A 71,928-nucleotide genomic window follows, 5' to 3' on the forward strand; every position below is an offset into this window, starting at 1 on the left:
TTTGGCCAAAAAAATGCTTTTAAAAGTAAAAAAAAAAAAAAAAAAAAGCCTCCGATGATCACGCAGCTCATCTGGGATCATCAGAGGCTCCTAAAAGCATTCAGCCGAAGAGGTTGTAGGAAAAAAAAATGTCTTTAAAAGCCTCTGGCAATCCCAGCTGAGTTGCCTGATCATCAGAGGCTTTTAAAAGCATTTTTTTCTGCATCCTCTTACGTAAAAAAAAAAAAAAAACAAGTTGGCCACGCCCACCCAGTCACATTACCCTCCACCAAGCCATGCCCATAAAATAAGCCACACCCACAGAACCGGTAGTAAAAAAATTTAGTACCCACCCCTGAAACAAACTAATATTTATTACATCTTACTGGGTTAGGTTGAAATCAAATCCTGCCCTCTCCATATACATAACCTCCAGGTATTTTGCCAGGTCCACTTAAGGACTGGGAGGGTTACCGGTAATACCACACAATGTGGTGGCACATGCCCCTTGTAGTTTCATATAAATTTTAAAGAGAAAAGGAGAGAAACCCCAATAACACCAACTGAAACCTTCTGAAAGAGGAGAAACATTGCCTCTCACTCCCACAAGCTGATTAAGAAGGATACCATGGATGATAGTAGAAGGGGCCACTGAGAAATCTAGAAGGGCCAGGAAAGTTACACCAGACTCATCCAGAGGTCATCTGCAAGAGAAACGCGTTCTTTCTCAGTACTGTACTTCAACCTGTTTACATCCCTTCTCTCATACTAATTCTCTCTTGATGGATTTTATTGTGAATAATCATGTTGCTTTTCTCTTGTTCCTCGATCTCATTGTCTCTCCTTCCATGCTCCTCCAAATTACTGTAGATTTTTATATCATCTTACTAAAGATTGACTGATTGATTGATGTATCTTTTGGCCTGTAAGGTAAAGTTGGTTTGGGTGAGCAACAACCATTCACCTGAAACCATTGTTGAAATGTCAAAGAATTCATTGTTCCTAAGAAAGGCAAACATAGAAGTACAATATTAAATTGAAAAGTAGAAGACAGATTCCTTCAGGCAGAAGTAACTTTGCCCAATCCACCATGTCCTTCTATCTCTTCCAAGCTCATCCTTCAGGATCCTTCCTTATTTCTCCCATTATGTAAGAAATTGGTCATGTTGAAAATAAAGAACCAGAACAAAATAGTCATGCTTAGATTTGTCTTTTTAAATGCACATTGATCAAAATGCAATGAATGAATCCAGTACTTTTTCTGTGGTGTTACCCACCTTCCTGAGTGGAGATGGTTCCCTCCAGGCAGGGGACACAATCATAGCAGCAAACTGGCTCTCCTTCTCGAGCTTTCCTGACAAATCCAGGATGACAACTTTCCACACATTTGGACTGAGGCAGAGACTAAGCAGAAAAACAAAGGAATGCCGAAGAACATGTTTTAGGACTCACCATACTTGGAAAACTGAGGTAGACATGAACATGAACATTGCAGGCTCTGAAGTTCACTTAGGAAGAAATAAAACCTTTAACTATAATCAATCAGAATAGAACTGGAAGAGACCCTAATTGTAATTCTTAAATAATAAGCATCTTGTCTCAATATACAGCTAGGCCTTAGAAATATCCCTTTCCAACGCGAGGCTCATATGGATGTTCTACATACTGCAGCAAAAGATGCCTAACCCTTTTTTTGAAGGACACTTGCTCATTATCTCAACTCCATCTCAATCAGAATAGAGCTAGAAGGGACTTTGGACGTCTTTACTACCAATCTGCCTTCCATTGAGGACCTGTATACTGCACGAGTCAAAAAGAGGGCTGTGAAAATATTTACAGACCCCTCACATCCTGGACATAAGGTGTTGGTGATTACCTATAAAGCCCTACATGGCTTAGGCCCGGGGTATCTGGCGGATCACCTGCAGCCAGCAACAGCTCCCCATCGTCCGGTGCGCTCACACAGAGAGGGCCCACTTGGGGTTCCGTCAGCCAAGCAATGTTGGCTGATGGCCCCTAGAGAGTGAGCCTTCTCTGTAGGCGCACCTACCCTCTGGAATCAGCTCCCCTTGGAGCTCCGGGTGTCCCCCGACCTTTGCTCTTTCCACCGTGACCTTAAAACATGGTTGTTTCGCCAGGCTGGCCTGGACTGAAGGGGTTTTAATGGGAATTTTAGATTGTTTTATTGTTTGAATTTTAATTTGGACTTGTTGTTGCTTATTGCTGTGAGCCGTCCTGAGTCCTTGTGGAGAAAGAGCGGCATATAAGTCAGATAAATAAATAAATAAATAAATAAATAAATAAATAAATAAATAAATAAATAAATAAACAAACAAACAAACAAACAAACTGTTTCAACTCCTATCCTCAAAATGATGCTATAGAGCACTGCACACCAGAACAACTAGACACAAGAACAGTTTTTTCCCGAACGCCATCACTCTGCTAAACAAATAATTCCCTCAACACTGTCAAACTATTCACTAAGTCTGCATTACTATTAATCTTCTCATCATTCCTATCACACATCTCCTCCCACTTATGACTGTATGACTATAACCTTGTTGCTGGTATCCTTAAAATTTATATTGACTGTTTCCCTATGACTATCATTAAGTGTTGTACCTTATGATTCTTGACGAACGTATCTTTTCTTTTATGTACACCAAGAGCGTATGCACCAAGACAAATTCCTTGTGTGTCCAATCACACTTGGCCAATAACGAATTCTATTCTATTCTATTCTATTCTATTCTATTCTATTCTATTCTATTCTATTCTATTCTATTCTATTCTATTCTATTCTATTCTAGTCCAACCCCCTGCTCAAGCAGGAGACCCTATACCAATTTCAGACAAGTGACTGTCCAATCTCTTCTTAAAAACCTCCAGAGATGAAGCACCCACAATTTCTGAGGGCAAGATGCTCCACTGGTTAATTGTCCTCACTGTTTCTCCTTAATTAAACTAGTTTCAAATAATGAATGAATGAATGAATGAATGAATGAATGAATGAACGAACAAATGTTTCAAATTAATAGAAAAATTAATTGTCAAAGATACAACTATTGGCAGGTAGTTCATTTAGGCCTCCCTTAGGCCTCTCTCAGTTTCATAGAGATACTAAATTGTAGAGGAAACACAAAAGAGTCATGATCTCTGCCCTAAAAAAAATCATCCAGCATTCATGTTGACATGGCTGAAGGAGCCTGAAATCACGTTCCATAGTTTAGCAGCTGAAGGACACCATGGTCAATAGTCCTAAAGCAATCACAGAAAACTGTAAGAATTCTCCCCACGTTGAATTCTCAGTAAAGATCATTTACCATGGTGTTCAGACTTAGCTCACTTGAAATGGGACCTAAGGATTTGGAAAACACAAAACACTGCAATATTTCACCCACATTGTTCAGCAAATGTAGCCATGACAGAACATCTTGGTTGATAACAAGTCTCTGTCTTTCAAAACTCCCCAGTAGTTTTTTGATGGTATTCTTCCAGGGGACAACCACCCAGCTTACAATGTTCAGATCTGCTGCTACATCTCCATTTTGGTCCAAGTACAGTTTCATTTTGGAAATATTGCAAAACTCATTCTTCTCCAGAAAGGGATGGAACTAGAATTAAGACATCAAGTTATTTTAAAAGCGGAAAACTTGATTTTTTTTCCACACGGTCTTTTTCATATGTAAACCTTTCTTCTACATTTTAAAAAAACTATCAGATATTCTTAGTTGGGAGAACAAATGTCATCAATATCCTCAAAAGTGGAAAAACAAAGGTTCAGCAATATTTGTCAATCGTATAGCGACAAAATATATATTGTCAAAATATAATTGACAATATTTTTCAATCATAGGGAACATTGAAGAGCAAGTCACAAATAAATTCAATGAACAAATAATGAGCTTATTCATATACTCTTCAGGACAACATTGTGATTGCCAGAAAGCATTTGCCAGACTAGCCTTCTCCGAGGTAATAAGGTGGGAAACATGACCAGATGAGCTCATTTTATTTTATTGTAAGGCTCCCCCACTCATCATTTCTAGGTAGCATGTCTTTCCTCCTCCCATCCTCCATCTTGCACTGTGGGCCTTTCTTAGCACTGGTAGGTTGAGATCAGGGGTGGGCTGCTGGAGGTTCGCAGGGGTTCAGGAGAACCTCTACCTGTGAAGTCCAGAGAACCCCCAAATCTCACTCCTGGCTGGCCCCTCCCACCCCACCCTGCCCCTCCCAGGAGTCCCCCATCTCCCGTTTTGGATGCAGGTAAGTGTAGAGTGCATGTGGAGGCTCAGGGAGGGCGAAAAAACAGGCCACCCGGACATTCAGGCCTGTTTCTGGCCTCCAGAAGGCCTCTGGAGCCTGGGGAGGCAACTTTTGCCCTCTCAGAGGCTAGAAAAAAGCCTCTGGTGCCCTTGGAGAGCAAACTCCCCCTGCCGTGGTGCAGAAGGCTGATAGGCCATGCCCACCATGGCCACACCCATCCAGCAACCAGGCAGAGAATCCCTTGCTAAAATTTTGAAGCCCATCCCTGGCTGATGGTTCTTTTCCTTGCACTTTGGAGTCCTTCTCAAAAGAAACTATGTTGAATGGATCCTTGTCAAAACTCCATACCTGCCATGGCTGCAGCCTTCGACCTGCCAACCAATATTTGTTGTCCTTCCTCCTCCTCCTGGATCTGGAGGAATATGCGGCCTTCAAGACATGGACCAGAGTCTTAATGACAGTGTAAAGGTCACGGTCATTTGAGATCCATTTACTATTCCATTTCTTTTCGGTCTCCAGGGGCATTACTTGTGTGCATCTTCTCCTGCCTTTCGCAGAAAAGACATGCTTTGAAAAAGAACAGTGAAAAGACTGACTTGCAAATTGATGTTCAACAAAGATGTCAGGTTCAAAGTCATCCTTTGGAGGATTTTTTTTACCCTGAAAAGCAAAGGTCCAAATACTATGGACATATTTGAAAAGAGAATAGTATTGAATTTCTGAATGCCAAAAGAGCGTCATGATCCAGACTTTTCTTGGAACAGGTCCTGGCAAACTATCAAGTGGCTCATGAAAATAAAGAAGTCTGTCCAAAAAGGAAGGATGTTCTATGAAATGAACAAAGACATTGACTTGTCTCCACTTAGAGAGGGCATCCTTGATGGGTGCTGTATCCCCGGTTGTTGAGAATTGCTGCGACAGAACAACACAAATTCCATTCCTGACAAGTACAGGAGTCAAAGTCCTCATGAAATTCTCTCCATTTTCTGTATCTGCAGCAAAGAGACCAATCATGGTCCATCTGAAATGGAGGAGCAGAGGGACAATTGCTGGGTACTGGATCCCTTGTTTGGGGCACATCCGGTGGAAAAAAGGGAATTGACTTTTATCACTCAGAGCCTCAGAAACAAAACCATAACTAATCTGAAGGGGAAAAAAACAATGAAGAAGGCTGTGTTATATATGGGATCAGATCAAATCCAAAATATTGAGTTTTTTTAAATAAATCCAAATATTGTAGTTTCTCATGAACATATTACAATTATTTCTAATTAGATACTGTATTGGGCAATATCAAAATACAGAATATAAAACACAGAACATTAACAAGAATATTCATAAGATAGAATTAAAGGGGAAAAAAACCAAATGATAAAGGAATATAAACAAAGAATGCAAAACATATTTTTGTATCATTCTTACAATTTACTAGAATCATACTTATTTATTTTATTTATTTATTTTATTATATTTCTATACCGCCCTTCTCCTGCGGGACTCAGGGCGGTGTACAGCCAGGATAAAACATAGCATATAAAATTTAAAAACATTTTAAAAAACAATTAAATAATTTTGGCCCGAATTTAAAACAACCCAATTAAAACCAAAATCCGATTAAAAAACTGAGAGGATGGGATCAAGCCAGCCCAGCTAGATGGAACAAGTGTGTCTTCAGGGCCTGACGAAAAGTCCAGAGGTCTGATATCGTGTGTATCTCAGGGGGCAGGTCATTCCAGAGGGCAGGTGCTGCCCCAGAGAAGGCTCTCCCCCTGGGGGTCCCCAGCCGGCACTGCCTGGCCGACGGCAACCTGAGGAGGCCCTCTCTGTGCGAGCGAACCGGTCGGTGGGAGGCTCTTGGTGGCAGAAGGTGGTCTCGCAAATACCCCGGCCCTAAGCTTATATCAGTAGTGGGTTTCACTTACCTTTGCTACTGGTTCGGAACTGTAAATGTGCGCATGCATGCTCACTTTGTTTACTTGCGGCACTTTTGCGCATGCACAGAGGTCCATGATGACGTCTGGGCGGGTGGGCGGAGCCTCCTGCCTCCACCATTACCAGTTCACCCAAAACTTTTATTATAAGGATCCCAATATGTTGTTTATCTAATCTGCAGTCCAAGATACTGATCTCTCTCTTTCTTATACAGCTAACATTCAGATAATAAATCTGTTACATTGGTTACAATTGAGATTCAACTAATAGATGTATTACGTCTTCTGACTTTTGACCTTGACAAATTCAACTCTATTCATTATGAGAGACTTCATTAAATCTGCCATAATTAACCATCATATTTAGCTACTCAAATCTTGCTCAAGTAAACACAACCCAAAGTTATTTAGGCATTTTTGGTTTAAAATATGCGACAGTTTGGAAGGTATGTTTGTAGCACTCATCCATTTAAATGTGCCAATCTTACTGAAGATGGCAATATCTTTATCTGCTTCGATATTGCACATTCTTTCTGCAGAAATCTTTTTTAGCTTCTTCTCCAATTGTACAGGAGACAGGGAGACCACATCTCCTGATATAATAATGTCATTTGTACAATTCAAAAGAAATTTTGTTTGTTCAAATAGACATTATTTGGGGAGTTTGTCAGCTTCAATAGTTTTAATTTTATACCAGCAATTATATGCCACAATTTTAGAAAAACAACAAATTGTATAAATTCCCAAATCATGTTTGAGAGCAAAAGCGTAACTCCTTTTATCCACTCCCAAAGTATTTCTGAGATGCTGTAATTAGGTTTGTTTTAGTAGTGATATACCTTATATCTTAAGTCCCAAATATCAGCTCAATATAAGAGCTTGGGGGTAATTTTAACATTAAATACATTAATATACGGAGCTGTGGAAGTTGAAAAAGTGTGATTTTTTTAAAAAATAGCAGTAAATTCATTCATGTCCTTTCTTTAAATGAGCTACTTTGATGAAGAAGCCAAAATCCAGTTAAAGACAAAACTACCCCAGGTAAGGAAAGGTGTCAACTTGCTTTTCTGCTTCACCACAATCATTTAGACCAGAACTCTTAATTTTGATTTACTAACGTAGACAATTATTATGAGGATAAGAGCCAAGTCTTCTTAATAGGCTATACAACCCAAGTTGCAAGTAGGATAATTATATATTGTTGGCATAATACAGGGTGTTACAATATGTATTTTGTGCCTTAGACACATCAGAAGAATACACATAGGAATCCTTCATTAATCCTGGTAAATCATCAATGTCTAGACTTAATAAAAAGTTTGTCACTAGTAAAGATTGATCCTTCTTCTCATGGCTCCATTGAGCCCAAATCACAATCTCCAAAAACTGCTTCTGTGAAGGGCTTTGATCAGTGCCAACAATCTGTGTTCCATTTTAAGAGCAATCAATTTCCTCTGTAATATTTCTCTGTTTATTGTATCAAATGCTGCTGTCAGGGTTCCAAGTAATATATCCACAGCAAACAGAACTAACATGTATAAAGGCAGAAAAAGGGTTGTTCTGATTTTTTTTTTTTGGCTCTATAATTTCTATGTCCTTTTTATTTTCTTTTTATATATAAATAGAAACTACTATTGCCATTTTCTACCCAACTGGATATAGCATTTTTATATGTGTAAATGAATTGCCAATAGAGGGCCCTACTAACTGGGATACATTTTGAATGGTTCAGACAGTAGGTGGTCTTCTGCAGGGGTCTTATTGATCTTCAAACCCTTTATGATTAATTTGATGATGAACATATTGGGGAAGGGGGGAAGTTGGCATGTCAGCAAACAATTTTTTAAATAAGGTGGTTAGTTAATTCTCTGGTCCCTATCATTCCATAAGACATATACTGTATTATTATCAAGTGTAGGTAAGATAAATCCATTGGGATTCTTTTCATGAATCTGGGATTTGTGCACCATTGAATATATTGTTCTTTTGGCTGATATCATGTATGGAATGTCAGGTTCCCATCACTACTGCTCCTTAGTTTTGTAGAGAAGACCTTTTGATGGGACACAAAGCTTTTCTTCACCTTCACAGGTGTACAGCAAAAGCGTCCAAAGCAATGAAGATGGTGTCATGAGAGGATATACAGTATCTGCTTTAATCTTTGTTTCCTCTCTTCTGAGCATCCCAATCTCCAGCCTTGATGCCACCATGGTGAGAGGCAACTCTTGAATTTCATAGAGGAGATATAGTTGCATCTATTCCTCACACACCACCACCACAACACTCACATTACCACATAGAGAAACACAACAAACCTGTGAGATTTTGTAGGGGCCTCCTAATGTTGACATCTGGGTGGAGATGTCCCTATCAGCTGCATCAAGAAGAGCCAAAAGATTGTCTTTCCTTCCACAGCTGTAGTTGGGAACATTGGCTTCTCCAGTAGACAGCATGTCGAGCAAGGCATCTGAAGTGTCAAGTGTGTTAAAATATTTGTCATGGATATTGTAGCCCAATGTGAGATTGTGGAGAAGTTGGGGTTTCCTGTTGACCACTTCAAAGTTGAAAATGAAGCTTGGGATTTTTAATGCATGATAAGATAAAGTACTGGGGAAAAAAAGTGTTCATGTCATTACCATCACCAATAATAAAAACAGCAAAATAGTTTTTTTTTCAATATAATCTGATCTGTCTCCATAAACCTACTGAGTCAATACTGATCCAAAATCAGGCACTAAAGATAGTCACCCATCATAGTTTAGTATTTGTGAGTGTCGAGGAGATGGGATGGAGATAGTCCTCCACCAGTGTTAAGAATCTCAAATAAACCATTAATTACAGCAATATTAATTTTCATTTGCCCAGTAACCAGGAATCAACATCATTCAACCATTAAAGTAGAACCATCACCAAAAGAAGGGGCTGTTTTATAAGTGACACAGAAAAGCAACTCTAAAAACAAGTAATTCTCTATTCTTATAAAGATCAGGAATTGATTACCAATGAGCAGTTTAAAATATATGAAAATGAGATATGCCAGACTATTTACAGCCATTTCAATCACATCTTTAAATAAAAGTCAGTATTCAATTGATCAATTTAGGATTGGCTAGGGAGAGGAAAATGATCTGAACTTCTTTCAAGTATTTTTTTTTTGTTCCATCTTTGTATTTCTGTGGATTATGTGGATTTCCACATAATTCAAGAAATTAGGTCAGTTCTGTAACAGATGAGTAAGTGAAATAAGAAAAGAAGACAGAATTGCAAACAGAGGTCCCAGCTACCGCTACAATGCAACTACATCAGAAAGAATGACTTACGATTGAGACTGATGATATGGAGGCATGTTGAAAGACAACATTATATCTGATAATTTTGTTGCAGTAACAACTATACTAATGAGATGGTCTCCTGGCCTGTAGTAGCTCCATGCCTTCTCTTCACCTTGGTTCTTGAAATACAGGAGGCACTTCATTCTAAGCTTCCCAGGGACCTGCTGGGGCACCAGCAGCGCCAGCAGAAGCAGAAGGTCCATTATTCATGGGCCAAATTTATTAATCAATTTCTTTCCTGTTTTAAATAAAAACAAAAAGAGTAGAAATGAAACGGACCCAGAATGTATGATCACTATTGAGTACACTGTTATCTCTATGTATATAAATCAATATTAGAACTATATTGATTTATATTGAAGTAAGGGAGAAAAATGGATATGTAAGAAACATTTACTAATGTGAAATTGTTGAAAAGAAGAAAATTGTAAAAATTTCTTTTTGGGTTTTTTTTTTTAAAAAAACTGTTTAATAACAATTATTTTTTTTAAAAAAAGAGCTAGAAGAATTCAGAGCACTCTCACAAGATAGAAATGCAGTGGCTTTCTTGATTCAAAAAGAGAGAAACCAAGATTCCTCTGTAAAGGAGAAAGTAAATTGAAGAGCCTGTCTCAGAACTTGTGTCCAAAGAGGCATTTATCCTTTTCTGGTAAAAGATCCCTTCCTTGTTCTTTCAGTCTGATGTTTACCTCAAAGGCAGCCGTTGGAGAAGGAGCAGACGTTGTCTCAAACACCCAGGTGGTGATAATGACAGTAAGAAGCAATTTCTCCTCTGGGATTTCTGAACTTCTTTCAGAGCTCCATTAAAAATCAAATTGTTCTATCTTATCAGTAGGCTATGGTCACTCTTTCCCAAACTCCCTATAATAGTGATGGTGAACCTTTTCAGCACCGAGTGCCAAAAAGGTCATGCGGAAACATCATGTGTGAACACGCATGCTCGTCGGGGCTGTGCTCCGGAAAAGCTAAATTTCCGGGTTGTAGTGCACATCCATGCCCAGCAATCAGTTGGCCAGTGTGCATGCACAGGCCAGTTTTCAGCACTGCCGCAGACGTGAAGGGATCACGCTCCGGAAAAGCCGAACTTCCGGTTTCTGGCACACCTGCATACCTGACAATCAGCTGGCCGGCGCACATAGGCACACTGGTTTTCGGCACTGCCACACACGCGAAGGACAGCTGATCATTGCGCATGCATGCATAGCAGAAACCTGGAAGACAAACAGGCAAGGCCACGTGTGCTGGGCGACACGGCTTCACGTGCCACTTTGGGCACGCATGCCATAGGTTCGCCATCGCGGCACTATAACTTCTACTTCCTCAATCATTTCATCCCAGTTAGTAGGGATTAAGTCCAGTGTAGCCGTCCCTCTAGTTCCCTTGAATGTTAAAATAGATTTCACAGTCCCTGCAGAGTTTGTTTCCCAGTTGATGTCAGGGTGGTTAATGTCCCCCATTACCATAGTGGTTTGTTTCCTGCACACCTCAGCTAACTTATTAGCAAAGAGTTCATCTATTTCCTTCAGCTGCTTGGGTGGCCTGAAGTACACACCAATAGCAAAGTCATTTCTTTTTCCTGTAATATTAACCCAAATACTTCCAAGAAGGCTTTCATCCCTAGTATTGTGTATTTCTATGGAAGTGTAATAATTCCTTGCAGAGGTTGCAACCTCCCCCCCATCCCGCCAACTCTATTGCTGAGTCTGTTTCTTTTGAACAATTGAATATCCTTCTAGTTCTGTGCTCCAATCATGGGTTTTTTCGCACCATCAACCTGTGTTGAGTTTCTGGCACTGATGCATCCTTAACCATTTCTCCACAGGCAGAATAGGATGGTAGTTCACTAAAGGGGACAGGCAAAGCAGATACATGATAGTGTCAGGGTGGCAGTTAATCCCATTCTGCTTTTGGGTAATTGCACCTTGATTAGAGAATGGATCGTGGCTTTTCCTTCGAGTATACTTTTAAAGCAAATAAAACCCGAGATATATTCTAATCAACAATTTTTATTATAAAGAAGTAAAAAACAGTCTTATTAGCTAAAGTCTTACTAGCTAATGATTACATCTTGGTAGCGTTCCTGCCTTGCCTGTTGGCAGGCGAACAAAGAAAAGTTAGAAGAAAGTGAAAGAATGTGGAAGAAGGAATGTGGACATGTGCAGTGGCTTCTGAGATAAGAGTCAAATCAGTCTACCGTAAGTCTCAGAATGGGAGCCCAGCTGACAAATACAAAAACACAGTGATAGATAGCACCTGAGAAAAGCTCAGAGGTTTTGGAATCATGTGTGAGTGGACTGGCCTTAATTCCACTTCCGGAAGGCTAACTTACCCAGCAATTTCAGTATAGGGATACTTGTTGAAATGGTGTGATTTCAAGATAGCCATCATGTCAGAGTTTGAATATTCATAGACTGGAATAGATCAGCCAATGGGGACTGTTTGGATAGACATGGCAACAGGTCAGCCATTGGCTGGAAAAGGGCATGGTAACAAGGTCAGCCAATGTATAGGCATAGCAGCCAATGAGGGCTGTTTGGAGCCTGGGCGTGGCTTAGGTTAACTGATATGTATAAATATAAGTTGTGTGTTCCTATTATTGTCCTTCCTTCTGTTAACTGTGCTTCTGTGATTATGTTTCTGATTCTGAGAACGGCTCTTGGTATTGTATATATGTCTCATGTGTTGTTATGTATGTAAAGAAGTTTCTTATTTAATGAATCCTGCTGCATCAGTTATCTGTGTGTGCTTTCTGGATGTGATTTCTGCAACAAACTCTGACACCTTATTACAGAAAAGACGCCTCCAACTGAGATTGTCTGCTGGCCTGTCATGGTTTGCTGGCTCTACTCCATCCAGCTCCAGAGTCAAAGGACATTTGGTATAATGGACATAAAGTCCAGCTTAGTAAACAACAAGCATTTTGGAAGCATTCTAGGAGTTTCAAAATGAGTGGCAAAGGAAGGGAATTTTCAACAGAATTGTAGCTCAAGCCATAGTAGTAGATTGTACTTGCACTTATGGGATGTTACTTAAAATCAGAGTTTTCCATTTTTCAATGTAATTGAACATATAATCAACACTTTTTGTTTTATTTATGTTGTTTATTTAAACACTGTCCATTTGACAAGAAGTGACTCTAGATGGCTTACAGTCAAGAAAAAAAATGAGATTAAATATTGCATACTAAAATAAAACAAATATAAACAATAAAATTAACTTTTATAGTTTGATCACTTGCTTTCTGAGGTATTACATAAACCAAATGTGCTGTACGTAACATTTCTGTACCCTATAAATAGACTTGAATACATTTGCAAGCTTTAAAAACCTGCTGGGAAAATTAATGTAACCAATAAATTTGTCACTTGTGGAATGTTACGTACAATCAAAGTTTCCCATCGTTGAAGCGTCATATACAATCAATGTCTTTTAGTGTTTGATCACTTGCTTTCTGTTGTATCACATATTGTAAATATATGTATCTTTTCTTTGTACACCTTCCACTTGACTTGACCTCCACTTTTTTAAATATATATTTTTTTTTACTTTTCCTGAATTACCTAGTTATTAGTATTTTCAGGTGGGCAAAGAAGCCCCTTTGCAAAGGTATTTTATTTACAAAGTTGGAGACATTATCTTCTATTTATTTCAAACAAAATTATTGGCCCACTTATATATGGAGAGCAACTGGGACCATTTTTCTAGGTGTGGCCCGTTGGAACATGTTGAGAGTTGAGATTTGTCTGTCTCACATTTCTTCATTTCTTCTTCTTGTAAGTTGCTCCCTTGTATTGAGATCTGGCCTCAGCATGATTATGTAGCACTTGGGGATGAAGATGCAGCCAAGCAATCCAGCACTAGAGGACAAAATGGAGAAGACCTGCACAGCCACCATGTATTTCCCTTTGGTGCTCAGGTAGGTGGGCACAAAACTCACCCAGACACTGCAGAAGACCAGCATGCTGAAGATGATCAGCTTGGCTTCATTGAAGGCTCCAGGCAGATTCCTGGCCAGGAAAGCCACTGTGAAGCAGATAGCAGCCAGGAAGCCCATGTAGCTGAGAGTGATATAGAACATGACAACAGACCCTTCATTGCATTGCAAGTTTATCACTCCAGACAGAGAGTGGAGGTCAGAGTCAGGGAATGGGGGAGAAACTCCAAGCCAAATGCAGCAAATAATAATTTGGACAGAAGAACAAGAAAGGATGATGGAGTTGGCCAAACTCTTCCCCAACCATCTCTTCACTTGGTTTCCTGGTTTTGTGGCCAAGAAAGCCAGCACCACCGTGATTGTTTTGGCCAAGAGAGAAGAAATGGCAACTGAGAAAGTGATGCTGAAGAGTGTTTGTTGGAGAAGGCAGGTGGCTTTCTTTGGTTGACCAAGGAAGAGAAAAGGAGACAAGAAGCAAAGCAGGAGGGAGACCAGGAGGATGTAAGAGAGGTCCCGGTTGTTGGCTTTGACAATGGGAGTTTCTCGGTATTTAATGAATATAATTAAAACAAGGCCTGTGATTAGGAACAAAACTAGGGCAAAAAACACCAGGATGATGCCCAGATTTTCTTTATATAACAGGAAGGATATAACTTTGGGGATACATTGAATTCGGTCCTCATTTGGATATTTATCATCCGGACATTTAATGCATTTTTCCATATCTGAGAAAATAAAAATCAACATTTCCTCAGCATTCTGTCCTTTTAAGTTTCAAGAAATACATTCTTGGAACAACAGCTGATAGCATGAGCATTTTCAAAGAATCATTTGTTAATATTTGAAATAGAAAATTTCAAATTATATCTCTGTCATTCTCTATCTATCTATCTATTTATCTATCTATCTATCTATCTATCTATCTATCTATCTATCTATCATCTATCTATCATCTGTCTGTCTATGTAGCTAGCTAGCTAGCTAGCTAGCTATCATCTACTGCCTATGAAATGTGCAGAACCTTCATAGGAACCTACAATATTAGAGGTTAATAATTAGTGACTTAATCTTTCTAGACAGGCTTCCTGAGCCCTCCTGGATGGCACTTCTTAATATAATGGACTCAGTTTGTGTAACTTATGAACTCTAGTAAGGTGGCAGAGAAAGCTAGGAGAAATGGCATTTTGGCGGAATGAGGTATCTCCGTAACCGTCTACAGCACCTCATTGTGGACCAATAATACCTCTCCATATAGGCCCCCATAGAATACATTTGAATAAACTTTCCAATAATTATCCTCAGACAATTCCTCATGTTTCAAAGAAATCCAATCTTCCTAGAAGTCAAATGTAGATGGAAATTCCAAACTAAAAAACAGAAGAGATATTTTATCTGGCAGTAGTAAAGGTTGCCCAATCTGCCACACTATCTTATCTCTTTCTAGCCCCAGGTCATTTTGCTAGTCTTCCCAGGTTTAATCTGTTTTTGAACAGGTATTATCATGAAAATGCTCTGAATGAATCCACTTCCATAAGATCTATCCTTTTCTTTTGTGTCACCCACCTTCCTTAGTGGAGATGGTCCCCTCCGGACAAGGAATGCAGTCATAGCAGCAGACTGGCTCTCCTTCTCGAGACCGCTTGACAAATCCAGGATGACAATTTTCCACACATTTGGACTGAGGCAAAGGCTAAGGAGAAAGACAAAGGAATGCCAAAGAAAATGCATTAGGTCTAACCATCTGTAGAATATAAAAATAAACATGAACATTAACAAAATAGTCTCTGGCATAACTTTGACAGAATAACAGCATAACAGAATATCAGTTTTGGAAGGGACCTTGGAGGTCTTCTAGCCCAACCCCCTGCTCAAGCAGGAGACTCTATACCATTTCAGACAAGTGGTTGTCCAGGCTCTTCTTAAAACCCTTTAGTAATGGAGCATCCCAACTTCTAAGAGCAAGCTGTTCCACTGATGAATTGTCCTCACTTTTCAGTACTTTCTCCTTAATTAAACTAGTTTCAATAATAATAATAATAATAATAATAATAATAACAACAACAACAACAACAACAACAACAATAATAATAATAATAATAATAATAATAATAATAATAATAATAATAATAATAATAATAATAATAATAATTTTATTTATATACCGCCCTCCTCCCGAAGGACTCGGGGCGGTGTACAGCCAAAATTAAAAAACATAAATATACAATTTCATAGTTAAAATTAATTAAAGTCATCAAATAGTTTTGGCCGAATTTTAAAACCCAAAGTTACAACCCAATTTAAAATCATTCAATTAGGTAGCCCTGCCTGTCGGGACAGAAGGGTCTTGAGGGCACAGCGAAAGACCCGGAGATCAGAGATGTTACGAATATCCGGGGGCAATTCATTCCAAAGGGCAGGAGCTCCGACAGAGAAGGCTCTCCTCCTGGGTGTCGCCAGCTAGCATAACTTGGCCGACGGCACCCTGAGGAGTCCCTCTCTGTGGGAGCGAACTGGTCGGTGGGAGGCTGTTGGTGGCAGAAGGCGGTCCCGTAGATATCCTGGTCCTATGCCATGGAGCGCTTTAAAGGTGGTAACCAACACCTTGAATTGCACTCGGAAGACCACTGGGAGCCAGTGCAGCTCGCGCAGGAGAGGTGTTACATGGGCGTAACGAGGTGCGCCCATAACCACCCATGCGGCCGCATTCTGGACCAGTTGGAGCCTCTGAGTGCTCTTCAAGGGGAGCCCCATGTAGAGAGCATTACAATAGTCCAGACGGGAGGTGACGAGGGCATGAGTGACTGTGCGCAAGGCATCCCGGTCCAGAAAGGGACGCAACTAGCGGATCAGGCGAACCTGATAAAAAGCCCCCCTGGCTACGGCTGTCATGTGTTCTTCTAAAGACAGCTGTGAGTCCAGGAGGTCGCCCAGATTGCGAGCCCTCTCTGTGGGGGGCAGAGATTCACCCCCAAAAGTCAGCGATGGCACCAGCTGACTATACCGGAATGCCGGAAGCCACAGCCACTCAGTCTTGGAAGGGTTGAGTTTGAGCCTATTTTCCCCATCCAGACCCGCACGGCCTCCAGGCAGTGGGACATCACATCAAGGGCATCATTGGGGTGGTTTGGGGTGGAGATGTACAGCTGGGTGTCATCAGCGTACTGATGGACTCTCACCCCAAAACCACGGATGATCTCACCCAGCGGCTTCACATAAATGTTGAACAGAAGGGGTGAGAGGACCGATCCCTATGGCACCCCCCAGGCGATGTGCCTCAAGGTCGACCTCTGCCCCCCTGCCAACACAAACTGCGAGCGGTCAGAGAGGTAGGAGGAGAACCACTGTAACACGGTGCCTCCAATTCCTAATCCCCTCAACCGCTGCAGCATGATACCATGGTCGATGGTATCAAAAGCCGCTGAGAGATCTAATAGGACCAGGACAGAGGAGCAACCCTTGTCCCAAGCCCTCCAGAGATCATCAACCAATGCGACCAATGCCGTTTCTGTGCTGTACCCCTGCCTGAAGCCCGACTGGTACGGGTCCAGATAGACAGCTTCCTCCAGGTACCGGGGTAGCTGTTGTGCCACCACACTCTCGACAACCTTTGCCACAAAACGAAGGTTGGAGACTGAACGATAATTTACTAATACAGCCGGGTCCAGGGATGGCTTCTTGAGGAGGGGCCTCACCACCGCCTCTTTCAAGGTGGCGGGAAAGGCACCTTCACTCAAGGAAGCATTTATAATCCCCTGGAGCCAGCCTCGTGTAACCTCCCGGGAGGCCAGTACCAACCAGGAGGGACACGGGTCCAATAAACATGTGGCAGCACTAAGCCTACCCAGAACCCTGTCCACATCCTCGGGAGCCACAAGGTCAAACTCTTCCCAGATAATATTCTCAAGACTCACCCCCGTCTCCCTCCCCGGACTCATCCAGTCGGAGTCCAAGCCTTCCCAAATCTGAGGGACTTTATCATGCAGGAACTGTACAAAATCCTCAGCTTGACCCTGCAAGGGATCTTCCCGCACTCCCACCCGAAAGAGGGAGTGGGTCACCCTAAACAGAGCAGCTGGGCGGTTCTCTGCAGATGCAATAAGAGCGGAAAAATAGTTAGATTTTGCCGCTTTTATCGCCACTAGGTAGGTCTTGATATAAGATCTCACCTGTGTCCGGTCTGATTCGGATTGACTAGTCCTCCAAACACTCTCTAGGCATCTTTTCGAACGCTTCATCTCCCTCAGCTCCTCGGAGAACCAAGGAGCCAGTTGAGGTCAGCATCGGGTCCGAGGCCTCAAAGGCACGACGCGGTCCAAAGCCTCTGCGGCCGCACTATTCCAGGCAGCCACCAGGTCTTCAGTCGAGTCGTGTGCCAGAGTCTCTGGAAACGGCCCAAGCTCCATCTGGAACCTTTCGGGATCCATCAGGCGCCTGGGACGGAACCATCTAGTCGGTTCCGTCTCCCTGTGGCGGGGGGAAGCGGCTTGAAAGTCTAAGTGAAGAAGCGAATGATCTGTCCATGACAAGGGTTTGATGTCATTCAAATGAATGAATGAATGAATAAATAAATAAATAAGTTTCAAATGAATAAAAAAACTAGTTCCAAATAATTGTCAGTATTAGTACTGTTTTATAAAGCCTTAGTAAGACCACACCTGGAAAACTGCATCCAGTTTTGGTTACCACTTTACAAAAAAGATGTTGAGCCTTTGGAAAAATAGGAAAGAGCAACTAAGATGATTAAGGGCCTGGAGGCCAAAACATATGAAGAACGGTTGCAGGATTTTGTTCTGCCCCAGCTATGGATTTCCGAGGATATTGACACACACCAACGGTCCTTATCAAATTTATTAAGTAGCAAGAATAAACAAGACCGGCAAAGGTTGGCAACCAGCCCAGAAAACAAGATATGATAAACCAAAATATTCTGATAATAAATACGAGTTGTTTCTAGCAAGAAACTTACTAATGGCGTGTGATTTAAATAGGCTAAGGGAGTGGCCAATTATCGTCAAGCCTTACTCTTGAGGAGACCTCCTCCTCCTGAGTACCCACTCCTGCCTTTTGGCAGCCCTGCGTGCTCAAGCATTGAGGAGAGGCTCCTCCACTTCGCTCTCTCCACGTGAAGGAATCTCTGGAGGTTCTGAAGGCCCTGGCTGAGTCTCTGCCTCTGGCACCACATCCTCTTCGGCCTCCTCGCTGTCCAACACGAGCACTGGCTGCGCAGGCTGCTGGCGTGACACCACACCAGCCTCCTCTTCATCGGAATCAGCCATGATCCGCTCAGGCCGCTGGTGGGCCACAACAGATTTGGGTTGGCTAATCTAGAGAAAAGAAGAACTAGGGAGGACACGATAGCAGTATTCCAGTATTTTAGAGGTTGCCACAAAGAGGGAGGCGTTCAACTTATTTTCCAAAGCACCAGAGGGCAGGACAAGAAACAATGGATGGGAACTAATCAAGGAGAGAAGCACCCTGGAATTGAAGAGAAACTTCCTCATAGTGAGGACAATTAACCAGTGGAACAGCTTGCCACCAGAAGTTGTCAGTGCTTCATCACTGGAGGTTTTTAAGAAAAGACTGGACAGTCACTTGTCTGAAATGGTATAGGGTATCCTACTTGAGCAGGAAGTTGGAGTAGAAGACCTCCAAGATTCCTTCCAGTTCTATTCTGGTTGAGATTAAATTTATTTCCCATAGGGACAGGACCTCCATTCAGTCTTGACTGAAATTTGAAATTTATCAGATTCATTCCAAACATGAACTTGGACAGAGAATTGCCAATTCTCTGTAAACACAATTGTAAACACAATCCCCATCACTTGAAGGCCTCTCTCAGTATTATAGAGATACTAAATTGTAGAGGAAATACAAGAGTCATGATCTGTGTCCTAAAAAAAATCACCCAGCATTCATGTTGACATGGCTGAATGAGCTTGAAACTACATTCCATATTTTAGCAGCTGAAGGACACCATGGTCAATAGTCCTAAAGCAATCACAGAAAACTGTAAGAATTCTACTCCCCACATTGAATTCTCAGTAAAGATCATTTACCATGGTGTTCAGACTTAGCTCACTTGAAATGGGACCTAAGGATTTGGAAAACACAAAACACTGCAATATTTCACCCACATTGTTCAGCAAATGTAGCCATGACAGAACATCTTGGTTGATAACAAGTCTTTGTCTTTCAAAACTCCCCAGTAGTTTTTTGATGGTATTCTTCCTGGGGACAACCACAAAGCTTAAGATGTTCAGATCTGCTGCTACATCTCCATTTTGGTGCAAGTACAGTTTCATTTTGGAAATATTGCAAAACTCATTCTTCTCCAGAAAGGGATGAAACTAGAATAGAAACATCCAGGGATTTTAAAAGCAGAAAACTTGGTTACTTATCCCAGGTGGTCTTTTCATATTTGACTCTTTCTTCTACAGTTGTCTAACTTATAAATATTGTGAGTTGGGAGAACAGGTGTTACTACTATCTTCAAAAGTAAAAAGAAAAAAGGCTCAGATAAATTGGCCAATCATATATTGAAAAATATATATATAAGATATCCAGTTATTTTAAAAGCAGAAAACTTGATTTCTTTTTACATGGTCTTTTCATATTTAAACCTTTCTTCTACATTTTTTTTTAAAAAACTGTCAGATATTCTTAGTTGGGGATCAAATGTTATCAATATCCTCAAAAGCGGAAAAACAAAGGTTCAGCAATATTTGTCAATCATATGTTGACAAAATACATATTGCCAAAATATAATTGACATCCTCCATCTTGCACTGTGGGCCTTTCTTAGCACTGGTAGGTTGAGATCACAGGTGGGCTGCTGGGAGTTCGCAAGGGTTCGAGAGAACCTCTAGCTATGATTCTGTACAGTTTGCAGAACCCCCAAATGCCACTCTTGGCTGGCCCACCCCACCCCTCCCCTCCCAGGAGTCCCCATGCAACCCATTCGGGATGCAAGTAAGTGCAAGGCATGCGCGGAGGTTTGGGGAAGCCCACCCCTAGTTGAGATGGTTCTTTTCCTTGTACTTTGGAATCCTTTGCAAAAGGAGCAACGTTGAATGGATCCTTGTCAAAACTTCATACCTGCCATGGCTGCAGCCTTGGACGTGCCAACCAATATTTCCTGTCCTTCCTCCTCCTCCTGAGTCTGGAGGAATATGCGGCCTTCAAGACATGGACCAGAGTCTTAATGACAGTGTAAAAATCACGGTCATTTGAGATCCATTTACTATTCCTTTTCTTTCGGGTCTCCAGGGGCATTTTCTGGGTGCATCTTCTCCTGCCTTTCACAGAAAAAACATGCTTTGAGAAAGAACAGTGAAAAGACTGACTTGCAAATTGGTGTTGCACAAAGATGTCAGGTTCAAAGTCATCCTTTGGAGGATTTTTTTTCCCCTGAAAAGCAAAGGTCCAAATACTATGGACGTATTTGAAAAGAGAATAGTATTGAATTTCTGAATTCCAAAAGAATGTCATGATCCAGACTTTCCTTGGAACAGGTCCTGGCAAACTATCAAGTGGTGTATGAAAATAAAGAAGTCTGTCCAAAAAGGAAGGATGTTCTATGAAGTGAACAAAGACATTGACTTGTCTCCACTTAGAGAGGGCATCCTTGATGGGTGCTGTATCCCCGGTTGTTGAGAATTGCTGCGACAGAACAACACAAATTCCATTCCTGACAAGTACAGGAGTCAAAGTCCTCATGAAATTCTCTCCATTTTCTGTATCTGCAGCAAAGAGACCAATCATGGTCCATCTGAAATGGAGGAGCAGAGGGACAATTGCTGGGTACTGGATCCCTTGTTTGGGGTGCATCCGGTGGAAAAAAGGGAACTGGCTTTTATCACTCAGAGCCTCAGAAACAAAACCATAACTAATCTGAAGGGGGAAAAAACAATGAAGAAGGCTGTGTTATATATGGGATCAGATCAAATCCAAAGTATTGGGTTTTTTTAAATAAATCCAAATACTGTAGGTTCTCATGAACATATTACAAATTATTTATTTCTAATTAGATACTGTATTGGGCAATATCAAAATACAGACTATAAAGCACAGAAAATTAATATAAAGCACAGAACATTAACAAGATTTAACAAGAACAAGGTAGAATTAAAGGGGAAAAAAAAACAAATGAAAAAGGAATATAAACAAAAAATGCAAATCATATTTCTTAATCATTCTCACAATTTACCAGAACCATACCTATATCAGTAATGGGTTTCACCTACCTTTATGTTCTGTCCCTCTTCCTCACACAGGCAAACGTAATACCAAGCATGCCTGCCAATATTTTATTAGGTAAACAAATTAGAATTCTTGGCAGACCAAGGTTTTGGCAGCAAAGTCGGGGTCACAACACTTTGCTACCGGTTCGGAACTGTGAGCAGACGCATGCCACTACCGCTTCACCCGAACCGGACCAAACACTGAGAATGAGAGTGATGCGCCCAAAGGAAGCATTACCCAAGGAGGAGACATCTTCGATAGTTTACCACATCAACTGTAGTAATTGTGCAAGCAATTACATAGGGGAAATGGCCAAGTGGTTACAGACCAGAGTACACAAACACAAACTGGCTATCCGACACAAGGAACAGCGCTCCCAGATCTGGACACATATGAAGGAATACAAACAAACATTTGATTTTCAAGAAGCTGAGGTTATTGTCCATGAGAGGACTAAAGGAGGATGCCTACTAAAAGAAGTGTGGTTCTCCAATAACAATTCCATCAACAGGCATATCAAACTGCCACCGGCCTACTAGGCTTTGAAACACCATTTAGACCAGAACTCTTGATTTTGATTTACTAATGTAGACAAGTATTATGAGGATAAGAGCCAAGTCTTCTTCATTAATTCATTCAACCAAGAATCCTTCATTAATCCTGGTAAATCATTAATGTCTAGACTTAATAAAAAGTATGTCATTAGTAAGGATTGATCCTTCTTCTCATGGCTCCAGTGAGTCTAAATCACAATCTCCAACAACTGCTTCTGTGAAGGGCTTTGATCAGTGCCAACAGTCTGTGTTCCATTTTAAGAGCAATCAATTTCCTCTGTAATTTTTCTCTGTTTATTGTATCAAATGCTGCTGCCAGGGTTCCAAGTAATATACCCACAGCAAACAGAACTAACATCTATAAAGGCAGAAAAAGGGTTGTTGTGGGTTTTTTTGGCCCTATAATTTCTATGTCCTTTTTATTTTCTTTTTATATATAAATAGAAACTACTATTGCCATTTTCGACTCAACTGGATATAACATTTTTATATGTGTAAATGAATTGCCAATAGAGGGCCCTACTAACTGGGATACATTTTGAATGGTTCAGACGGTAGATGGTCTTCTGCAGGGGTCTTATTAATCTTCAAACCTTTTATGATTAATTTGATGATGAACATATTGGGGAAGGGGGGAAGTTGGCATGTCAGCTAACAATTTTTTAAATAAGGTGGTTAGTTAATTCTCTGGTCCCTATCATTCCATAAGACATATACTGTATTATTATCAAGTGTAGGTGAGATAAATCCATTGGGATTCTTTTCATGAATCTGGGATTTGTGCACCATTGAAAATATCATTCTTTTGGCTGATATCATGTATGGAATGTCAGGTTCCCATCACTACTGCCCCTTAGTTTTGATGGGACACAAAGCTTTTCTTCACCTTCACAGGTGTACAGCAAAAGCGCCCAAAGCAATGAAGATGGTGTCATGAGAGGATATATCTGCTTTAATCCTTGCTTCCTCTCTTCTGAGCATCCCAATCTCCAGCCTTGATGCCACCATGGTGAGAGGCAACTCTTGAATTCCATAGAGGAGATATAGTTGCATCTATTCCTCCCACACCACCACTACCACCACACTCACATTACCATATAGAAAAACACACACAAACCTGTGAGACTTTGTAGGGGCCACCTAATGTTGACATCTGGGTGGAGATGTCCCTTCTAGCTGCATCAAGAAGAGCCAAAAGGTTATCCCTCCTTCCACAGCTGTAGTTGGGAACATTGGCTTCTCCAGTAGACAGCATGTCGAGCAAGGCATCTGAAGTGTCAAGTGTGTTAAAATATGTGTCATGGATATTGTAGCCCAATGTGAGATTGTGGAGAAGTTGAGGATTCCTGTTGACCACTTCAAAGTTGAAAATGAAGCCTGGAATTTTTGATGCACCATAAGCTAAAGTACTGTAAAAAAGTGTTCATGTCATTACCACCAGAAACAATAGAAACACCAAAATAGTTTCTCCTTCCTCCCACCAATATAATCCCCATTGTCTCCATAAACCTACTCAGTCAATACTGATATCAAATCAGGCACTAGATAGTTACCCCTCATCATTTAGTATTTATGAATGTTGAGAAGATGGGATTGAGATAGTCCTCACCAGGGTTAAAAATCACAAATAAACCATTAATTACCGAAGTACTAATTTTCATCTGCCCAGTAACCAGGGATCAACATCATTCAATCATTAAAGTAGAACCATCACCAAAAGAAGGGGTTGTTTTATAAGTGACACAGAAAAGCAACTCTAAAAACAAGTAATTCTGTATTATTATTAAGATCAGGAATTGATTACCAATGAGCAGTTTAAAATATAAGAAAATGGGCTATGCCAGTATTCAAATGATCAATTTAGGATTGGCTAAGGAGAGGAAAATGACTTGAACTTCTTTCAAGTATTTTTTGTTCCATCTTTGAATTTCTACATAATAACACATGGAAATTGAACCAATTCAAGAAATTAGATCAGTTCTGTAACAGATGAGTAAGTGAAATACAAAAAGAAGACAGAATTGCAAAGAGAGGGAATGCAGCTACATCAGAAAGAATGACTTACAATTGAGACTGATGATATGGAGCCATGTTGAAAGACAACATTATATCTGATAATTTTGTTGCACTGACAACTATACTAATGAGATGGTCTCCTGGCCTGTAGTAGCTCCACGGTTTTTTTTCACCTTGGTTCTTGAAATACAGGAGGCACTTCATTCTAAGCTTCCCAATGACTGGCTTGGGCACCAGCAGCACCAGCAGAAGCAGAAGCAGAAGGTCCATTATTCATTAACCAATGAAATTGATTAATCAATTTCTTTCCTGTTATAAATAAAAACAAAAAAAGCTAGAAGAATTCAAAGCACTCTCACAAGATAGAAATGCAGTGGCTTTCTTGATTCAAAAAGAGAGAAACCAAGATTCCTCTGTAAAGGAGAAAGTAAATTGAAGAGCCTGTCTCAGAACTTGTGTCCAAAGAGGCATTTATCCTTTTCTGATAAAAAAATCCCTTCCTTGTTCTTTCAGTCTGATGTTTACATCAAAGGCAGCCACTGGAGAAGGAGCAGACGTTGTCTCAAACACCCAGGTGGTAATAATGACAGGGAGAAGCAATTTGTCCTCTGGGGTTTCTGAACTTCTTCCAGAACTCCATTAAAAACCAAATTGTTCTATCTTATCAATAGGCTATGGTCACTCTTCCCCAAAGTCCCTATAACAGTGATGGTAAACCTTTTTGGCACCAAGTGCTAAAAACGTCATGCGGAAACATCGCGTACGAACAAGCGCGCTCGTCAGGGCTGTGCTCCGGCAAAGCCAAATTTCCATGTTGTAGCATGCATGCGTGCCCGGCGATCAGTTGGCTGGTGTGCATGCACAGGCTGGTTTTCAGCACTGCTGCAACATGAAGGGATCGTGCTCCAGAAAAGCTGAACTTCCGGGTTCTGGTGCACATGTGCACCCGACAATCAGTTGGCTGGCTCGCATGCCCACACTGGTTTTTGGCACTGCCATACATGTGAAGGACAGCTGATCATTGTACATGCATGCGCAGCAGAAACCCGGAAGAGAAACAGGCAAGGCTGCATGTGCCGGGTGATACGGCTTCACGTGCCACTTTGGGCACATGTGCCATAGGTTCACCATCACAGCCGTATAACTTCTTGTTGTGGAGGTTAATATATCAATGAACCATGAATGTTTATCTCTATGAAATTCTACTTAAACAAGTGAGCCTCTGAAGCAGTTAACAGTAAATGTTTTTATTTACATAACAATATCTATTCAATTAATAAACAGCACTTAGTTACTATGATAAATTATCCTGTCAGCTATATATCTTTATCTATATCTATTCGCTCTAAGCGATGTTATATTTGACTATTCTTCCTCAGAAGAAATAGTATTATAAACCACCAGAACTGCTCTTCTAACAGACTTCCAAACTGCTCACAGTTGTCTAGCGGAAGATCCTAGAAGACAATACAATACTAGACAGAAGAGCAAACTGAAGAGTAAACTGAAGAGCAAACTGAAGAGCGACGGTTTCTGTTAAGAATCTCCTTTTATACTGCTAACTGTGACAGTTAGGGGAGGGCCCGGGAGATTCAAACATATTAGCTGCCCTCTGATTGGCTTACGTATCTGTCCATTCCAAAAGCCATTAATAGGCACAGCTATAGAGACATAATTTTTCTCTAACACTTCTACTTCCTCAACCATTTCACCTCAATTAATAAGGATTAAGTCCAGTGTAGCTGTCCCTCTAGTTTCCTTGTTTACCTTTTGAATGTTAAAATAGATCTCACAGTCCCTGCAGAGTTTGTTTCCCAGTTGATGTCAGGGTAGTTAATGTCCCCCATTACTATAGTGGTTTGTTTCCTGCACACCTCAGCTAACTTATTAGCAAAGAGTTCATCTATTTCCTTCAGCTGCTTGGGTGGCCTGAAGTACACACCAATAGCAAAGTCATTTCTTTTTCCTGTAATATTAACCCAAATACTTCCAAGAAGGCTTTCATCCCTAGTATTGTGTATTTCTATGGAAGTGTAATAATTCCTTACAGAAGATGCAACCTCCCCCCACCCTCCAACTCTATTGCTGAGTCTGTTTCTTTTGAACAATTGATATCCTTCTAGTTCTGCGCTCCAATCATGGGTTTTATCCCACCATCAACTGTTGTAAATCAGAGGTCCAGGCTTTTACTCTGTTTCATTATGTCTCCAAGATGTCTCTAAGATGTCTCTCTCGACTTTGTAGAGAACTTTATTTTTATACAGTATTACACAAGCAGACAAAAGGTAGCACAGTAACAGTATTCTGATTGGATAGAAGTTACTCACACCCCCCCTCAAGTTGCCATCTTCTCTAGATCTTCCACATCCCAGCCAATAATGAGGTAATGAAGTAAGCAGGAAAGACTCACAGAGCACAAGCCAGCAGTGTGCTGCTACAGCCTGGCACCGTGACCCTTGACCCACTGATCTACAATCAACCTGTGCTGTGTTTCTGGCACTGATGCATCCTTAACCATTTCTCCACAGGCAGAATAGGATAGAAATTCACTAAAGGGGATAGGCAAAGCAGATACTGTATTTTTCAGTGCATAAGATGCACTTTTTTACCCCCAAAAAGGGGGTGAAAATCTGGTTGCGTCTTATACGCCGAATGTAGCCTCGCCCACCTGCCGGCCCCCACCCTTCGGCCATTTTCTGCCAGTTCCAGGCGGCAGGGATCTAGGTTGGGGCACAGCATGAGGAACAACCCTCCCTCTTCGGGACGGTCGGGGAGGGGGAATCTGCCCAGCAGCTTCGGGGAACAAAGTGGGTGCCACGATTTGCGGCTGGTCACCCCTCTGGCCGTGCTGACTTCACTCCCCAGCAATATGAGGAGCCGCCGCTGCCTAAGCCCTCTCTGTGCCCAGAAGCCAAGCCGAGCTGAATGGGAGCCCCTAAAGGGAAACATTTCTCCTTTCCAGCCATTGCTGCCCGGATTCCCCAATGCAATTCTCAAGAGCCGCGCTTCAGGTGGCAGCCAGTTCCCCTGCAATGTGCAGTGGGGAACTGGGAAGTGCTTTGGATTCTGGGAGGAGATTGTAGCGCTGCCGCCTGAAAGTGTTTTTTTGCACATTGCAGAGCCGCGTACCCCCGTCCTCCTTCTCAGCAGACTCAACTTCTCTTTCCTCCTGGCCAGATCCACCACCTGAAACACGGTACACTTTTTTTTGTCTCTGCACACCCTATGTTTGGAATCAGGAAGGGGATCGCAGGTCTGCTGCCTGCCACTTTTTTAAATATTTTTTTTTTTTGCTTTTCTTGAATTTCCTAGTGATTTGTACTTTCAGATGGGCAAAGAAGCCCCTTTGCAACAGTAAAAGTATTTTATTTACAAAGTTGGGGACATTCTCTTCCAAACACATTATTTATTTCAAGCAAAATCATTGGCCCACTTAGGTATGGAGAGCAACTGGGAACATTTTCTAGGTGTGGCCCGTTGGAACATGTTGAGAGTTGAAATTTCTCTGTCTTACATTTCTTCATTTCTTCTTCTTGTAAGTTGCTCCCTTGTATTGAGATCTGGCCTCAGCATGATTATGTAGCACTTGGGGATGAAGATGCAGCCAAGCAACCCAGCACTAGAGGACAAAATGGAGAAGACCTGCACAGCCACCATATATTTCCCTTTGGTGCTCAGGTAGGTGGGTACAAAACTCACCCAGACACTGCAGAAGACCAGCATGCTGAAGGTGATCAGCTTGGCTTCATTGAAGGCTCCAGGCAGATTCCTGGCCAGGAAAGCCATTGTGAAGCAGATAGCAGCCAAGAAGCCCATGTAGCTGAGAGTGATATAGAACATGACAACAGACCCTTCATTGCATTGCAAGTTTATCACTCCAGACAGAGAGTGGAGGTCAGAGTCAGGGAATGGGGGAGAAACTCCAAGCCAAATGCAGCAAATAATAACTTGGACAGAAGAACAAGAAAGGATGATGGAGTTGGCCAAACTCTTCCCCAACCATCTCTTCATTTGGTTTCCTGGTTTTGTGGCCAAGAAAGCCAGCACCACCATGATTGTTTTGGCCAAGAGAGAAGAAATGGCAACTGAGAAAGTGATGCTGAAGAGTGTTTGTTGGAGAAGGCAGGTGGCTTTCTTTGGTTGACCAAGGAAGAGAAAAGGAGACAAGAAGCAAAGCAGGAGGGAGACCAAGAGGATGTAAGAAAGGTCCCGGTTGTTGGCTTTGACAATGGGAGTTTCTCGGTATTTAATGAATATAATTAAAACAAGGCCTGTGATTAGGAACAAAACTAGGGCAAAAGACACCAGGATGATGCCCAGATGTTCTTTATATAACAGGAAGGATATAACTTTGGGGATACATTGAATTCGGTCCTCATTTGGATATTTATCATCCGGACATTTGATACATTTTTCCATATCTGAGAAAAGAAAAAAAGCAACATTTCCTCAACATTCTGTCCTTTTAAATTTCAAGAAATACATTCTTGGAACAACAGCTGATAGCATGAGCATTTTCAAAGAATCATTTGTTAATACTTGAAATAGAAAAAATTCTGAAAAATATAATCATATCTCTGTCATTCTCTATCTATCTATCTATCTATCTATCTATCTATCATCTATCTATCATTCATCTATCTATCTATCATCTATCTATCTCATCTCTATCTATCTCATCTCTATCTATCATCTATTTCTCTCTCTCTCTCTCTCTCTCTCTCTCTCTCTCTCTCTCTCTCTCTCTCCTATCTATCTATCTATATCTATCTATCTATCTTCTATCTATCTATCTATCATTTCATCTCTATCATCTATCTATCTATCTATCTATCATCTATCTATCTATCTATCTATCTATCTATCTATCTATCTATCTATCTATCATCTCATCTCATCTCATCTCTATCGTCTATTTATCATCTATCTATCATCTAGCTAGCTAGCTATCTTCTAGCTATCTGTCTATCTATCTATCTACCTATCTATCTATCTATCTATCTATCTATCTATCTATCTATCTATCTATCTACTATTGCCTATGAAATGTGCAGAACCTTCATAGGAACCTACAATATTAGAGGTTAATAATGAATGACTTAATCTTTCTAGACAGGCTTCCTGAGCCCTCCTGGATGGCACTTCTTAATATAATGGACTCAGTTTGTGTAACTTATGAACTCTAGTAAGCTGGAAGAGAAAGCTAGAAGAAATGGCAATATGGGCGGAATGAGGTATCTCCGTAACTGTCTACAGCACTTCATGGTGGACCACTATTACCTCCCCATATAGGCCCCCATAGAATACATTTGAAAAACTTTCCAATGATTATCCTCAGACAATTCCTCATGTTTCAAAGAAACCCAATCTTCCTAGAAGTCAAATGTAGATGGAAATTCCAAACTAAAAAGCAGAAGAGATATTTTATCTGGCAGTAGTAAAGGTTGCCCAATCTGCCACACTATCTTATCTCTTCCTATCCCCAGGTCATTTTGCTATTCTTCCCAGGTTTAATCTGATTTTTAAAACATGTATTTTCATGAAAATGCTCTGAATGAATCCACTTCCATAAGATCTACCTTTTTCTTTTGTGTCACCCACCTTCCTGAGTGGAGATGGTCCCCTCCGGACAAGGAATGCAGTCATAGCAGCAGACTGGCTCTCCTTCTCGAGCCCGCTTGACAAATCCAGGATGACAATTTTCCACACATTTGGACTGAGGCAAAGGCTAAGGAGAAAGACAAAGGAATGCCAAAGAAAATGCATTAGGTCTAACCATCTATAGAATATAAAAATAAACATGAACATTAACAAAATAGTCTCTGGCATAACGTTGACAGAATAACAGCATAACAGAATATCAGATTTGGAAGGGACCTTGGAGGTCTTCTAGCCCAACCCCCTGCTCAAGCAGGAGACTCTATACCATTTCAGACAAGTGGCTGTCCAGGCTCTTCTTAAAACCCTTTAGTAATGGAGCATCCCAACTTCTAAGAGCAAGCTGTTCCACGGGTTAATTGTCCTCACTGTTTTGAAATTTCTCCTTAGCTGCAAGTTGCTTTTCTTCTTGATTAGTTTCCATCCATTGTTTCTTCTCTGCCTTCTGGTGCTTTAGAAAATAGGTTGACCTCCTCTTCTTTGTGCCAGCCCCTCAAATATTGAAACACTATCATGTCACCCCTACTCCTTCTTTTTCACTTGTCTAGATATACCCAATGTCAGCATTTCAACGCTGGCATAGACAGCAGAGGAGAGCGAGAGATAAACTCTGAAACTTTTGCCTGCTAAATCCCTTTGAAGTCAGGTTGTCATGGAAATGAGGGGAGGGGGCACATTCCTTGGAGATGACGAGAAAAAGAAGTCTGAAGAATGACTTGGAAGATAGCCAATGAGAAGCAGAGATTTGGGGATCGGAAAGGGAGGGATTGGGGGGCAAAAGGTCAGTCTTGTCCGCGCGGAGTCATGATCCGATGGCTGTGCTCAATTAAAGAAAGATTTCCTTAAAGATTGGCAGTTTGGAAATTCATTTAATTTTGAGATAGCATCGTAGTCTGACACCCAATTCCTGCAACTGCTCTTCATATGTTTTAGTCTCTAGCCCTCTAATAAACTTTGTTGCTCTTCTCTGCACTCTTTCTAGAGTCTCAACATATTTTTTACATTGTGGCAACCAAACCTGGATGCAATATTTGGAGTGTGGTCTTACCAGAACCTTATAAAGCGGTATTAATAGTTCATGTGATCTTGAGTCTATCTCTCTGTTGATGCAATCTAGGATTTCATTGGCTTTTTGGATTTGCTGTTGTACGCTGCTGGATAATATTAAATTGATTGTCTACTAAGTCTCCAAGATCCCAGTATTGCTAGTTACTGCTATTGAGCCAGGTTTCACCTAATCTGTACCTGTACATTTGGTTTTTCTTGCTTAAGTGTAAAACCTTTCTTTTCTCTACATTGAATTTCAGTTTGTTAGATAGGGCTCAGTGTTCAAGTGTCTCAAGATCCTTCTTGGACTTGACTCTATCTTCTGTATATATTGGTTATTCCTGCCAGTTTAGCATCATATGTAAATCTGATGGAGTTCCCCCTCTATTCCCTCATTTAAAACATTTTTGAAATTGTTGAAAAGTACTTGGCCTAAAACAGAACCTTTTGGTACCCCACTGCTTACTTCCCTCCATGTAGGTGAAGTTCCATTAAGGACTACACATTAAGTGCAGTTTGCCAACCAGTTACAAATCCATTTGATGATGATGCTGTCTATCCTTTCATACTTTTATCTTATCAAGAAGTAAGACAAAGGTTGTTTTTTTTTTTTGCTTTAATTTATTTGCCACCCTTCTCCGGAGACTCAGGGCGGCTTACAATGCGTTAAGCAATAGCCTTCATACTTTTGTATATTTATACAAAGTCAGTTTATTGCCCTCACAATCTGGGTCCTCATTTCACCTACCTTTGAAAGGATGGAAGGCTGAGTCAACCTTGAGCCTGGTGAGATTTGAACTTGCAATAATTGCAAGCAGCAGTTGTTAATAACAGTGCTTTAGTCCACGGTACTACACTGTAGTACAATGTACTACAGGCTCTCTAGTGGTTTACTTTGTCAAATTCCTTACTGAAATCTAGATACACTATATCCAAAGCATTTTGCTGATGCACTGATTTTGTTACTTTGTCAAAAAATGCAAAATATTTGTCTGGCATGATCTGTTTTGACAAACCCATGTTGGCTTCCAGTTATAACTTTGTAGATCTATTGCTTGATTATCTTTTCCAGGATCTTCCCTGGTATTGATGTCAGGCTGATTGGTCTATAATTTCCTTGATCTGTTCCATTGAGGGCTACACATTAAATATGATTTGTCATTTAGTTACAAATCCATCTGGTGATGATGCTGTCTGTTCCACATTTTCCCAGCTTGCCAAGAAGTAGATTTGCACAGGATTGCCCAGCACTGGGAATGGATGTGGAGAAGGGGGTAGCGGCAGCCATTAGCTTTGAGGGGAGAGTGCCACACAGAAATGGGAGCACACAGAAATGCTGACCCCCTTCTCCCTCTCCATTCCCGCTGCTGGGCAATGTTGTGTGAAGAAGGGGGCTAACAGAGAGGGGAGAGTGTGAGGTTACTGCTTCTGGGACAGGAGGACCCAGGAAGCATCTGGCTCTGGCTCACTTGGTTTCTCTTCCTCTCACAGCCAGCTTTCCCAGTCTAGCTTGATGCAGGCTTCCTCCCCAGGCCCCCACCTTTCACCCCCGACAGCCAGACAAAGCTAGGCAAAAAGCCAGCTCTCACCCAGCTTCATTCCCAGCTTGGGAAGGGCAATGTGAGCTGTGCTGCTGCTTGCATCAAGCTATACTGGAGAGGGAGAGAACACCAGGAAGCCAGTGGTGCTTCCCTCCAGCCTTCGCCCAAAGCCCCGCACCGCTCAGGAGGCTGAAGTTGGAATTTCTACCCCCCCCCACTTGACCTGCGCATACCTTGGCAACAGGACTGTTTCTCTCTGCCCCCTTTTCCTGCTTTGTCTGCTGGATCGGCACAGGGGGACGAACCTAGCTTTGCTGCCCATTGCAGCTAGGAATCTCAAAGCCGAGAATGAATGTTTGTCTTGTAGCCAGCCTGGGTGCTAAATCGGCCCCCTGCAAACTCCGTCTCTCAAGGAGCCTGGCCAAACCTTTGCACGCCATTCACTGAGGTGGAGGGTGGGGTGGAGCTAAATAGGTGTCCAAGCTAAGTGCCTGAAGAAACCCAGCTGGCTGGCGGGGAGGTGGGGCATCCCAACACACGCAGCTCTGCAGGAAAAGAAACTGGTTTTTTTTTTGCTGAGTTGAGACACTGCAGAGTCACATTGTGGCTCCTCAACCTAATCCGCTCCAGGAGGAGGACGGTACCCCATCTCCCCCATTGTGAAGCATGCGAGTGAAAAAGTTCACTCAATCAATTCCAACTTCGTGAGATCTTTTTCTTTCGTGAGAAGTTGGAATTGATTGAATGAAACGCGATGGAGAAACGTGATTGGAGTTGGGCTGGGGTGACTGCGTGCATGCCATGTCTGACAAGTGTGCCATAGGTTTGCCATCACGTTTCTATAGGATATACAAAAGGGCCATGACATGTGTCCTAAAAATTCATCACCCAGCATCCCATGTTGGACACTTCAAAATCAGCTTAGAACAGTGTCCCAAAGATGCTTTTTCAAGAGGCAACTGGACATTTTGGTTTTTCTTTGAAGATGTTTCACTTCTCATCCAAGAAGCTTCTTCAGCTGAAACGTCTTCAGAGAAAAACCAGAAAGTCCAGTTGTCTCCTGAAAAAGCACCTTTGGTACAACCATGACCTGGATGACTAAGAATCTCCATAAACGCTTAGAACAGTGCTTCATATTTTAGCATGTAAAGGAAACTTTGATCAATAGTACTGATGCATTTCAAACAGTCTAAGAAAAATGTGATATTTCTACTCCACATTCAATGCTCAGTGGTCACCCACTTTGTTGATTAGGCTAGGCCAACTTGAAATAGGTCCCCATGCTTTCAGAAATAGAGAAAGGACACCAATGTTTTCCCACCTTGCTGTTCAAGCTTATCCATGACAGAGTATCATTATTGACAATAAATCTTTGCCTTGCAAAACTCCCCAGTTGCTTGTCGATGGGATACAACCTGGGAAGAAGCACCCAGCTTATGACATTCAGATCTGCTGCTACATCTCCATTTTGGTCCAAGTACAATTTCCGATGGGAAAAGTTGCAAAACTCATTCTTCTCCAGAAATGGATGGAACTAGAATAGAAACATCCAGGGATTTTAAAAGCAGAAAACTTGGTTACTTATCCCAGGTGGTCTTTTCACGTTTGACTCTTTCTTCTACAGTTGTCTAACTTATAAATATTGTGAGTTGGGAGAACAGGTGTTACTACTATCTTCAAAAGTAAAAAGAAAAAAGGCTCAGATAAATTGGCCAATCATATATTGAAAAAAATATATAATGAAGAATATAAGCCCTTTTTTGGCCTCCCAAACACCCCACACATTGCATTTTTGTCCTCCCCAGCCTCCAGGAGCACTCTGCAGGCCTCCCAAACCCCAAACCCTCTGTGTGTTTCATTTTCGTGAAAAACGGGCCTGTTTCTGCGGGATGCACAGAGGTTTGGGAGGCCTGCAAAGTGCTTCTGGGGGCCAGTTTTTTCCTCTTGTTTACCTCTTCGAAATCTTGGTGCGTCTTATACTCTGGTGCATCTTATTGTCTGAAAAATACGGTATTCTCTGAGTGATTAGGTTGGCCAAGCTAACCTTTTGTAGTTCAAGGAGGTTGAGAAGGTTATTCTCCCTCTTTGGAGTTTCATGATAGCAAGAGCACTAGCAAGAGTACTTATATACTGCTTCATAATGCTTATGGCCCTCTGTAAGCGATTTACAGAATCAGCATATTGCCCTCAACAATCGGGGTCCTCATTTTACTGACTTCTGAAGGAGAGAAGGCTGAATCAACCTTGAGCCAGTCAGGATCGAACTGCTGGCAGTCGGCAGAATTAGCCTGCAATACTGCATTCTAACCACTGTGCCACCATGGCTCTACATACCTGCCATGGCTGCAGCCTTGAAACCCCCAACTTCTCTTTGCCTTTCTTGCTTCTCCTCCTGGATCTGGAAGAATATGCAGCTTTCAAGGCATAGGCTAGAGTCTTAATGAGACTGTGCAAATGGAGGTGAAAAGGGACCCATAGCCTTCTCCTCTCCTGTATAGGCTTCAATGGTGCTTTTTGGGTGCATGTCTTCCGATGTTTGACAGAAAAGATGTGCTTTGAAAAAGAACAATGAAAACACCAATCTTCCAATTTCACATAGAGTTTAGTCCCAAGGGCATCATCTTCTGGCCTTCTTTTTTCCTGAAAAGCAAAGCTCCAAATACTATGGGTGTATTTGTATAGATCCTCCCTTTTCAATACCAAATACTCAATGGCTCCCATGATCCAGATTTTTCCCTCAATAGGTCCTGGCATACCTTGAAATTTAAACTGGAAAATACGAATTCTGTCCCAAATGTTAATATTTTCTATGTAGTTCACAAAGACATTGACTTGTCTCCACTTAGACACATCATTACCGAGAGGTGCTGTATATCCATTCGCTGAGAATCGTCGTGATATAACAACACAAATTCCATTCCTGACAAGCACAGGAGTAAAAGTCCTCATGAAATTCTCTCCCTCATCTGTGTCTGAAGTAATGAGACCAATCAGGGTCCATCTGAAATGGAGGAGAATTTGGACAATTGCTGGATATGTGATCCCCTTTTTGGGGAGTATCCGGTGGAAAAAAGGGAATTGACTTTTATCATGTAGAACTTCTGAAACAATTGCATCACTGATCTGAAAAAGCAATAAAAAGTACTATGTTACATTTGGAGTCAGATCATGTCCAAAGTACTAGATTTTAATAAACCCAACTTGCTACTCGTGAACATATTAGAATACTTTATAATAGATTATCCTTAATTACTCATTAAACCATATCAAAAACCAGGATATAAAGTACAGAACATTAACAAGTTAATTAACTTAATTTAATTAACAAATTAAAATTAACAAGTACGTAAAAAAAAACACCAAGTTAAAAAGAATAAGTTTAAAGAATGCAAATCATATTTCTGTATCGCTCCTCCGATTTACCACAGACCCACATATGCTGATCTCGACTGAACTGTTTTGTTCAAATAAATATTTCTATTATATGTTGTTTTTTGAATTCTCACCACAGAGTAAACATATTTTCAATACAAGGATCACAACAGGCCATTGGTCTATTGTGAGGTTCAAGATACCTCTCTCTTCCTTATACAATTGACATTGGAATAATAGAAATGTTATTTCTTCTATCTCTGGAGCTCTACAAGTTCAGTATAAAGGATTTGCTTGTATCTTCCATAACTAGACATGGTATCCAACTGATCAAATCTTGCTCAAGTAAATATTGCCCTAACATGTATGTGCATGTCTACATTGAAATTCTTTGTAATTTGGAAGGTCCATCTGCATCTCTTCATCCATTTTAATGTGCTAATCTTACTGAAGATGGCCATATCTTTCTCTGTTTTGATATCCCGGATTCTTTTTGCAGCATTTATTTAGCTTGTCCTCCAGTTGTGCAAAAGACAGGGACACCAAAGGTCCTGACACAATTTGTCAGATGTACAATCCAAGAGGTGTCTAATTAAAATTCTGTTTGTTTCAAATGACAGAATGTTGGGATTGTCTCATTTTTCATGTGAGAAAACGTTTCATCACCAAACTAGATAACTTCATCAGTGCTAGTAGGGAATGGGGTTTGCTCTCATTTTATATTTTGCTGGCTTGCCCTGTCAGTAGGGTGGAAGTGCTCTTCATGGTTTTTTTCATTGGACATTACATAGACAAGCACAAACACACTGCAGAAACCCTGAAGATCACAAAAAGGAAACAAGTCATGGGTACAGCATCTTCCAATGAAGTGAACATCCACACAACTTCATCAAAAAATTTCTGAACCATCAACCTAATATAGCACAACCAACACAAGCTGTGAAAAGGGTTACCCTGCCATACATCAAAAGCATCTCAGAAACCACCAACAAAGTATTTCAACAACATTGCATCACTGCAGCGCACAAACCAACTAAAGCCCTCCAAAACATCCTAAGTAAGCCAAAAGATCCAGCAGCCCCAGAAGAAAAAAAACAGGAGTCATCTACAAATACAGTGTTAGTATTGCAACTAGGTAGGACAAACTGGCAGAAGACTAGCAGAGCGCATCCATGAATACCAACTAGCAGTCGGAAGACATGATAAAAACTCCTTAATTTCACAACAAATGGATAGGCCATGTCCATGATAATACCATTTTCACAGAATAAAAAATTGTGTTACAATAAGTAATCTAGCTCTTTAGGCATGTCTACTTCATTAGTCCTGGTAAGTGATTAATGCCTAGACTGAATAAAAATGGCACAAGTATGCATCCTTCTCTTAAAAGGTAAAGGTTCCCCTCGCACCTATGTGCTAGCCGTTCCTGACTCTAGGGGGCGGTGCTCATCTCCGTTTCAAAGCCAAAGAGCCAGCACTGTCCAAAGATGTCTCCATGGTCATGTGGCCGGCATGACTAAATGCCAAAGGTGCAGGGAATGCTGTTACCTTCCCAACAAAGGTGGCCCCTGTTTTACTACTTGCATTTTTTATGCGCTTTCGAACTGCTAGGTTGGCAGAAGCTGGGACAAGTAACAGGAGCTCACCCCATTACGTGGCACTAGGGATTCGAACTGCTGAACTGCCAACCTTTCGATCGACAGTCTCAGTGTCTTAGCCACTGACCCACCACATCCCATAGATCCTTCTCTTACCCCTTGGTAAATATTAATCCTTCTTCACATGCCTCCACTGAGCCCAAACTGCACTCTCAAAAAAATGCTTGTGGTCAGGGTTTTGATCAGTGCCAACAGTCTGAGTTCTTTTTTAAGGCCAATCAATTTCCTCCATAATATTTCTCTCTTTATTGTGTCAAATGCTTCACTAAGGTCTACAAAGCAGCAAACCATTGTTTCTCCTAACTGACATATTTTGTAATTAGATGGTTCAAGTCAAAACATTTGTCAATAGTGAATCAACTCTACCTAAAGCCTGAATGTTGTTCTGCAAGGACTGCACTATTCATCTACCTACTCTCAAGTCTCCTCACGAGGAAGCTGGCATGAATTTTTGTCACAACATCTATAAGAATAATGGGTCAGTAATTCCGAGGTTCCTTTTTATTTCTTTTACTTAAATGGGAAATAGCATTGCCATCTTCCACCCAACTCAATGAGGTAGATATTACTTATATCTGTCAATGAACCTGCCAATAGAAGGCCTCATCAGACAGGATTTGTTTTTTAATAGTTCAGCCAGTGAAAATTCCTCTCCTGGAGCTCCATTTATCATCAAGTCTTCTAGGATGAATTTCACCATTAAAATAGTTGATTGAAAAATTGTTGACCTGTTGGTTATTGTGCTTGAAATTTTTTTTTTTAAAAAAAAAGGTGGATAATGCTCTGGTCCCAACAAGTCCGTAAGTGATGTATATTTTATCAAGTCCAGGTAAGATAATCTTTGAGATTCTTTTCATGAATCATGGATTTGTTCACCATGAAAAATATTTTCCCTCACAACTGCACCTTCCTTTTTTTACAGAAGACCCTTTGATTGGACACAGAACTTCTCCTCACCTTCATAAGAATGCACTAGTAGCTCCCAAAACAATGAGGATGGTATCATAAGAGGATATGTCTGCTTTTCCCCACCCTTCCCCACAGAGTACCCCAATCCAAAGCCATGAGAGAAAGCCATTGTGAAAATCAGTTTTTGAATTCCGTAGGCAAAATATGGTTGGATCTATCACTCACCCACAACCTCCCCACTCACTTTACTAACTGGAGAAACACAAACACAAGCACAAACCTGTGGGACTTTGTAGGGGCCTACTAAGGTTGACATCTGGATGGAGGTTTCCCTTTTAGCTGCATCAACAACAGCCAAAAGATTTTCCTTCCTTCCACAGCTGTAGTTGGGAACATTGGCTTGTCCGGTAGAGAGGATGTCCAGCAAGGCTTCTGAAGTGCCAAGAGTGCTGACATAGTTGTCATGCAGGTTGTAGCCAAGTGTGAGATTGGGCAGGAGCTGGGGATTCATGTTGACTGTTTGAATGGCAAAAGCCAGGATTAGTAGTTTAAAATAAAGTCCTGCACTGTAAAAAAAACAAAACAAAACAATGTTCGTGTTGTTACCATCATCATCAACAGAAACAACAAAAAATATTATTTTTTCAATGTAATCCTTTTTGTTTCCATACATCTACTGTGTCTTAAGCCAACACAGCCAACACAGATCCAAAGCCAAAGACAAATGATAGCCACCCATCAGCATCTAATTTTTATGAGCATTGGAGATATTCTTCCAACATGGTTAAGAATCACAAATACACTGTTATTTCTACCAGTTCTAACTTTCATCTCCCCAGAAACTTGTATTCAGAAATATTCATTTATTAAAGTAGAACCACCGTGAAATGAAGAGGATGTTTCGTAAGTGAACCAGAAAAGCCACTGTAAAAAGAAATCATCCTTTATTCCTCTAAGAATCAGGTACTGAATACCAAGGAGTAGTTATTTAAATATGGAAATAGGCTGGACAGAGGCATCTCACAGCCCTCTCCATCACTATTTTCAACCGAACTCAGTATCCCAGTGATGAATACAGTATTTGAAGGGAAAGCATAACTAATCTGAACTTGTTTCAGGTTTTATTTGCCATATGTGTTGACTTCGAATCTATTCCACAAATGAAGACAAAGTAGGAAAGCCATGAAAATCAAAACGATTCAAGAAATTAGACAGGTCCTGCAATATAAGAGTAAGTGAAATAAAGAGTGTTAGAGCTGCAAATGGAGGAGGGCATGCAACTCCATCACACTGAATAACTTACGAGCGAGACTGACTAGAAGGAGCCACGTTGAAAGGCAACTTTCGAGGTAAGGACGTTGTTTCAGTGGAGACTGTGGCAATGAGATGATCTCCTGGCCTGTAATAGTTCCATGTTTTTTCCCCATCTTGGATCTCAAAATTTAATGGGCATTTCATTCTAAGCTTCTCAGAGACCGCCTGAGTCACCAGTAGCATCAGAAGCAGAAGATCCATCATTTATAGGATTGAATCAATCCCTTTCCCGTTTCTAAATAAGAACAAGAAGAATTAGGAGAATGTAAAGCATCTTCACAAAATGGAAATGTCACTGGCTTTCCTGATTCAGGCAGAGACAAACCAATCTTCGTGTGGAAAGGAGAGAAAGGTACACTCAAGTGTTCAATTTCTGCCTGTCCCAAAACTTTTGCTGTACAGAGAGTGAACTGTGGCATTTATCCTTTTCTGAGAAAAGATTCCTTTCTTGTTACTTTGGTCTGATGTCAACATCAAAGGTAGTCACTACAGCAGAAGATGCCTCAAAGGTCAGGATGGTAATAATTACAGTGAGGAACAACTTCTCCTCCGGGGATCCTGAAGTTCTTCCAAGACTCCATGTGCAGAGGGTCAGCTGGAGAGTGAAAAATCACAAATATACCCCTGAGGGTATTTTGGTCCTTTCTTTACTTTACTTTACTTTTATTTGATTTGTATACAGCCCTACTCCCGAAGGACTCAGGGCGGTGAACAGCCAACAATAAAATACATACATACAAAATTTAAAAAGCAGAAATAAAATCGAATTAAATAGTTTGGCCCAGACAGATTAAAAAACCCCAATCAATTTAAAACAAATTAAACTTTGAATATTAAAAATATTAAAAAATATTAAAAATTTAAAAAGAGGGAGAAAGTTAGGCCAGGCCCGCCTGGTGGAATAAAAAGGTCTTAAGAGCGCGGAGGAAGGTGTGCAGATCCGGGATCCTCTGTATCTCCAGGGGGAGCTTGTTCCAGATAATAGGTGCCCACACAGAGAAGGCTCTCCCCCTGGGGGCCGCCAGTCGACATTGTTTGGCCGACAGCACCCGGAGGAGCCCCTCTCTATGAGAGCATACCAGCCGGTGGGAGGCTATTGGTGGTAGTAGGCGGTCCCGCAAGTACCCAGGTCCTAAGCCATGGAGCGCTTTAAAGGTGGTGTCAATACATGTCCAGAAATGGAGGAAAATCATTCAACACTAGGTAATTGATTTCTGCTGTCCTTCATCATGGTGTCTTTTCTCCAGAGACTGATGAAGGTCACCCAGAACGTGGATTTTGGTTACACTCTATGTTGATGACACAAATCTATTCCTGACTGTCTTCTAATTCAAATATCTTTGAACCCTCCCTAACATTGCTTTAGCTTAGCGCATTGTAAGCCGCCCTGAGTCTCCGGAGAAGGGAGGCATATAAATCAAATTTTTTAAAAAACAAAAACGTTAAGAGTAGGGCCTTTTGTGATTTTATTTTCCATTAGACCTCCATTTTTCAATCCTAAATTGGAGATGATTTTAAATTTCCTTCTGCCTGAAGTGAAATTTTATTTCCCATCAGTTCTAGAAATGTCAATTGTTCGATAAGAGCCAACTATCAGGCAGAATATTGACAATCTATGTATCTAGGGATAAAGTCATAGAGCGGATGGAAGCTTTTATTTTTCTTAATCTTGACCCTTTCTGTGTTGTCCTATCACATTGATGTAAACTAGGGGTGAAATCCAGCAGGTTTTGACAGGTTCTGGAGCACCAGTAGCGGAAATTTTGAGTAGTCCGGAGAACTGGCAAACACCACCTCTGGCTGGCCTCAGAGTGGAGTGGGAATGGAGAATTTGCAATATACTTCCCCCAGGATTTCTTGCTGCACCCAACCAGAAACTGATTTGGGGGAACCTAGTGGTCCCCCTTCATTTTCTGTGGACACAGTCGGTGGAGTGGGGCACCTTTGGCCTTCCCATCTCTGAAGTTGTCTGTTAAACCCTGCCCAAATATTGCCAAATGGTTGGTAGATGTTGTTGGGAGTCCCTATATTCCTGAGTGTATCTAGTTGGATAATGTTTCTTATCCGGAGGGGGAATATTGATATGTACATCTTGGCCAGTAAATGTTAACTCGAGGTTTGAGTGAAAGACAGGAGCTGAAGGAATAGGTAGGACTATCCTGATAGAGATACATAGAAGTTGGCCATAATTTGTGACAACTGATCTGCTACTCAAAGGTTGTCCCATTGTATGGCCCTAGGCTTCTAGTCTCAGTGCCTGGCTACCAGATCCTTGGTGGCTCTAGGTTTTGACTGTTGCTTTTGAATGCCAGGTTGATGTATAATGAGTCTCATCCCTGATGTTAGCTGCCATATCTTACTAAAACTAAAGGCAGTATAAGCTTCTCTAGGAGTCTCTGGAGGCTGAGTACAGCAAAAAAGTCACTTCCTATCCCACTGGGAGTTGGGAAATGGGCCATTTCAGGCCTCTGGGGGGCCTCTGAGGGAGTGGGGAAGGCTGTTTTCACCCTCCCCAGATGCATAGAGAGGATCTGGAGCCAGGTGAGAAAGAAAAATGAGCCTACCGGGCTATCGCGTGCCAGGAGTGGGGAAGGGAGGGGAGTTTGTGCGTGCATGCACAGGGCACTATGTAAAGGGTTTCCTGCATGAGCAGGGGGTTGGACTAGAAGACCTTCAAGGTCCCTTCCAACTCTGTTATTTTGTTATTCATGACCCAAATAACTCTGTAGTGTCCACATCAGAAGAATAAGATGGATGAACTGTTGCAATTTAGTAAAGAGTATTTATGCCCAATCCCTTACACCACATTTATGGAACACTCAAATATGGATACTCTCAATTCTTTAAGAATTCTTTTGTAAAACTCTTATATAGCTGTATTTCAGCACCCCTCTTATTTTATTTCTATATAATTTGACCAGTTGGATAATCCAGGTTAATTATTTCAACCAAAATTGTTGCCCCAGCTCATGTAGGGGAACAGCTTGGAATGATTTCTAGGAATGGCCGGTTGGCCATGTGTTGAGAGTGGAAATTACCTAACTCACATTTGTACATTTCTTCTGGTTGTAAGATGCTCCTTTGTATTCAAGTCTGGCCTCAGAATAATAACGTAGCACTTGGGGCTGAAGACACAGACCAGCAGACCGGCACTGGAGGCCAAAATGGAGAAGACCTGCACAGCCACCATGTATTTCCCCTTGGTACTCAGGTAGGTCGGCAGGAAGGAGACCCAAACATTGCAGAAGACCAGCATGCTGAAGGTGATCAGCTTGGCTTCATTGAAGGCTCCAGGGAGATTCCTGGCCAGGAAAGCCACTGTGAAGCAGATGGCAGCCAGGAAGCCCATGTAGCTGAGGGTGATGTAGAACATGAAAACAGAGCCTTCATTGCATTGCAGGATGATCTCTCCAGGCTGGGAGTGAAAGTCCAACTCACAGAATGGGGGAGAAATTCCCAACCAGATGGAACAGATCATAATTTGGACACTAGAACAAGAAAGGATAATGGAGTTAGCCAAGCTCTTCCCCAACCATCTCTTCATTTGGTTTCCTGGTTTTGTGGCCAGGAAAGCCAGCACCACTGTGATTGTTTTGGCCAAGAGAGAAGAAATGGCAACTGAGAAGATGATGCTGAAAACTGTTTGTCGGAGGAGACAAGTGGCTTTCCTTGGTTGACCAATGAAGATCAGAGGAGACAAGAAGCAAAGCAGGAGGGAGACCAGGAGGATGTAAGAGAGGTCCCGGTTGTTGGCTTTCACAATGGGAGTTTCCTGATGTCTAATGAATATAATTAGAACAAGGCCTGTGGCTAAGAACAAGGACAGAGCAAAAGAGACCAGAATGACTCCCAGATGTTCTTCATAAGAAAGGAAGGATATAACTTTGGGGATACATTGGATTCTGTCCTCATTTGGATATTTTTCATCTGGACACTGGCTGCATTTTTCTGTATCTGAGTAAACAAAAAAAAGAAGAAGCAATTTTTAAAAAAATATTCTGTACTTTCACAAACTACCTTCTTGTGACCACTATTGTTACCAGCAGCATTTTCGAAAAAACATTGCTTAAAATCTCTACAGAGAGAAGATAAGAAGAATATCATTTTCTAAAAAAACAGCTATATCTTTATAGTTTGTGAAATTGGAAGAAGTCCTGGAACCTGAATTATTTCTTGTGTAATTTGCAGAACCTACATGATTAGAGGTATATAATGAATCAATTAATCTTTCTAGGTGCATTTCCTGGATCCTGCCAGATGGCACTTCTTAATATACTTGACTCTGGATGCCTATTTTTTGAAATCTAAGAATAGAATAGAGTAGAGTAGAGTAGAGTAGAGTAGAGTGGAGTGGAGTGGAGTGGAGTGGAGTGGAGTGGAATGGAAGGGAAGGGAATAGAGTAGAATAGAATAGAATAGAATAGAATAGAATAGAATAGAATAGAATAGAATAGAATAGAATAGAATAGAATAGAATAGAATTCTTTATTGGCCAAGTGTGATCGGACACACAAGGAATTTGTCTTTGGTGCATATGTGCTCTCAGTGTACATAAAAAGACAAGATACATTCATCAAGAATCATAAGGTACAACACTTAGTGATATTCATAGGTTACTAATAAACAATCAAATCGTACTAGGAAACAAATAAAACAATATAAATTGTAAAGATACAAGCAACATGGTATAGTCATAAGAAATCTAATTAGCTAGGGGGGAAAAATGTTAGTTCTGCAAATAATCTGGAATCCAAACTAAAAAGCAGAAGAGATTTTTCTTCTGGCAGTAGAGAAGCTTGTCCAATCTGCTACACCCTCCTATCTTTTCCTAGGTCCTCCGTCAAGTTTTTTCTGCTATACCTCCCTCTATATAAGAAATTGTGCAATTTGAAGATAATAGCAATAGTGCTTAGACTTTTATACTACTTCATAGTGCTTTTACAGCCCTCTCTAAGAGGTTTACAGAGTCAGCCTATTGCCCCCAACAATCTGGGTCCTCATTTTACCGACCTCAGAAGGATGGAAGGCTGAGTCAACCTTGAGCTGATAAGAATCGAATTGCTGAGCTGCTGGCAAGAACAAAAAATAACAACAAAAAAAGTGAGCTTCAATCTGTCTATTAACTTGTACTTTCATGACAGTGTTTCAGATGAATCCACTTCCACAAGACCTGCCCTTTTCTTTGGTGTCCCCCACCTTCATGAATGGAGATGGTCCCCTCAGGACAAGGAATGCAGTCGTAGCAGCAAATAGGTTCTCCTTCTCGCTTCTGCTTGACAAACCCAGGATGACAATTTCTCACACATTGGGATTGAGGGAGAGACTAAGCAGAAAAATAAGGAATTCGAAAGGAAATAATTTGGGACGAAGCATGCATGAAAATGGATGTAGACATTAACATTAGCCATATAGTTCCTGGACTTCACTTAGATAAATATAGCAATAGCTCTTAGACATATATACTGCTTCATAGTGCTTTTACAGACCCTCTCTAAGTGGTTTACAGAGTCAACCTATTGCCCCCAACAATCTGGGTCCTCATTTTACTGACCCCAGAAGGATGGAAGGCTGAGTCAACCTTGAGTCACTGGTGAGATTTGAACTACTGAACTGCAGCTAGTACTTCACACTAACCACTGCACCAGCTCAGCTCTATGAAGTAAATATGAAATCATTGACTCATTCCAAACAGATTTGTTGTTGTTGTTGTTGTTGTTGTTAGTTGCGAAGTCATGTCAGAGCCATCGTGACCCCATGGACAACATTCCTCCAGGCTTTCCTGTCCTCTACCATCCTCTGGAGTCCATTTAAGCTCACACCTACTGCTTCAGTGACCCAGCCACCTCGTTCTCTGCCGTCCCTTTCTTCTTTTGCCCTCAGTCGTTCCCAGCATTAGGCTCTTCTCCAGTGAGTCCTTCCTTCTCATTAGATGGAGAAAGTATTTGAATTTCATCTTCAGGATCTGGCCTTCTAAAGAGCAGTCAGGGTTGATCTCCTCTAGGATTGACCAGTTTGATCACCTTGCAGTCCAAGAAACTCACAGGAGTCTTCTCCAGGACTATAGTTCACCAAACAGATTTCGGAGAGATAAATACTGGCCGATTATTTGTTTACTCACTCCCCTTTGCTCTTGGCATCTAACATTGAAATAAAGGATTTTTCTACTTAAGAAAGTCTGCAGGGATGAAATTGAAAAGATTTAAGCCTTAAGAGACAACAGTTTGGTTTTTCCCCCCTAGCCTTGTTACTAATGTCTCCATTCTTGACATAACTATGATTTTAAAGTACAGTACGATTATTTTGCATGAAATTTTGGAAAAGACATTATTGTGAAAGATTTATTAAAATTTTATTATATTAGAGTTATTAAATAAAATAAAACTGGAATAAAGAAAGAAACTTTGGAGCAGTAGGATCAGTGGTGGAATTCAAATTTTTTTACTACCCGTTCTGTGGGAGTGGCTTGGTGGGCGTGGCAGGGGAAGGATACTGCAAAATCTCCATTCCCACCCCACTCCAGAGGAAGGATACTACAAAATCCCCATTCCCTCCCCACTCCTGGAGGAAGGATATTGCAAAATCTCCATTCCCACTGCACTCCTGGGCCAGCCAGAGGTGGTATTTACTGGTTTTCCGAACTACTCAAAAATTCCGCTACTGGTTCTCCAGAACCTGTCAGAACCTGCTGAATAGCACCCCTGAGTAGGATCTGGGTAGGCTTCTTCTGGAGTATATAAAACATTGCAAAACTGCTTCCCTTTGAAAGTAAACCCAAACCACCACCCAATTATGATATTAAAGGGGGGGGGTTTCCTTAAAAATTAGGGCTTTCTTTATTTGTGTGTTTCTTTCTTCAATTCATATGGCTCTCAACCAAATTTGGTGAAATCCAATTTTTTTTTACTACCGGTTCTGTGGGCATGGCTTAGTGGGCATGGCTTGGCTTAGTGGGTGTGGCTTAGTGGCATGGCAGGGGAAAGATACTGCAAAATCTCCATTCCCACCCCACTCCTGGGGGAAAGATATTGCAAAATCCCCATTTCCACCCCACTCTGGGGCCAGTCAGTGGTGGCATTGCCGGTTCTCTGAACTACTCAAAATTTCCGCTACCGGTTCTCCAGAACCTGTCAGAACCTGCTGGATTTCATCCCTGCTCTCAACTAAGACTAAAACTGACTGCCTAGTTTTTAGAACTGGGGTGAGATGAGATACAGGAGAGGTCATGAGAACCTGTCCCTCAAAAAGGGATCTTTTCATCTTCAGCAAGTGGGACAAAAGTAGGAGACTTGTGTCCAGCTCTGTATCTGGGTCTTTTTCTACTGAAGAACTACAGTTAGGGGGACACCAACTTGCATGGGAAGACAAATCTACCTTCCTTCCTTCCTTCCTTCCTTCCTTCCTTCCTTCCTTCCTTCCTTCCTTCCTTTCTTTCTTTCTTTCTTTCTTTCTCTCTCTTTCTCTCTCTCTCTCTCCTCCCCCCATCTCTCTCTTTCTTTTTTTTTGAGTAACATAGCATTTAATCTTGATCAAGCTTAAATGGTTAGCTGTTCCAAACATATACAAGATACATGCAGGTAACAACTATGAACAAGAGATGGAATGTGAATCCCTTTTATATTGTTTAGGAAAGTCATAAACCTCCAATTCTGGCATCTTTGATTTGTGTATCCCCTGGAATTTGGTTTGTTTCTTATTAGTTAAATTTGGGTCCTCCTTTTTGCTCAGAGGGACTTAACGTAGCTAACAATAAAGATTTAAAAAATTGCATTCTGAGTTTTTCAAATGAAGTACCCTCTTCATCTACCCTTTCCCCCCCAAAATAAGACATCCCAATCGGGCTTTTGAGCACATGGCAATAAGGCCAAACGCTTATTTCAGGGTTCAAAAAAAATATAAGACAGGGTCTTATTTTCGGGGAAACACGGTGGTAGCATTTCCTTTCAAATTCTCTCTTGTTATTTCCAAAATGAAGAAGGGCTTCTCTTTCAATCAAAGTAATGTTTTGTACCTAACTTCTAGTCATGTCACCTACCTAAAAAAAAGAAGAAGAAGAAAAGAACGAGAGAGAAAAAGAAAAGCAAATCAGAACAGCAACAAAAAAGAAGAAGAAGAGAGAAATCATCTATCTTATCCAAGTTAGGTAGGATAGAAAGAAAACGTTTTTAAATAAAGGGTGACATGATTAAAAGTTAGAATTAGAGATAGAAACAAGAGAAAGGGGGAACATTAGTGTATATATATATAATTTATATAATATATTGTATTTATATAATACAATAAATGCAATAGCAAGAGAAAATATGGAATAATGACAGACTGCAACTTAATATAAATGTGTATTATTATTAGAAAGATATAAGTTGACTGAAAGTAATAACTATGATTAATTTTACTAGTTTTATTTGTATTAGAATGCATAGTACCCAGGTGCCACACTGTTCGTGCATTGATATGTTTGTAAAAAAATAAAATAAATAAATAAAAAACTTGAAAATAAAGTTTTGTTTTGGTGTTTCAGTTTTCCAGGTTCCGGGCATTAACTCACATCAAAACAACCTTTATGATTTCATGTGAAACATGGACATCTTTGGAGCTTCTTCAGAGGAGCAGAAGTCCTATTGTTTATCCCAGTGGGGTGAAAGAGAGATATGGATAACTCTGGCCAGATTTGGCCTGCTTAAAAACATAGAATCTTTCAAGAGAGGCATTCCTCCACCTGGACAAGGTGAGGCTTATTTTTCACATGGACCAACAAGACCTCTATCCAGTCATGACTATATTTCATCTGATTCAGTCCAAACCTTAATGCAGACACTGGTTAAAGGAACCTGAGACTATTAGCAACACAAATGCCAGCACTTGATTATTTCTCACCAGCTTGATCCATGGTCTCCATCCTGAAGAATAATCACCCAGCATCCAATATTGGACATGACTGAATCAGTTCAAAAGAATATTCCTTATCATGGTATCTGAAGGACACCTTTGTGAATAGTAGTAAAGTCCCCACAATCCATCTAACAAAATGTTCAGTTTTCTCTTCTGTACATTCAACTCCCAGTATCATGCCGCAGCACTCTCAAAACAAGTGCATGCTGGGAAGCCAGATTCCATTTTCTTTAGCATTTGGAGAAGGCAGAATCACAAAGAATCCATCTTAATCTGTGGCACATGGTCATCCAAGGACAAACCAACATCCCACACACAGAGTATTGCTGATGAGATTTAAATTGCTTGTATTTATTAATTGTTATGTTCAGCAGTAACTCAATACTGTCTATCTTGTATCTGATTCTCATTGTATGTATCCCTATTTTTTCCAGTTTCACCATATCCTGTTCTTTCAATAAAGCATTCAGATCTACGCATATGGTCTGTTTTTTTGGAGGATAGGTGGATTTAGCTGCATTTCGAGCTGCACGTGTAGTGAGGACAGAACACCCAGTAAGGTTCATCCCCCATGGTGACTAGAATTAACCCACTTGAAATGGGTCATAATCTTTAGAAAAAAGAGAAAACATAGCAACATTTGACCCACCTTGTTGAGCAGATTCAACCATGAAAGAGCAATTTCGTTAATAATAAGTCTCTGTCTTTCAATACTCCCCAGTTTCCTTTTGATCAAATCCCCTTCAGGAGAAATCATCATGAACTCAATGTCCATATCTGCAGCTATTTCTCCATTATGGTCCAGGTAAAGTTTCCAGTGGGAAAGATTGTAGAACTCATTCTTCTCCAGAAAGGGATGGAACTAGAATAGAAACATCCAGGAATTTTTAAAACAGAAACCTAGGTTTGTTATTGAACCTGGTATTTTAATGTATGAAGTTATATATGAACTCCACTCAAGCATCAGCTCTCCTTGCAGGCACCATGCTTGGAGAAGATTTCAGAAAACCTGGATCAGCTTTAGAGAAGGATAATGAAGTCAAGGAAGAGGTCAAAGGAGCTGATTTTAGTCTTGAGGGCAGACCAGAAAGAGAATGGAATGGAATGGAATGGAATGGAATGGAATAGAATAGAATAGAATAGAATAGAATAGAATAGAATAGAATAGAATAGAATAGAATAGAATAGAATAGAATAGAATAGAATAGAATAGAATAGAGCTGGAAGGGATCTTGGAGACCTTCTAGTCCAGTCCCCTGCTCAAGCAGGAGGACCTATACCATATCAGACAAGTGACTGTCCAGTCTCTCTTAAAAACCTGCAGTAATTGAATGCCCATGATTTCTGAAGGCAACCTGTTCCACTGGTTAATTGTCCTCACTGTTAGGAAGTTTCTCTTTAATTCCAGGTTGCTTCTCTCTTTGTTTAGTTCCCAACCATTATTTCTTTTTCCTGCCCTCTGGTGCTTTGGAGAATAAATACTGCTATCATGTCACCCCTTCTTTTCTTTAGACTAGCCAGATCCAAAACCTGCAGCTGTTCTTCATATGGTTTAGTCTCCAGGCCTTTGATCATCTTAGTTGCTCTTCTCTGAACTTTTTCCAAAGTCTCAACATCTTTTAAGTAGTAGGGTGACCTAAATTGGTTGCAGTATTCCAGGTGTGGTATTACTAGGGTTTTGTAAAGTGGCACTAATACTTCACGTGATCTTGATTCTATGCCTCTGGTTATTCAACCTAGGATTGTATTAGCTTTTTTGGCTGCTGTTGCACATTGCTGGATCATGTTTAAGTGATTGTCCACTAGGACTCCAAGGTCCCTCTTACAGTTACTGTTTTTGAGCCAGGTCTTACCTATTCTATACTTATACCTTTGATTTTTCCTGCCTAAATGTAAAGTTTTGCTTTTCTCCACATTGAAATTCATTTTGTTGGATAGGGCCCATTGTTCAAGTTTGTCAAGATCTTTTTGGATCTTGAGCTTGCCTTCTGGGGTGTTGGCTATTCCTGCCAGCTTAGTATCATCTGCAAATTTGATGAGTTCCCCTTCTATTCCCTCATCTAAGTCAATTATAAAGATATCGAAGAGTACTAGGCCTAAGACTGAGCCTTGTAGTACCCCACTGCTTACTTCTCTCCATGTGGATGTAGTACCATTAAGGACTACTCATCTTTAAGAAGAGCCATGTTGATCTACAGGAGCTGAAAATTAGGAATCTGGAAGCACCTTGTGATGACCCGGGATGTGACACAAAGGCAACACAGTCAGAGAACCGATATGAGTCCCTTTATTATCACCAACTGTTCCCCCAGTGTCCCTTTCAACTCTCCGGCTTGGAGAGAGCTCTTCCACCAACTTGTAATAGTCTTTGGCTGACAATACTTCAGTCCCAAACATTGTAAAGAGAAAACTTTCAACTAAAAATCCAACAAGGCAAGACAAAGTAATTAATTTGGCAGGGCAAGCAAACTAGGGAATTCCAGAAGTGAAGTAGCACAGCAGTAAATCAAACCAGTTGCGGGGATGCTGGGAGCTCAGATAAGCACCAGATGAATTCAGCGTTTGTTCCCAACAACCGGCCCTCCCATTTGCCTCTCCTTTTAAACTCCATTAGCAGCTGTGCCTTGTAAAGAGGACCGGGTCCCTTTCCTCTCTCGTAAGCCACACAACCCACGTTACTCTCTTCTCCATTCCTCCCTGCGCTGCCTAGGATGAGGAGGGGGTGGGCCTTGATCCTCATCTGAACCCCGTTCTCCCTTGTTCTACCTCTCCCCTGCTCTGCCCAGTTTCCTCTGCACTTCCTCAGTTTCCTCCACAGCTAACGGATCCACTCTCTCACTCTCTGTCAGCTGTTCATCTTCCCCTTCGGATTCAGACTCCGACAGGATCATGACACACCTTTTGTAACACAGTGTTGCAATTGGAGAAGGGAAAGACATATATTAGCACTCTTCAAAAAACTGAAAGATGTTACGCAGAAGCCCTCCGATGCACCATTTAGGCTTGCGCGGGCCTAAACCGAGTTCCATTGTGGCCAGCAAAGTACCAGGCAAGACAAATGTTGAAGAGTCTCTGCGGTTGTCCGTATGGGCAAACAACTGCTGTGGTGCTGCAAGATTCATACATTCGGAACTTTGAATGTTTGCTGAGGGAACTCAGAGATTACCTGTAATCTTGTTATCTTCTTTTCTTTTTTTCTTTTCTTTTCTTTTCTTTTCTTTTCTCCCTTTACACTATATCTCTTTTTTCCCTTCTTCTTTTCTTAGTTTTTCACATCTTTTCTTTTCTTTATATTTTATACTTGGATAAACTAATAAAAATTTAAATTGGTAGGAATATAAAATGATGAGTAATATAAAATAAAGGAATCCTTCAAATAGGGAAAGTCCCCTTTAAATCCTAGAGGAGGAGTAGGAAAAGCAATAACATTATATATATAAGAAGATATGCAGGTATATATATGTATGTATATGTATGTATGTGTGTATACATCTGTCATCTGGCCCCATGTCTGTGTATGTATGTGTGTATACATCTGTCATCTGGCCCCATGGAAAAGACAAGCTAGACAATTTTCTAGTACACTTGAATAACATGCACCCAAAGATACAGTTCACTATGGAAATGGAGATTGGAAATCAACTCCCATTCTTAGATGTATTAATATACAAGAAAACTGATGGCACCCTAGGACATAGTGTCTACCAAAAGAAGACACACACAAATAGATACCTAAATGCATACTCACACCATCATCCTTCGCAAATAAATTCAGTGGCAAAAACTTTAATTACTAGAACTAAACGTCTAGCAGATGAGGCACATGTACAAACAGAGCTTCAGACTCTCAAAGAGGTATTAATGGCAAATGGGTTCCACGAAAATAAAATTAGAAGTATAACCCAGCAAGGGACATCAGGACAGAGCGAAACCCAAGAAGAAGAACAGAATATGGGAAAAGCCATCCTGCCCTATATAAAAGGGACCACCGATAAAATTAGTAAGATATTACAGAAACACAAAATAAAAACGGTGTTCCGCACAGATAGAAAAATATCAATGATGTTAAGAAACCCCAAGGATAAAATTGAGCTGGAAAATCAAGGGGTATACGAAGTGCCATGTGCCTCCTGTCAGTCATCTTACATTGGACAGACAAATAGACAAATAGGTATGCGTTTAGAAGAACACAAAAATGCAGTGAAAAAAGAAGAGTGAACTTCTTCCTTGGTACAACACATGAAGGCCACGGGTCATAAGATCGACTTCAACAATACTAGAACAGTGGTGAAAGAGGAACATCTTACTAAGAGAATAATTAGGGAGGCTATCAAAATTGAAAAGAGGCCACAGAATATGAATAGACGTGATGATGCTTCTAGGTTATCAAGTATTTGGAGACCTGCACTGAGGGAAACTCGAGTTTTAACATCAGAGGATAGGCAGAGATTCCAACAGGCAACCAGTGTTGTTGTAATGCCTGCCAGAGTCCTTCCCTCTTTGCAGATGATAGCTAGCAATAGGGAGAGAGAGAGAACCGAGCCAGAAGATAGGCTGAGATCTCAACAGGCAATCAGCGGTGTTGTGATGCCTACCAGAATCCTTCCGTCTTTGCAATTGACAGTTAGTAATAGGGAACCAGAGAAAGCTGGGCCTTTAACACGCAGTCAGGCTGCAGCTAGGATAATGAAGCAGGAGAAAAAACTGCTGCCCTCCAATCTGGACACAGAGTTGGAGGCTAACCAGCATACGTCAGCAGCAGCGAACATAGAAAAGCGACAACTCCGATCTTGCAACATACCCACAGTTTCTAAACTGAAAGTAGGGGCCCGATGATGACAAGTTAGAGAGCTTGTCAAAACGTTGCCAAAAAGAAAACTTTTAAAGTGTTGATTAGGATTTTAGCCAGAGTCTCAAAAGACCTTACAAAGTGTTTTGTTGGGATTTTGGAGGATTTTAAGCTGGGATTTTAGCCAGGATTTTAAGTACTTCAATTAGCAGACTTTTAATGATGCGGGAAAACACCTGAGATTTTAACTTTTTACATATACACACACACACACACACACACACACACACATACACACACACATACATACATATACATACATACATACATATATATACTGTACATACACACACACACACACACACACACATATACACACCAAATTTATATTTTGCTGATAAAGACATAAAGGGAGACCAGTATAGATCTATTTCAAGCTTTTTAGCTTTCATCAGCTAGCCATACCCTTACCCTTACTCGGATTCGAATTTGGGCTTCCTGCATGTTAAGCAGTTGAATTAATCTTCTGAGACTCCTGGATTGAAGCTGAAAGGCAAAAGGGAGCAGAATGCCCCCTCCCATATATTTGGGGGATATCGGCCACCCTTATTGAGGAGGAGGAGGAAAAAAACATCTATAGGAAAAGAATACTATTCATAAGAAAAGGTTTCAAATAACATTTCAACACCAAGTCAGCCAGGAAGTGACCATGTTATGTAGAAACAAGCCACCAAAAGTTATATTAAATTACCCACCAGGCTGTCTATGTGCCCCTCTTTGCCAGCTTCCTTCCAAAACTGACAAACTACATGCAGCAAGAAATTCCTGAGAATAATAAGATTAGAAAGTTTTTTTTTCTATCTTGTACTAAATACAACAAATGTAATCCTGTACCAAAAAGGACAAATGTAATCAACCAAGTGCGAACTCGAAGATGTTGACATGTTGTGAAGAATAAAGGGACATTTTGTGTAAAGTTCTGAGCTAACTTTTATTCAGAGTACTTGAAATGGACCTCTGTCCCAAGCCTGAAGCTCTATTTCTGCAGGAATAAATAGCTGAAAGTTACCTTCCTCATTCCAGTATGATTCATAAGCCACTCACACTGGGAAAATAGAACCCAGCTGAGGCTCAGGCCAGGGGTGAAATGCTACCGGTTTGCACCGGTTTGGGCGAACCAGTAGCGGCGGGGGCAGGTGGTTCGGAGAACCAATAGCAGTGGCAGCATGAGGCTCCACCCACCCGCCCAGATGTCATTACTTCCTGGTTATAACCAGGAAGTAACCTGATTTTTACCCTCTATGCATGTGCAGAAGGATTTGTACATGTACAGAGGGTCCAAACGCACATGTGATGCGCATGCATGCACGGAGCGAATGCTTGTGTGTAGCACGTGTACTTCTGAACCGGTAGGGAAGGTAAGTAGATTTCACCCCTGACTCAGACCATCAGTGGTTCTCAGGGTCTCCTTCAAATTTATAAAAGTAAAATTCTACAGTGCTAATCACAAACTGTACATACAGGAGTATTGTTAAAAATGCAATCACCCTTTTAAAATTAGAAGTGTTTAATATCAAAATATATCTGCTACCAGCTCCTTGGTAAATTATCTCCTGAGCAACTACATTGGCCAGATCTGTTGGCCTTTTGTAGCACAAGGTGGTTGATATGATCCCCCTCTTTCTCTAATGGAGTCCTTCTCCAGAGGAATTTAGTTTGGATCCTTGTTGGGACCCCATACCTGCCACGGCTGCAGCCTTGGAGCCTCCAGTGTCTCTTGGGCCTCCTTCCTCCTCCCCCAGGATCTAGACGAATATGCAGCCTTCAAGACGTGGGCCAGAGTCATAAAGATAAAATAAACAGAATCACTGTTTTCAATGAACATCCCGTTCAATTCATCTTCTGTCTCCACTAGAGTTTTTTGGGTGCATCTTTTCCGGCCTTTGACAGAATAAACATGCTTTGAAAAAGAACACTGAAAATTCTTGTCTTCATACTGGGAGTCTACAGGGGAAAAGGGTTCAAAAGCGTCATATTTTGGGCTTGTTTTTTGCAGAAATTCAAAGCTCCAAATACTATGGATGTATTTGTGATATCCATGATGATGTATTAAACAGTTTCCCAAAGTTGTGGTGATCCAGATTTTCCCTCCAATGGGTCCAGACAAAGTGTCAAGGGTTAGATGAAAAGTATAAAATGTGCTTGAAACAATAATGTGTTCTGTGAAGTGAACAAAGACATTGACTTGTTTCCACTGAGAAAAGCTAGAATCCCGGAAGGGTGCTGGATATCCAGTCATCGAGAATTGTTGTGATATAACGACACAAATTCCATTCCTGACAAGCAAAGGAGGAAAAATTCTCAGGAAATTCTCTCCCTCCTCTGTGTCTGGAGCAAGGAGGCCAATCAAGGTCCATCTGAAGTGGAGGAGCACTTGAACAATTCCTGAATACTGAAAACCTTCTTTGGGAAGCATTTGTTGGAAAAAAGGGAATTTACTTTTATCACTCAGAGTCTCTGAAGCAATTCTGTGACTGATCTGGAAAAGCAAGGAAGAATGCTGTGTTATATTTGGGGTTAGATCAAATCTAAAATATTAGTTTTTTGTTTTTTTTTAATAAATCCAACTTTGTTTTGATAAACATCTTAGAATAGTTTGTTGATTAGACATTGTTTAAAGTATAAAACACAGAACATTAAAAAAAACTTCATATAAAAATGGAAGATGAGAAACAAATTATGTAAAAAAGAATAACAATCAATATGCAAATCATATTTGCGATCATTTGGTGAATGATCTCTGGTGGGCCCGGGACAGGGGTTACTCCTCTGCTCTGGTCCTACTTGACCTCTCAGCGGCTTTCGATACCATCGATCATGGTATCCTACTGCGACGATTCGGGGGGTTGGGAGTGGGGGGCATTGTTCTGCAGTGGTTCTCCTCCTACCTCTCGGGTCATTCGCAGTTTGTTTGGGGGGGCAGAGGTCCTCCTCAAGACCCCTCATTTGTGGGGTACCTCAGGGTTCAGTCCTCTCCCCCTTGCTCTTTAACATCTATATGAAGCCACTGGGTGAGATCATTCGTAGTTTCGGGGTGAGTTACCATCAGTATGCTGATGACACTCAGCTTTACATCTCCACCCCAGACCAATCCAGGGATGCCCTTTCCACGATGTCTAAGTGCCCGGAGGCAGTGGGGGTTTGGATGGGTAGGAACAGGCTCAAACTCAACCCCTCCAAGACGGAGTGGCTGGGGATGCCGGCATCCCAGGATCTAGCGGCCCCACCACTTTTGATGGGAGGGGAGTTGCTTACTCCCTCTGAAAGGGTTCACAACCTTGGCGTTCTCCTGGATTCACGGCTGTCTTTAGTAGACCATCTGACGGCCGTGTTCAGGGGGGCTTTTGCACAGGTTCACCTGATGTGCCAGTTGCAACCTTACCTAGACAGGGATGCCCTCCGCACAGTCACTCAGGCTCTTGTTCTCTCTTTTGGACTACTGCAATGCCCTCTACATGGGGCTGACCTTGGGGTGCACCTGGAGGCTCCAACTCGTCCAGAATGCGGCCACGCGGATTATTACAGGAGCTTCCTGATACTCCCGGGTTACACCTCTCCTGCGCGAGCTGCACTGGTTGCCGGTGGTCCTTCAGAACTGCTTCAAGGTGCTGGTTGTCACCTATAAGGCCCTTCATGGCATGGGCCCAGGGTACTTGCAGGATCACCTTCTACCGGCCTCCCACTGCCCAGTGCGCTCACATAGGGCTGCCCTCCTCTGGGTGCTGTCGACCAGACAATGTCGGCTGACAGCACCCAGCATGAGGACGTTCTCTGTGGCTGCACTGACCCTCTGGAACGAGTTACCCACCAGGCTCCGGATGGCCCCTGATCTCCGTTCCTTCTGCAAAGACCTGAAGACATGGCTTTTTAAGCAAATTGTCTGATTCTGTTTTGGGAGTTTTAATTAATTGTGGGATTTTAATTGAATCTTTTAATCTTATTTATTATTGCTGTTTTATTGTGATTTTATTGTTGTGAGCCGCTCCAAGTCCTTTGGGAGAAGGGCGGCATATAAATTTTAATAAAATAAGTAAATAAATAAATAAATAAATAAATAAATAAATAAATAAATAAATATTTCTCTATCACCCCTACAATTCAATGCAGTTAGACTTACATGTGCAGATGTTAACTAAAGTATATTGTTCCAATCCAAGATCACTGCAGATGGGGACTGCAGCCAAAAAATTAAAAGATTTTTGCTCCTGGGGAGGAAAGCTATGGCAAATCTAGACAGCATACTAAAAAGCAGAGACAACACCTTGCCAACAAAAGTCCGTATAGTTAAGGCTATGGTTTTCCCAGTTGCAATGTATGGCAGTGAAAATTGGACCATAAGAAAGGCTGAGTGCCAAAGAATTGAGGCCTTTGAACTATGGTGCTGGAGAGGACTCCTGTGAGTCCCTTGGACTGCAAGGCGATCAAACTTGTCAGTCCTAGAAGAGATCAACCCTGACTGCTCTTTAGAAGGCCAGATCCTGAAGATGAAACTCAAATACTTTGGCCACCTAATGTGAAGGAAGGACTCCCTGGAGAAGAGCCTAATGCAGGGAAAGATTAAGGGCAAAAGAAGAAAGGGACGACAAAGAATGAGGTGGTTGGATGGAGTCACTGAAGCAGTAGGAGTGAGCTTAAATGGACTCCAGAGGATGGTAGAGGACAGGAAGGTCTGGAGGAACATTGTCCATGGGGGTCGCGATGGGTCAGACACGACTTCACAACTAACAACAACAACATTGTTCCAATAACATTGTTCCGGTTTGGCTCCGCGAGCTTCGCTGACGCTCTTTCATGAGCGCCCAATCCCCGGCATCGTAAATGCCGCCAGAACAGCCGAAAAACAGCTGTCTGATGGCGAAAAACCCTCTCCCTGGGCAAAGGGGAGAGAGAAGAGCTGACAGGCAGAGGTAGAGCCCCCCAAGTGCACCAGGAGAAATCCTGGGGTCACGAAGGGTGTGGGCTCCCTATTGAAGCCTGTCAAGCTGCTCCGGACCAGGGATGACTCTGCTAAAGCGGAGCTAGAAGCCGCACCCAAAATCTGCTGAAAATAAATGAGGGGACTTTTAACATCTTTATCTTGATTGCAGACAGAGCAAACCAGGAGAAAAAAGGAAAAAAAAAAATTGCAAGTAACTCCGTTTTAAAATGCAGAAAATGGCGCCTGAGGGCGGGAGGAGGAAGCTACTAGGGAAAGTGCTTGTTACGCTTGTTAACGTTTGCAACATTGATACAGCTACTGGATTACACCTTAAGAGAAAGTTTTAAAATGGAAGCGCCTAGGAAAAGAATTTGATATTGACTTTAACTAAAGTTTTGCTCTTATACTGTGTGGAAAATAGTTGGAATTGTCGACCTAATAGCTGGATAAATACAAAGTGGCTGAAATATGGTTGACATCAGGGCTGGTGAATCAGCAAATTCTCAAGCTGTGACTGTTAAAGCTTTTCAACAACTTCTAGAATCTTTTAATTCTGCTGTTTTGGATACAATTGAAAGAGCTTTTTCAAAAAACAGCTTGGAAAATTATAAGGCGTTGTTGGATGGGCAGCAGGAAATTTTTCAGTGGAGTTTGCCCTTGGAAGATCAACAGGCTGTTAGGACTGAAAGGCAGGCTGGCACAGCTGAAACAAAGGACTGGGTAGACGCTTCCATTCAATTGATAGAAAAGCAACAAATAGACTCTTTATCGCAAGCTGACAAACTTTATGGCAACAAATTTTGGCTATATGGACAAAGGAATGGACTGAAGGTTTATACAAGCAAGAAGAGTTGAAATGGAGATTTTAAATTAGAAAAAGTGATTTCAAGAAGAGAGCGAGTATTTCAGAAACATCAACCTCAAATCAACACTTTAAAATTTTCAAAAATAAAATTGGGGTGAATGTTGAAAGAATTAATAAAAAAAGGATTGGAAAAAATATAGAAAGAAGAGAAGAATAGAAGATTAAGTACTTGCTTTTTTTTTTCTCTTTGGGGAAGGAAGATTCTAGTAATAAATTGAAAAGTTTAATTATATTGGTATTAAAGGCTACTTTAGGAATTGAAAATTTGAAAGATATCTTCCTGTAGATTTTGAAATCTGCATTTGGTAAATATGTGTTTTAATGGTATTAACAGATTTTTAAAATGTTTAACATAAGATTATATTATTTTAAAAGATATATGAGATAAAATGTGTAAGCTTTCAAGATGCCCAGCTTTTTGAAGCAAAGAGGATTAATGTTAAACTCAGAATTCTATTACAAAATGATAATTAGTTTTGGATAGTAAAAGGGCTGCTTTCTAAAAAGTTAGAGGTATTAAAATGGCTAATTGAAAACTTGAAAGATATCCTCCTGTAGATTTTGAAACTTATATTTGGTAAATAAGTGTTTTAATGGTATTAAGAGATTTTTAAAATGTTTAACATAAGATTATATTATTTTAACAGATATATGAGATAAAATGTGTAAGATTTCAAGATGCCCAATTTTTTGAAGGAAAGAGGATTAATGTTAAATTCAGAATTTTATTAGGGAGTAATGTTCAAAAAGAATGATGTTCGAGGGTATGGAAATGAAATTTACCTATGATTTTTACTGTTTGTAATATTGCTAAAGTATTGGATTATACATCATGAAAAAGTTTTTTTTATAATTAGGAAGAATGAATTTAACTTAATTGGTCTTGAGGATTTATAAAAGGGAGGTTGATGAATTGGAGCAAGGGGAGTTAAAGAACGTGTGGGAGTTTTGAACTTTATAATTAGTTAGTTTATTTTAGCATATGTTTGTTAGATGCTATACCCTGTTTTTGCTCTGGGAAGTCAGGGGGGGTGGGAAGGGTGGGATAAGGGTTGGGGTGGGGAAAAAGTGGTGAATAGAGAAATGTTTTAACAGAAGAAAGTATCTACGATTAGAATACAGGAGTTGCTCAGATACTAAAGGAGGAGAATATTTCACAGCAAAGACATTAGAAAGGAGAGAGGAGGAAAGGGTAGGAAGAGGAGAGGGAGGGAGAGGAATGGAAGAAAGGAGAGGAGGAAGGGAAGGGGACAGGAGTAGGAGTGAAGGTGAGAAGAGGGAAAAGAAGAGAGAAGTGGGGGAAAGGAAAAGGAAATAGGATAAGGTAGGAGAGGAGGAAGGAGAAAGTAGGAGAGAAGAGGAGGGAGGGGGAAAGAAAGGAGGAGAAGAAGAAGGTTTGTTGTGGAATGTGGGAAGAAAGAGAAGAAGAGCAACTCCGAATGTAATTAAAATGTCTTATTTTAATGCTTTCTTTAAGGGAAACATGTATGTAGGATTTATTATGCATAAGAAAATGTACACTTTCTATTATGTGGGGAGGGGGGAAAGGGTGGGGGGGAGAAAATTGTTTGTATTTCTTATAAAACTTTTCAATAAAAAAAAAACATTGTTCCAATAATGGGTCATATTATATTTAGTTTTTGAAGATTGCTACATTTTTCTCTGCTTCTACATTTCAGATTCTTTGGGAAGCAATCTTTTTACTTTGTTCTCCAGTTGTACAAGAGACCGGGAGACCATAGTTCCTCATATAATTTGTCAGTTGTGTAAGTCGAGAGGTCTTTAGTTGAAATTTTGTCTGTTCTAACAGACAATTTGGGGAGTCTGCAGTTTCCATAGCTTTTGTTTTGCATCAGTAATTAACTATGTTACTTGATGTTGATTAACATGATGTTGGTTAATTGATATTGATTAACATCAGACCAGCAATCAAGGAGTAAACAATGCCCCAATCAAGGAACTGCTAAACAAGCTAACATTAAACAGCCCAACAAAAAACCTCCAAGACCATTCCCACCAGCACTTACAGGGCAAGTCACTAGAATATAAAATCAAGAGCATACCCCACTCCTTACTAGCACTGATGATCTTACCTAGTTTGGGTAATGAAATGTTTGCAAGAAAATAACCAAGCTCAGAAGGCAACAAGAAACCCTCATTTCAACACTGAGCTACAAATATTCTCCTTTATCAATTTGATCCCATCCCTCTATTGATCAGCCTAGGTCTGCATTGGCTTTTTTGGCAGCTGCAGCATACTGGTGTCTCATATTTAAGTCATGGTCCAGTAGGACCCCTAGATTTCTTTCACAGTTGCTACTGCTCAGCCAGATATCAACTATTTTATAACTGTGCATTTAGTATTTCTTGTCTAGGAACAGGATCTTTAGTATTTCTTGTCTAGGATAGGGCCCAGTGCTTAAGTCTGTCCAGTTCCTTCTGAATCTTGTGCAAAATGTGACATTTTCACATTTCCATCAGTGTTGCCCTTTCTTATTGTACAGAATATCCTTTGATTGGACCCAGAGCCTCTTCTCACCTTTAAAACAGAGGTGGGTTTCATCAGGTTCTGACCAGTTCTGGAGAACCGGTAGCAGAAATTTTGAATAGTTCGGAGAACTGGTAAATACCACCTCTGACTGGCTCCGCCCCCATCTATTCTCTGCCTCCCAAGTCCCAGCTGATTGGGAGGGAAGGGGGATTTTGCAGTAACCTTCCCCTGGAGTGGGGTGGGAATGGAGATATTACAGTATCCTTCCCCTGCCACGCCCATCAAGCCATGCTACGTCCACCAAGCCACACCCACAGAACCGGTAGTAAAAAAAAATTGAAACCCATCACTGCTTTACAAGTATGCTGCAGAAGCCCCCAAAACAATAGAGTTGCTATCATGACAGGATACATCTGTTTTGATACATGCTCCCATCCTTGGAAGTAGTATTCAGCCGGTTCAGACCGGTTCACCTGAAGTAGCTGAAATTGTGACTGGGTCTGTCCACCAGCCCCATCTCTATACCATCCTATTTAGGCATGTTTTTGAGTCTGGACGCATGCATGGAAGGCGCATCCACAAGCAAATCACATGTGCAGAAGGCCGGGCGCACACACAGAAGGCAGGCATGGGTGCGAACCGGGCACATACGCACACCACAAACTGGTAGTAACATAACGTGAAACCTACCGCTGCCCATTCTAATGTGTATCCCAGTTCCTAGCCATGACACCTACAATGGACATAGTGAAAAGCAGCTCTTGAACTTCATAGAGAAGATATGGTTGGATCTATCATGCACCCACTGTCACCCCACTCACTTTACTATATAGAGAAACACAAACACAAACCTGTGGGACTTTGTAGGGGCCAACTAATGTTGACATCTGGATGGAAATCTCCCTGTCAGCTGCATCAAGAAGAGCCAAAATGTTGTCCTTCCTTCCACAGCTGTAGTTAGGAACATTGGCTTCTCCGGTAGACAGCATGTCCAGCAAGGCTTCTGAAGTGCCAAGTGCATTCAAATAATTGTCGTGGATATTGTAGCCAAGTGTGAGATTGCCCAGGAGCTGGATATACTTAGTGATCATTTGAATGGTGAAAATAAAGCGTTCTATTCCTTTGGGAGCATAAAGTATACTAATGTAAAAAAAATGTTTTGGTTAATACGAACATTATCAACAGCAGTAATTCAATACCTTTTTTTCCAATTTCATGACTATTGAGTCTGAAGTCAATACTGATCGAAAACAAGAGGCAAATGATAGTCACCCATCAAATTTAATATTTGCAAATGTTGAGAAAATGGGAAGCAGATAAGAATCACAAAGAGTCTATTATTTATAGCAGCAGACATTTTCACCAGCACAGTACCCAGTCTGCAATATCACTCATTTTTTAAAGTACAACCATCATAAAAGGAAGAGGATATTTCATATGTGACCCAGAAAAGCTGTTCTAAAAACAAGTCATCCTCTATTCCTATAAGGATCAGGCATTGAATATCAATGAGCAGTTATAAAAATATGGGAATCAGCTGGTCAGGGTTAACTACAACAGTCACTACTTTAACCAAAAGTCCTTATTCAAGTCATAAATTCTAGATTGGACGTGGAGAGGAAAATAATGTGGACTTCTTTCAGATATTCTTTTCTGCTCCATTTTTGAATTTGTGTCCCTTCCACTAAATAAGACAAAACAGGAAACCCACAAGAAATCGGATCAATCAACAAAATTAATCACTTCCTGAAATATAGGAGTAAGCAGAATAAGAGGAAAAGAACTGCAGATGGAAGGAATGCCATTTCATAACACGGAATAACTTACAAGTGAGACTGATTATGAGGAAGCAGGTTGAAAAACAATATTTTCTGTGATAGTGTTACTGCACTGGTGACCATGCCAATGAGATGGTCTCCTGGCCTGTAGTAGCTCCATGGTCTTTCTCTATCCAGGTGCACCGAATTCAGTGGGCACTTCATTCTAAGCTTCGCAGAGACTGGCTGGGACACCAGTAGCATTGAAAGCAGAAGCAGGAGGTCCATAATTCATGGAGTTGAATCAATCGCCTGTTTCCGAAGAACAATTAGATGATTTTAAAGCACTCTCAGAAAATGGAATATCCAGTGGTTTTCCTTATTCAAACAGAAACAGAGTTTCATCTGGAAAAGAGAGAAAGGTACATTCAGCAGGACAGCCCCTGTCTATACCCTAAATCTTGTATAAACCATTCGGCATGAGTAGAGGTTTATATCTTTTTCTGATGCAAGATCCATTCCATGTTGCTTCAGTCTGATGTTATATCGAAGGCAGTCCCTGGAGAAGTAGCAGTAGACAACTCAAAGTCTGGGATTGTGATAATTACTGTGAGTGATAATTTGTCCTCTGGACCTCTTCCAGGGCTCCATGTATAGCCAAGGTGGCACAGTGGTTAGAGTGCAGTACTGCAGGCTACTTCAGCTGACTGATAGCTGCAGTTCAGCAGATTGATTCTCACTGACTCAGCCTTCCATCCTTCTGAGATGGGTAAAATGAGGACTCAGATTGTTGGGGGCAATATGTTAACTCTGTAAACCGCTTAGAGGGGGCTGTAAAAGCACTATGAAGCAGTATATAAGTCTAAGTGCTTTCAACAATGGAAGCCATGATATACCCCAACACGCTAGAAATCGACAAAATGTTTAGGTACAAAGAGCTCTTAGATAGCTGTGGAAATCTTAAAACTAATGAATTATTAAGGGAACAGGGCATCCACATCAACTGGTGGCCATACTTGCAGATCAAATCGAGACATCAAAAAGATAAGGAGGAATTTGGAATAGAGATGGGAACAAATGGATTTGATAAATTATTGATAGGCCTGGAAAAAAGAATGCTAGCCAGACTATACAATTACCTATTAGAATACAACAGGGCAGAAGAGGGCAGAAGACAGCACAGCATTGGAAAGAAAAGGTGACACCACTGGAAGAACATATAATTCAGAAAATCTTAGAATGTGCCGAGATGAGCAAACTAACATATGAGATAAATGAGAAAGAGGATTCAGAATACTGTACAGTGTGGGGACTTTGGTATAATTGGATGGAAGATCGCATAAAGAAGGGATAAGAGATAGTGTAAATATTAGAATAAATGGGTAAATTATGAGACACTATAATAAAAGAATATATCCAATTTGTATATAAATTAAGAATGTCTAACCAATTTCACTTGTATTGTACTAGAATATAATTCAATAAAAAATTATTAAAAAAAAAGTCTAAGTGCTATTGCTGTTGCTATAGACGGGCAGCTGGAGCAAAGGATTCTTATGAAATGTTGCAGATACACCCCTGGAGATGCTCTTCTATAATGATTGTCATCCTTCTGGTCAGGAAAGGATGCTGGAGGAAGATACTTCAACTCCCAGGGAATTGACTTCTGCTGTCCTCCATTGTGGCATATTATTTCCAGAGACTGCTGGGGAAGATAATTCAGAGCTATGGAGTTTGGTGCCACTCTAGGTTGTTTGACACTTAACTTTAGTGCTCCCTATCTTCTTAACAAAGCAACAAAGATGATTAGGGGACTGAAGGCTAAAACATATGATGAACGGTTGCAGGAACTGGGTATATCTAGTTTAATGAAAAGAAGGACTGGGTACATATGATAACAGTGTTCCAATATCTCAGGGGCTTCCACAAAGAAGAGGGAATCAAGCTATTCTCCAAAGCACCTGAGGGTAGGACAAGAAGCAATGGGTGGAAACTAATCAAGGAGAGAAGCAACCTAGAACTAAGGAGAAATTTCCTGTCAGTTAGAACAATTAATCAGTGGAACAACTTGCCTCCAGAAGTTGTGAATGCTACAACACTGGAAGTTTTTAAGATGATGTTGGATAGCCATTTGTCTGAAGTGGTGTAGGGTTTCCTGCCTAGGCAGGAGATTGGACTAGAAGACCTCCAAGGTCCCTTCCAGTTCTGTTATTCTATTTCTATTTCTTAACACCAAGGAAACAATTTGTACCCTTGAACCCTGCCTGATGTTAAAAGAAGGTCCTCTTTGGAATTTTCTTTTCTATGAGATCTCCAGATATTAATCCTCATTTGGAGCTGATTTTAAAATTCCTTGGGCCAGAAGTGATATTTCATTTCCATCTGTTCTAGAAGTATATTTTTTTGGGATGAGCGCTGACTAAGAGGCAGAAAAGGGACAGTCGGAAGACTGTATTCTTGGGTAAATAGGGAGAAATTTACAGAAGAGATAGAAAATGTTATTTTCCTTGACTCTCTGTTGTCCTTCAATGTCAGGGTAAATGTTGATTTAAAGCTGACCAGCCGCTGTAAGGCTGTGGACCAGGATGAGTCAGCAGGGTTATCTATATAAGGGAAGTCATTAGAGGGCGTCTCTCTCTCTCTCCTAATGTATCACTCTCCTCGTTGTTCTATCTGCATTATGGTTCTCCATGTAGAGTTGAAAATTGATTGCTTGCCTGGTATGTGCCTACCACGTATGTATGTATGTATGTATGTATGTATGTATGTATGTATGTATACAGAAGTCTTGTATATAAATCACTATTGGCAATGACAAAACCTCTGTGTCCTGTATTTTGCTCGTGGGTTGTCTCAAAATATTAGTCATACTGTAAACACTCTGACATTCAATATTCATGGAAGACACTGAAATCCTCTATATTTTGAAGTTTCATAGTTTATTAAATAAAGAATGGATGTGAAATGTGCAACTGAGATGGTTTTGGTACTCATAGCGTGATATATGGTATGACCTGATTTCTTGCCAGACCCACCCAGAAACTGGTTTAGGGATACATAGTGGGCCTTTGTCTGATTGTATGGATGTACTTGGTGGGATGGGCCCCTTTTGACAATCCCATCTTTCAGGGTTTCTGTGACACCCCCCCCCCACAAGTGCTTTGAAGTGCAGTTGGAAGACCTGTGTTCCTGGTTTATCTGGACGATTTATTGCTGAGATTACATTTCTTACCTGGAGGGTAGCACGTTGAAACGTACACTTGGATTTGAATGCAGAACTGGGGATTTGAGCAGGGGTGGGATTCAGCCAGTTCGGGCGAATCGGATGTTAATTTTAATCTGGTTCACCAAACTGGTTGTTCCAAGGACTGGCTGACCCTGTCCACTCTGCCCTGCCCCTCCCAGGAGTCTCCATGAACCCCATTTTGGATGCCAGGTAAGTGCAGGGCATGTGTGGAGGCTCTGGAGGGTGAAAAACGGGCCTGCCAGAAGTACCAGAAGTCTGGAAACGGGCTTGTTTCCAGACTCCGGAGGACCTTCGGAGCCTGGGGGAGGCCATTTTCTCCCTCCTGGAGATTCCAGGAAAGCCTCTGGAGCCTTGGGAGGGTGAAAAATAGGCCTACTGGAAAGTTTGGAAATGGGCTCATTTCTGGCCTCCGGAGGCCTCCAGAGCCTGGGGAGAGTGAAAATGCCCGCCCCCACTGTGGTATAGGAAGCTGCGTAGGCCACACCCACCCAGCAATCAGGCAGTGAACTGGTTGCTGAATTTTTTCAATCCCACCCATGGATTTGAGTGACAGGAGAATGCTGAGAGGATACACAGGTCTATCCTGAAGTGAGGAAGTTGTCTTACTGTATAGCCTTCAACTTGTACTCTTTTTGGTCAGATAAAAACCCCTGCCAAGATGTAGTTTTTCCCTGAGGGAGAGGAGGAAGGGTGGCTGTTGTCATTTATGATTTCTTACGGTCTCTCAGGAATCTGGACCTAGACCCACAATTTGTCTCAGTTTGGCTATGAGAATTTTCCCTGATCTAGTGAAGTCTGTTGTGTGAATATCATCCTTGCAGGAAGAAAAATGTCCCTGGTTATTTCAGTTATAAACTATTGTTCAGCTTGTCTCCACTAAATTAATGTACTACAGGGTTCCGGTAATTCATTGACACATCTTTTTTTTTTCCAATCACCAATCATCTTCGCAGTTCTTTATTTTTGTAATCCACAAAGTCAGTCCATAGACTAGTCCATTAGCAATGTAAAAAGCTTCTTTGGAGACAGCTGTTGTTTCTTCTTCCTTTGGCAATTAATATTTATAATCCACAAGGGCCCACCAAGTCCCCAGTATTTTATAATCCACAATGCCTAGCAGATCAAAAGGCCATCCGCTTGGTCTCAAAACATATCCAAGCTGTTTCCCAGTTTCACACTGCCAAGCATATTTATAACCCACAAAAGTTCAGAGAATTTAAATGTTTTCTCTGTCTGTCTCCAAACATCCAGTATAAACAATTCGCAGGTGTTACTTTGTATCAGACTCAGTCTCGGGTTTATCTGCAGTAGTCAAAACATCCAAATCCCTTTCACTTTTATAGTGTCCTTCCTAACCAGTAGGTGTCGCCCTTGCTCTATTTCTCCACTTTTACTGCAAATTTTAAAATATCCAAATTGTCTAAAGATCTCTCTTTAAAAGTCTCTCAAGTTGAAGTAGCAATAAAAATATTTATTTATTTATTTATTTATTTATTTATTTAATTATTTATTTCATGTATTTATATGCCGCCATTCTCCCGAAGGACTCAGGGCGGCGAACACAAGTTAAGAAACAAGTACAATAAAATCATAATTTAATCCAAATAATTAATTAGTAGTAAATAATAAAGCCCGGAATCAGTCTCAGCCTATTTGTTTGAAAAGCCAAGTCTTCAAGTCCCAACGGAAGGAGTGGAGATCCAATATTTTTAAATCAATTGAAATTACTAAGAATAACCAGTCCAGTCTTTCCTATAGCTTTAAAGCTTGCTTCTCTCTAAAAGTCCTTTCCTTTCTTTTTTGGATCTGTCAATAGCTCAAAATTTTAGTCACTGCTATCCTTTGGGGAGTGGGAAAAAACCCTGACTCCTCCTCTATAGAGTCCCACTTTTTTAAAAAAGTTGTTTTTGGGTGGGGGGGGGATTCACAACACAAGTTAGAGAAATCTCATCCAGATCAGCCATACTGTTACAGAATCAGTCTTCATTTCCTCTTTTGGTCCAGCTGTCACAACCTTGGTCTGGCAGTAATGGCTATCTTTGTCAACTCATAAAACATTCCAGGCATCATAAATGCTCATAAAGCATTAGAGCATCTTTTGGAAACTTCACAATCTTTTTCTCTTGCCAGTTTGAGGGATTTCTCCATATCGAACGGGAAGACTGCTCTTCGTGATCTACGCAGTATCCCCTCTGTCTTCATCACCCCTCTGGGATGACTTTGGCCCTGTAGGGTTTCCTGGCAGGCAGAATTTGGCTGGATTTTTGTGAAGCCCCACTAATCCACACTGTCTTGCCACGACGTCAGCCAGTCTCCCTCACAAACTACTTCTTATAAACCTTGTCAAGATGTTGAGGTCAGCTTCACCTATGCCTTTCTGACAATCTTTGTACACAGCTGGCCAAGGTTGAGGGCCTCACTGCATCTGGCTTCATTCCTGTAATCCCAGCCAAGTGATCAACTCACTAAATGGGAAGATTCTTGAGCTCATTGGCAGGAAATCCCAATCTTTACCAGGAGAACAACTTTAATACCTTCATGAAGGAAGTGACGGGATGATGAAGCAGGGGGGATCCTGAAGGCCAGGGAATTACAGGAGGTCCATATCATTTCATTGGTGAGGGCAGGGAAGATGTGCTGGAGGAGAAACTGGCAGAACTCCACACCCAATCTGACCCAGGCAGCCTCAGCTTTGTGTATGGTGTAGGCAGGAGAGTGGCAGTGATATCACTGGCATGGATGAGTGAAAGTGCTACTGTCAGCCTCAGCTTTGCCTGCTTCAGCTGCCATAAGAAACGGGGGGGGGGGAGGGACCAGTTAAGGGGGTGAAGGGGGGGGAAGATTGCAGGAGGTGTTTTTCCATTGCAGGAGGTGTCTTCCCAAGAAACGAAAGTGAATCTCCAAAGGGGCCGGCTGACCAACTGCTCTACATTCCTGATGAATGACGTTGCCAGACGTGATGCCACCTGACCTTTGGGAGACCTTTGGATTGGATGATGGTCAATGGACACAGGGGGGGGGGAAGCTTACTAGATGCTATTTCGCACGTTTTGCTCACTTCCAGCTTTACCTGGGTTGCGATCATTTCATATTCAGTAAAAGTACTAATCTCTTTAAAATTATTGAGTTTGGGTTTTTCTTTCCTGGATATTGAAGGAAGCATACCTGACAGCTACCATGCAACATCTCTTGCCAGAATCTGGGTTTGGCTAACTAACTTTGGAGCCACCCATGTGGGTATTGTTCCCCCAGGTGTTAGGTGTTGTGTGAGCCAACAGATTTGCTGCTCCTGGCCAGAAGATCAGGCTGAGGCAGAACCAGAGTTTATTGTGCTTCACTTGGGGGGATTCACTGGGCCTTTGATGCCTCTTGGGGTACTATAGTTGGATTTGCTCAGCCTCAGCCAAGTCCAGCATTGGTGGGGCCCCATCAGTATATCATAGCAGAGCCTCTGTAAGGACTTTGTGTGAATGTTTTCCTAGGTGTTGACAATTCTGGGTGCCCAGCAAAATTGAGCAGAATGAGCTGAATGTCATTAATCATTATGTGATTGTGTGGTCTCCTCAAATTCCCCGGTCAGCTGAAGTTGAAAAATACTGCTGTAATGGTTGTTGACTGCACAATGCACAATTTCTATTGCAGTCTAAAAGTTTTCGGGGGCATTCAGACTTCTAGGGGATGAAATAGATGCCTCAAACGTCTGCTTTTGCCCCCATTTTGCTTCTTAAACCACACTAGAAAAATCACCATTTTTAGAACTTCCCACTTCGGGGGTGCTGAAAGGATTGAGAAAGAAGCACCTGTTGTTGTGATGATGATGTTGTCATCTTCCTCCCAGATATATCCTTCTTTGACCTCCTAAAAGAAAAGGTGAGCTGGAAGAGATAATGAAAAATCTAGAAGAGTGTTTCTCAACTTTAACAATTTTAAGAGGTGTGAATTTCAACTCCCAAAATTCCCTAGAATTAGAATACCAGAACTGGAGTTGAAGTCGACACATATCCTAAAGTTGTCAGGGTTGTCCGAAATGGTATAGGGTTAAATGAGTCAGCAATGTACAGCAGCTGCCAAACAAGCCATCATAGTTCTGGGCTGCATCAACAGAAGGATAGAATCAAGATCACGGGAAGTGTTAATATCACTTTATAATGCCTTGGTAAGGCCACACTTGGAATACTGCATTCAGTTTTGGTCACCACAATGTAAAAAAGATGTTGAGACTCTAGAAAGAGTGCAGAGAAGAGCAAGAAAGATGATTAGTGGACTGGAGGCTAAAACATATAAAGAACGATTGCAGGGTATGTCTACTTTAATGAAAAGAAGGACTAGGGGAGACATGATAGCAGTGTTCCAATATCTCAGAGCTGCCACAAAGAAGAGGGAGTCAAGCTATTCTCCAAAGCATCTGAAGGCAGGACAAGAAACAATGGGTGGAAACTAATCAAGGAGAGAAGCATCTTAGAACTAAGGAGAAATTTCCTGACAGTTAGAACAATTAATCAGTGGAACAACTTGCCTCCAGAAGTTGTGAATGCTCCAACATTGGAAGTTTTTAAGAAGATGTTGGATAACCATCTGAAGTGGTGCAGGGTTTCCTGACTAGGCGGGGGGTTGGATTAAAAGACCTCCAAGGTCCCTTCCAACTCTGTTATTCTATTTCTATTTCTAAAGACAGAAAACTCTTAAGTCCTAGAACACCAAGCCTTCTATATCATCATTGATCTCGAGGCCTCTTATATGTGGAGTGCCTCAGGGGTCGGTCCACTCACCCCTTCTGTTCAACATTTATGTGAAGCCACTGGGTGAGATCATCCGTGGCTTTGGGGTGAAGTACCATCAGTACGCTGATGACACCCAGCTATACATCTCCATCCCAGGCCACCCCAACGATGCCCTTGAAGTGATGTCCCGGTGTCTGGAGGCTGTGCGGATCTGGATGGGGAGACACAGGCTCAAGCTCAACCCTTCCAAGACTGAGTGGCTGTGGTTCCCGGCATCCCGATATAGTCAGTTGACTCCATCACTGACTATTGGCGGCGAGTCTTTGGCCCCTCAGAGAGGGCTTGCAATCTGGGAGTCCTCCTGGATACGCAGCTGTCCTTGGAGGAACATCTGACGGCTATTGCCAGGGGGACTTTTGGTCAGGTTCGCCTGATC

The 71,928-nt window shown here is 41.2% G+C and overlaps 3 protein-coding genes across 3 annotated transcripts; all 3 read right to left on the minus strand.

Moving 5' to 3' along the window:
* Window positions 1-13,259: 13,259 nt before the first annotated feature.
* Window positions 13,260-24,526, minus strand: LOC139309916 (vomeronasal type-2 receptor 26-like). The gene is made up of 6 exons (XM_070934099.1): window positions 24,430-24,526; window positions 23,358-23,617; window positions 20,541-21,335; window positions 19,580-19,792; window positions 15,009-15,135; window positions 13,260-14,170 (listed from the first exon to the last, which is right to left on the minus strand). The coding sequence occupies exons 1-6, from the start codon at window positions 24,524-24,526 to the stop codon at window positions 13,260-13,262; spliced, it is 2,403 nt and encodes an 800-aa protein (XP_070790200.1).
* A 3,240-nt stretch (window positions 24,527-27,766) lies between these two features.
* LOC139309917 (vomeronasal type-2 receptor 26-like) lies at window positions 27,767-39,956 on the minus strand. Its single transcript, XM_070934100.1, has 6 exons — window positions 39,745-39,956; window positions 38,722-39,007; window positions 34,837-35,625; window positions 33,824-34,036; window positions 29,858-29,984; window positions 27,767-28,677 (listed from the first exon to the last, which is right to left on the minus strand). The coding sequence occupies exons 1-6, from the start codon at window positions 39,954-39,956 to the stop codon at window positions 27,767-27,769; spliced, it is 2,538 nt and encodes an 845-aa protein (XP_070790201.1).
* A 2,842-nt stretch (window positions 39,957-42,798) lies between these two features.
* Window positions 42,799-55,909, minus strand: LOC139309918 (vomeronasal type-2 receptor 26-like). The gene is made up of 4 exons (XM_070934101.1): window positions 55,175-55,909; window positions 49,294-49,506; window positions 44,952-45,078; window positions 42,799-43,709 (listed from the first exon to the last, which is right to left on the minus strand). Exons 1-4 carry the CDS (start codon window positions 55,907-55,909, stop codon window positions 42,799-42,801), a joined length of 1,986 nt encoding a protein of 661 aa, XP_070790202.1.
* Between the last annotated feature and the right edge of the window lie 16,019 nt (window positions 55,910-71,928).

This window comes from Pituophis catenifer, unplaced genomic scaffold (genome assembly GCF_029215685.1).
Source record: "Pituophis catenifer annectens isolate HBS135680 unplaced genomic scaffold, rPitCat1.0.hap2 SCAF_2, whole genome shotgun sequence".
Taxonomy (NCBI): Eukaryota; Metazoa; Chordata; class Lepidosauria; order Squamata; family Colubridae; genus Pituophis; species Pituophis catenifer.

Excerpts from the sequence above, each read along its gene's own strand:
- LOC139309916 (XM_070934099.1), bottom strand. The coding sequence starts at position 24,526 with ATGGACCTTCTGCTTCTGCTTCTGCTGGTGCTGCTGGTGCCCAAGCCA. Across the intron at positions 23,618-24,429 it reads CCTGTATTTCAAGAACCAAG|GCTTCATTTTCAACTTTGAA; the intron begins GTGAAAAAAAAC and ends CAAAAATTCCAG. Across the intron at positions 15,136-19,579 it reads GGCTACATTTGCTGAACAAT|CCTTTGCCTCAGTCCAAATG; the intron begins GTGGGTGAAATA and ends CTTTCTCCTTAG.
- LOC139309917 (XM_070934100.1), bottom strand. The coding sequence starts at position 39,956 with ATGGATCTTCTGCTTCTGATGCTACTGGTGACTCAGGCGGTCTCTGAG. Across the intron at positions 35,626-38,721 it reads GCCCCTACAAAGTCCCACAG|ATCAGTGATGCAATTGTTTC; the intron begins GTTTGTGCTTGT and ends TTGCTTTTTCAG. Across the intron at positions 34,037-34,836 it reads CAAGGCTGCAGCCATGGCAG|TTCCATCCATTTCTGGAGAA; the intron begins GTATGTAGAGCC and ends TTTCTATTCTAG.
- LOC139309918 (XM_070934101.1), bottom strand. The coding sequence starts at position 55,909 with ATGCTTCCCAAAGAAGGTTTTCAGTATTCAGGAATTGTTCAAGTGCTC. Across the intron at positions 49,507-55,174 it reads CAAGGCTGCAGCCGTGGCAG|TTCCATCCCTTTCTGGAGAA; the intron begins GTATGGGGTCCC and ends TTTCTATTCTAG. Across the intron at positions 45,079-49,293 it reads GGTTGAATCTGCTCAACAAG|TCTCTCCCTCAATCCCAATG; the intron begins GTGGGTCAAATG and ends TTTTCTGCTTAG.